General features: G+C 45.1%; 1 protein-coding gene across 1 annotated transcript; it reads right to left on the bottom strand.

Annotated features, from left to right (window-relative positions):
* Positions 1 to 17,099: 17,099 nt before the first annotated feature.
* On the bottom strand, positions 17,100 to 58,173 carry si (sucrase-isomaltase). Its single transcript, XM_068745905.1, has 47 exons — positions 58,059 to 58,173; positions 57,542 to 57,630; positions 57,196 to 57,316; positions 56,670 to 56,779; positions 56,345 to 56,496; positions 55,004 to 55,175; positions 54,672 to 54,771; positions 54,436 to 54,548; positions 54,195 to 54,320; positions 51,965 to 52,096; positions 51,763 to 51,882; positions 49,108 to 49,221; positions 48,600 to 48,684; positions 48,038 to 48,155; positions 46,394 to 46,565; positions 45,568 to 45,684; positions 43,462 to 43,616; positions 42,528 to 42,612; positions 40,290 to 40,346; positions 38,520 to 38,644; positions 38,218 to 38,306; positions 37,934 to 37,983; positions 37,618 to 37,791; positions 36,460 to 36,609; positions 36,154 to 36,360; positions 35,867 to 36,021; positions 34,978 to 35,146; positions 33,034 to 33,130; positions 32,691 to 32,803; positions 32,313 to 32,438; positions 31,096 to 31,224; positions 30,895 to 31,011; positions 30,751 to 30,813; positions 30,561 to 30,677; positions 30,402 to 30,492; positions 30,151 to 30,289; positions 29,637 to 29,770; positions 29,444 to 29,478; positions 28,675 to 28,791; positions 25,011 to 25,159; positions 24,409 to 24,493; positions 24,271 to 24,327; positions 23,678 to 23,802; positions 23,277 to 23,365; positions 21,828 to 21,877; positions 20,043 to 20,213; positions 17,100 to 17,225 (listed from the first exon to the last, which is right to left on the bottom strand). Exons 1-47 carry the CDS (start codon positions 58,171 to 58,173, stop codon positions 17,148 to 17,150), a joined length of 5,454 nt encoding a protein of 1,817 aa, XP_068602006.1. The 3' UTR covers positions 17,100 to 17,147.
* Between the last annotated feature and the right edge of the window lie 13,916 nt (positions 58,174 to 72,089).

Genomic DNA, 72,089 nt, shown 5'->3' with positions numbered 1-72,089 from the left:
AAGATGGAAAATAAGAGTCTTTCTATTTATTTTGCTGGAAGCTATTTATATCCACAGTTTGCTGTTTTGATGGGATCGGACTTGTTGATTGTGAAAATAGCTGTATTTTTATTTACTGCATCTCATTATGTCATCAATGTCTTTCTTTTAATTACCGTTGTAGCAGCTTTTCCTGCAGAGAATTACATCCGGACACAGTCTGGTGGAGCTGAAATGCCTTTGTAGTGTTTGGGGGTGCTGCTCCCTTCAATAATGAGTACTCTTGTGTTTCATTGGGATGTTATTAGTTGTTTTCCGTGCTTTTCAAACCAATCCTAGAATCCACTCAATTCTAAAACACAATGCTATCCATGCCCAAGATAAAGTTCCCCTGTCGGTCACATCGACAACGTGGATCCAGCCACATTTCATGTCAATTAGCCGGCCGTTGTTCGATTACATATTAAATTCCTTCTGAGGGATGCCTCGGGCAATTTATCAATAAAATAGTGACTTTTTCCTGAAGATACCGTTGATGTGTGTGTGAGATCCAAACCTGTATGTAGAGGGATATCTAGGTTTATCCCTCATGAATCAGAACCAGCTGACTCTGTGTGTAATTGTCTCGTACCTGATGTGAGGTGACTCCATGTGTGTTTTTCCAACGTCCCCCTCGTTCCGGTTGTGTGTCGAGTGCCAAGAAGAACAGACGCCTTGGGAAGGCATGTCTCTCCATGCGAGAGACAGCAATGTTTAATGAAGCACCAGTCTGACTTGCAAACCCGCTCCACACTTGTAGGTTCCTGTGTGTTTTAGAGTGTGTGCATGTGCACACTCATTAGTTTTGGCTTAGTGGAAGAGGAGCTTTACTTTGCCTCCTGCTGTGAGTACACATATTTTGCCCTTGGGAGGGTGACTGAGAATTATGGCTTTAAAATGGCTTGATTGAATCAGGGAAAGTTTACTTGGACAAGTGCTGTGATGCCATATGGAGCTGGAGCTTCACTTTGACTGTGTTCTGGGCCCATTTCAAACCTGTCCAAGGCTTCCGGGCCTGAATGAGATGATGAAATGTAGCTTTAAAAGGATCTTCTGCGCTCTTATTTTCTCCTGTGTAATGTTTGAATTCTGAGATGCTTGAAAAAGTGTGGCTCTGATATTAAAAGGAGGGTGCACTGGTTCCCTATGGCGAGAAGGTCCCGGGTTCAAATCCACCTGAGGACCGAGGACGTGTCTGTGTGGTGTCCCCTTTTGGTTCTTGAGCTTCTCCCTGCCACCTAAAACATGCAACATAGTTGACTGTAAATGTCCCACATGCTTGGTTGCTTGTCTTTCTATGCAGCGCTGACCCAGTCAGCTGGGATAGGCTGGGACGTATTAAAATCATGCTATGTCAGTTTGCTAACTGTTGCAACATACATTATTTTGCACGCACGCATGCATTGCACGTACATTCCTTTTTGCGAGTTGTTTTGCTAAGGATCAAACTGGGTCACTCACCTGTAAGGCGAGGACAACGTGACGCCGCAGGCGCAGCATCCTCTGCAGCGGCACTGCAGATGATGCATTTAGCGCTTCTTTTGGTCGGGCTGAATTTATTACAGCTAAAAGGTTATGACAAATGTCTCAGTTGTGCTCATTATGGTTTTACTGCAGCCCGCAGTCATCTGCGGATGCGTGCTGATAGACACCTAATTATAACGGAAGGAAATCACATTCAGCTTGAGGTCGGCACAGAATTCCCAATGTGGCAAAACCGATACATGAATTTTCATGAGTGCTATTTTTCCCGTCCGTGTCAACTCCTCCTGTCTTTTGCTGCCGGAGTTATGAATTTACAAATTCACAAAATGGCATGAATTAATGTCACAAAGGGCATCGCAGCATTTTGTCATTATTAGACGTATTGCACTGCAATGCAGATCCCTCATAGCATTCCAGTAAAGTACGTGAACACACGTATGTTAAGGCCATGAGGCCTTCTGTGTAAAGAATTAAAGGACTCTGGAGAAGAATCAGCGATGGGTGGGCACTTCTAAATGTTTCTTTTTTTGAATGGGCTGCCTCGACAGGATGCGGCTAAAGCTAGTGCAGATACTAGAAAACCACCTCACCCCGGCGGCCGGGACCTTTGTGATCTCAGGCAGCTGCAAGACTTCCACGGAAAACAATAATAATTAGGGATGAGCAGGAGATTGATACTGGGTCTCCCTGCGTCTGCTTGAGTTTGTGTGCGTTTGTGTGCTGCGCTTGCTTTTGTTGGAGAATTTGCCTCCAGGGATATAAATCAATGTGTCACATAATTGCTCGAGTGACCTTTGCTGATAAGAGACGGTAGCCTTTTGAAATCTCTATCTGTCTCTGTCGCTTTGGCCATCTTCACTTCTCAACCGCTGCTTTCTCTCTGTCACATGAACACACACACACACACACACACACACAAACCCTGCTTAAGAACGACGCTGCTTGCGAGGGCTTCATATTGATTTGCTTATTGTTCAGCGATGCACAGTTTCATTCTAATTCTGACTGTTAATTCCATCACCTGGATTCACCTGTTCAATTCGATAACAGAGCCGTAAGAGATGATGCCCACTGAAATAATCACGCTGACCTTTAATGATCTGATGCACTGCATCATTAATCAAACACACCCCGCATGCTATTCATTTTCATTAGTGTACAATTGGAAATGCATCCACAATGTGCTCCTGCACTTTTCTTCGGTTCAACCTCACCTTGCTATTCCAGAACATTACCCAGATGCCCCATCCCGTCTCCCCTTCCCACCCCTCATGTGCATTATCGTTACCATGAACCTGCAACAACTTACTCAGCAGAAATCTTCCTGCTTCCCCTGCAGCCGCCATTCAGTTTATGAAAGGTTGGAGGCAGCACAGATGCCCCATCCGGTCTCCCCTTCCCACCCATACAGAAACTGTTGCCCCCATCACTTCCGTTGATGTAATTGAAAATGCCACTCCTTAATTTTCTTTTTAATGCCCTTTATTTAGAAAGAGAATCCTTTCCTGAGCCGGATTCTTTGCATAATCAAACGGAATATTTAAGCCAGATTAAAGACATAATAATGTCTTTATCCTTAATCCTTTCTTCCCTGCTCTTATGGTACGTCTCTTTTTTCTTTTCTCCACCAGTTTTTAAAAGCTATGCCGATTCTTTTCATGTCGGGGACAATGCATAACCATTTTTTATAGGCCTATTTATATATCTCTGTCCGGACGTGTTAACCTGTGGAAGACTGATGGAAACGATTCATTCCTCTTGCCTCCTTTTCTATTGTTATTTTGCATCAATTGAGCAATTTAATATTGGTTTTATTTTATTGGTATTGTTAAATGTCGATGATTTATGTACCAAGGACTTTCAACGGAAACAAGACCGCAAGGGCTTTTTTGAAATGCTCCTCTCAGACAGGATGTTTGACTTTATTTGTACTGTAATACATGCTGCTGTGTGACTGTACTTGTACTCTAACATTCTATCTCATAAATATATTCATCATCATCATCATCATCGAGAGTGATTTGCCGTTGCGGGTAGTTGTTCCGTGGGGAAGTGTAATGGCCGATGGCTCTTCAAAGTGTTTCCCATATGTCATGAATCATGGCTGCAGACGGAAGCGTCCGGTACCTGCCCGATATTCTGTGAGTGTTCTGGGGTATTGTACTCAAGTAAAAGTAGTGTTACTTTACAGACTTTGTGATCGAGTTCAAGAGAATTAAAAAGGTTTGGACGCCTTTCCCATCCGGAGTCTTTTCCTTCTATCTGTCACAAACACAAATCGGATTGGGATTCTGATTGGCCGCCCTGAGCTGACCTCAAACGCCTCATTAATAATGAGGCAACAAATGACCCAATAGTTCATCCTTAATCCTAATGCGTTGATTGTTTTTACTGCATCAGAGTAATTATTAAAACGGCAAAAGGAATGTTTTAAGCTTACTTGTTAGACAAGGACATGCAAAGTAATATTATTTATTCCATATATGGGTTAATATGTTGTGCGTGTCCTTTTTGTGTGTAAATAAACATGAAGTCTTCCTGCCCCACAGTCGAGCTCAGGCTGTAACCTCTTGCTCTCTAATGATGCCTGTCAAACATTCCTGTTCCGTGTTTCTCCTCTCCCTGCTCTTTGTCACCTTTCCATCTCTCCATCTGTCACTACTTTTCCCGTCTCCCTCCATCTCCGTCTGCCTCTCCACCTGACTTCCGTCTTTGTAATCCTCCTAAGAGTGTTTCTGCCTGTGGCCTAGTTTTCATCCCAGTTTAGAAATACATCACTGCTGTAAAGTTGTTGAATAATCTGTACCATTTTGCCAGAAGGAGAATAAAAAACTCCCGGTTCATTAGAAACAAAAGAGAACAGAAATCTGGAATTATTGAAAGGAGCTAAAAATGGCTGTAAATACTTTTAATCTAACCACAGAATGATACCTGAGGAAAATCAGGTCATTGACTGAATCGGCCTGATTTAGCATTTTTCCATCATAGTGGGGAAGAAAAAAGGGTAATAAATACTAAGAGAGCACAGACCTCCGCCAAGCAGCTCGTTCCCCTCCGAACTAGATTTACACCGTCCACATAGTGATCTGGATCATCACCAAAAGGTTCTAGATTTTTCTTGGTATCTTTATACACCAACCATGAAAAGTAAAAAGATGGAAAGATGCTGAAAAACAAGGACTGCCAGGCAGGTGTGCAAACACACACACTGTGGAGTAATGATGTCCATTGCTGCATGTACAGTTCACATTTACTTGCGCTCTAAATTGTCCATTCAGTGACTTTTTGGACCAGTATTGTTGGTGTGGGATTTGTGCCCTGCTGCCGTAAGTAGGGTTGAATAGATGTGGTTTAAGAATAATGAGAATTTTATTTGTCATTCATGCGACTCAAGATTGCATTTATTCTTGTGTGTGTGTGTGTATGTGTGTGCAATGATTACGCTATATTCCTGAGCTGGGCTTTGCTTTGGGTCTCCGGAGCACATTTAACTCCTTTGGCTTTTTAAGCGCGGTGGGGAATTCGGCCATTTATGATATGAGGCTCTCAGAGAATGATCGAAAAGTTAAAATGCACCCAAGATGGCAAAGTGCCTCGGCAGGTAACTTCCTTTTGTTCCTCTTTCATCCCAGGCTCCGGTCGTAGATGTCCATCGATTTCTTCCTGGTGAGTTTCAAATGTCAATCAATGGAGTGTTTTTCTGCTTTTGTTGAAGTGTTAAGGCTTTTGCTGCAAGTAAAAAAAAAAAGGGGGGGGGCATCTAAGACATTGACCAGGATGGTGTGTGTGATGTACGAGTGTTTGTGTGTGTGTGTGTGTGTGTGTGCGCGCGCATCAACTGAAACCAAGCATCATTCCTTGGAGTCCCACATTTCCAAGCGTCTTCTCTGGGGATTGAGCCCTTACTTGCATGGACGCTGTGTGGACACGCCCCATGTCTGTAATTCAGCAGTTGAATATGTGCTGTCCACTAGACAGATACCCCGGAGAGACATCCGCCACGATTTGCCCCCTGGAAAGGAACCCCAGAGGGCACTTCATCTAAACGTCTACACTTGAATTGAGCCTCAGAGGGCGTTTGATTTTTACTGTGTCCGGGTTCAAACCAGGCACGATGACACATAACAGACGGATCGTTGTTTTATCACTCTGACGGGTGCGCGTGCTGAATATCACGCGCACGCGAGGACAATATCACGGAAGAAGCGATGGCTGTCTGTCATAAGATTGTTCTCCCTTTATTGGGGTTAAGTCTCTGGCGTTCCGTTCCCGGTCACGCGGTATTGATCCATCGCTAATGGCAGCATTAGCATTCCCTCCAGAACTTGCCGTCTGGTTTCAGATCTCTTCTTTCATGGCTCGGTTGGGTTTTTCTTCGAGCAACGGGAACAGTGTCCAGGGATTTATTTTATACAGAGGAAGATATAGAAATGTGACTCAAGATTAATGCTTCTTCAAGGAAACTCTAACGTGTCGCACGCCTCTATCTTGTTTTAAAATTAAGATCGGAGCAAACGAGAGTAGAGTTAACAAAAAGGGAGCGGGAATAGAACCAGAAACCTTGTTTAGTTTTTTTTACTGTGAATTTAAGCTCTTTGCACTTAAAGAAACACAAATGCACACACACACACACACACACACACACCACCTGCTATGTGTTTTGGGAACCATTTAGGAGAGTTGAACAACGATCTGTCTCATTCATCTCCAGCATAAACAAGAGTGTGGGTCTCTGTAGACAGTGTGTGTGTGTGTGTGCATAAAATAATTACGTAATGCTAGATCGAGAGTGGAGAAGAAGTTGGGCGAAAGCAAGACGGCATCCGGGGAAGATAACTTGTCTAATCTAGTGTGGAATATCAAGGTGTCTGTCATGGATGTGAAATCATTTGGAAACACTCGCAAATCAATCCCCAACATTCCTACAGAAATCAGTCTTTTCAGTGCATTTTCTCACCTCCTCCTCCTCTTGCTCTCTTACCCTCACAAAGACTGATAAGCACATGCACGCACACACACACGCACACACAGACACCTGTCTTTAGCTCCACTGGGGACGGTGCGGGAAGCCGTGGAGCTGCATCCGAGCGTAAACAGTCAATATGGTGCAAAGCTTTCCAAAGCGAAGCCGTCTGCCTTTATCGGCTAATAGAATAATTTCCTATAGTTTGTCGTCGGCGAGAGCATCCGCGCTGCAGACATCCTGCGTGAATGTCAATTTACCACTGGATGAATAGGATGCAACCACCCAATAAATTCCCCTCTGGCAGAAGTGAAGTTTCCTTAGGTTTTTTTTTTTTAAAACAACTGGAAGCTTTTATCCTAAACTTTATCGAGCCCATACATGCACATTTCCACGTACATGGGGAAAAATGAGAATGGAAGGAGGAGGACAGAAAAGACAGCGGCTATATACAGCAGACCAAGAGAACGGGAGGCGTAGCATAGATGAATTAATGGACTTGCAGATATATCATTTTTATTGATCAGCCTGCATCAGGTTACTAAAATCAGTGACTGTGTCTCTGAATCATTCTGAATCACCTTCCTACACTCCTCCCGTCTCCTCCTTGCATTCATGTTTTATCGACTGGCTTGTTTGCCTCCAAACAACCAGATCTATCTACAGCCTCACCCTGCCTCCGCCGGAGCACCGTCAGGCTGATGCTGCATCGCCAGTCGAGGACGAAGGTGGGCGGTGGAGGGAATAAAATATATATATATATATATACAGACATATACACATACAACATTTCCATTAGAGCTTTGTCTTGACGCATGCTGACCTTTCAGGAAAATTTAGCCCCTCTTCAAAATAATAATGTGTCTGCAGAGGACAACTGAAATAAATGGAAGATGGTCCTGAAAGCAGCTCAACACTTCTAATGCTAATGCTAACGCTCATAGCAGCCGTGCACACAAACTCTAGTTTCCAGGAGTGTGTTCGACCATAAAGCATGCTTTTACGCCATCATCTGTTCACTGAACATGACTCAGAAGGGCAAAGATATTTTGCAGACAAGTCCAGCGTGAGTTCAAAATAAACGCACACACATCTGTAGTTTTAATAAAGTGGTCGCCATGGATTCAGCCACGCTCGTGGTCCACAGCAGCGTGCAATCAAATTCCTTAAACACACACTGACCACAACAGGGTTGACAAGTCCATTCTTTTTAACAAGCCGTGCCCCAGCGTCTTTGTTCCAAGCCGCTGTATTCCTCCTTAATGCATTTTGGATGCGGTTGGGTTTCAATTTTTGGGCCTCAAATTGCCTTGGACTCTGCAGTCGCCACACTGCAGAGGTCAGTCCAATAACTCACCTCCCCTGGGCCGAAACACACAAACCACATCAGGCCAATGCCACACACTGACACCCGAACACGTAGGCAACACACACACACACAGCTTGGTGTCTCGTGCATGCTTTTCTCAGTTCACATCAATTTGCGATGCTTTCTAAGTGTTGGCCCTGACCTTTCACAGTGAAATTGAACTTTAGGAAGAAAAGTCGTGTGATTTTTTTAAGCGGAACAAATGCTGAATGCTCTGCTGTGCATTTCAGCAGAGCATTAAAACAGACGGCTTTCCCTCTCCTTCCCGGAGAATCTATTTAAATACATACAAGCGTTAACTCCATCAGAATATCCTGCGGCCACGGTGTCACCGTGTTTTTATGCAAACGCTTGACCGCTTTAGCATTAGCATCTGGTATCAATACTGAAACATACCACCAGCTAATGCCAATCATGAAAGTTAACTCTCAGTTGCTCCATATGTATTATGAGTTGTTGTTTTTTATTTCTCTTTCACTCAAAACGTTCATTTTTTTTCCATAGGAAAGAACCCCAAATGGGACATTTTCATCTGTTTGATGTGAGTGCTTATTCCCGTCCCCCTCCCACTTCTTGCATCTCCTTTGCATATTAACAGGTTCTCTTCCTCAGCCTACCAATCCGTGGAATGAGCGATTCCCAAGGGAACGTGCGGCCACCTCGCGCTTAAAACAGTGCTCTTCTGCACACAACAAGGTTATCCAAATAAAAGTAATTGCCTAAGAAGATGTACTATTCTTCCATGATGATATAGGAATGAATAACGACGGCGGCTAAATCTACACCCAGCACCAGTTCCTTCTGAACGGTGTGATAAAATGAAATAAGATCGATGGGAGAAGGAGACCAAGAACCTGGGAGGTGCCGGACGCAGAGTTAAACGGCTATTCCAGATTGATGCAACAATTCTACTGCAGTGGTCGCGTGTGCCATGCATGTGTGAGTCAGTCGTCAGCATCGCTGCTCATCATGTGGTGCTCGTTGAATATTCCTCGATGTTGAGCTCATCTTGATGTCTGTGGATAGAGGATACTTCAATAGTTTTAATCCACGTCAGCGTCACTGTGCCCGCTATAGTGTCTGAGTAAACTTTGATTAAAAGAAGAAGTTTATCCTCCCACCCTCAGCTGACCCCCCCCCGCCCCTATCATTTGTAGATATCTGGACTCCTTTATTATTCCGCAGTGCTTTAACATCAGCTCATGCTCTTTTCCCAGCAGTGTAAGTTAACTGGAATTCAAATACAAATACACGTTTAGAAGGTTTTAAAGCGACAGTGTCCCCGTATCTAAGCAGCACAAGACATTCAAGGACAATGTGTCTTTCTGTTCTTTCATTCAGCTCTGCCACAAAAACGAATCGCAGCCCACGACCTCCGCCCAGCGCTGTTACGATGCTGTGACATCTGAGCGACGACAACGTGCACACAGAGGTAAAGGAACTTGTCTTTTTCCTGCCACACAGCGTTAATCAAAGCAGCACTTAACCGGCCTGTGGAGCTGCTTAAAAGAGGGCCACCATTCCTGCTGCCAAAGCAAAACAGCACAGTGGGGGAAATTGGAATGCAGTGCGGCTGGATGAAGACGAGGAAGAGGACGCAGAGGAGAGCGAGTCAGCCGGCGCCAACGACACCTCGCCAAATGAGGAATGCAGACGGAGGGGAGTGTACCCAAATAGGTGTGATAGAAAAGCCACAAACAATTGAGGAAACACAAATAGAAAAACGCGTCAAGAATGACAACTGGAGAAGAAGAGAAGACGGCGGGGAGACAGAGAGGGAACGTTGTCCTCCGTTTGTTCTCCACACTGCAGTCTTGTAGCCATAAGTGGAATGGAGTCGTCCTCATCTTTGTTTCCCTCCATCACTTCTTATGCTTTCAGTCTTGCCTTCTCCCTCTTGCCCTCCTCCTTTTTATTTATCTGCCGCCGTTAGACGCCATTTTCCGCGCTGTGATCCAGCTTTTCCTCCGTCTGCCACTTTCCCTCTTATCTCTATTTCCATCCTCCTTTCATTTCCCTGTCTCTGTTCTTCCTTGTCGCTCCCACTCTATAACCCTGTTTTCAACTCACTCATTTCAACCCTACTCTGTCAATCATCTCTCTCTCGCTTTCTCTTTTTTTCCTCAGTTCATCTAGCTGGATGTATTGCTTGGATTTCCCTTTCCCTTCTTCTCAGTTATCCAGCTTGGGATTTCTATATAGAGCGACACAGGGAAGGAGGGATGTCTGTGAAAAATCAGACTGATGGCTCTTCAGATTGTTGGAGGGGGGGGGGGTTGATGGGATTAGGAAGGGAATGCAAAGAGACACGGCGGGTCAGCGGGACGGATGCCCATGAGAGTCCCGTCTTAAAGCTTGCATGTCTTTTGCTCAGGAAAATTGCTCTGCACTTTTTGGAGAACAGAAAGTCTGCATGTAAAGTCAGAGTGTCACGGTTTTAAGCTTTTTATATATTATTATTTTAGTTCCATCATCAAGTGGCTTTAAGAAAAGATTGGAAAGTTTTGTCCTATAGAGAGATGACTCTCATTCTAGCCGGAGTCTCCTGGGAGGAAGAGTTTGGAATGAGGCAGTTCTGACCTGGAATCACCGCCCAACTTCAAAGACACACACACACACACACACGCTTCAGCACCATGGCCAGCGGCAGCCCCAGCAATGCATCCAATGCCAAGAGAGGGGCTTAACGCTCAGCACCTTGGACGACACCCACTCTAAATCTTATATATGGTGTGTGTGTGTGTGAATAAGAGGCAGAAATCCATTTGTACTACCGCTGGTGACAGGCGTGAATGAGGCTGCCGCCTGCTGTGAGCTTACATGAGATCGGCCCCTGTGCCAGACTGCAGCGGTCACACACTGCTTGTTAATCTGAGATAAATAGTCACCACTGGAACACAACAGGCGTGTGATCATCGCATGATCATGTCTGCATCATGCTGCAATCACGCCGTCCGTGGCCATCGTGTTTGGGTGTAACCTCGGTAGATAATACTGATGCTTCGCACTGAAAGCAGGTCAGTTTTACTGAATCATCTTCTAGTTATTACATCATAAACAGCTGTAAACACCTGTCGTGTTGCTCTCTGTTGGGTATCCAGGTGTGAAATGATAAAGTCCTCATCTACAACCATGTCCTCCCCCTTGCAAAGGTCTTGCATGTTGTCTTTTCTCCAGGAGGAGCAAGTATAAAATACAAGCCTATGCAAACACTAATCCGTGCACGCTCCAAACACATCATTTGCTTTTCTTACCTCCGTGGAATGCAAACTGGAATTTCCCTTTCCGTAGCTGTTCTTCTCCACTCCCACGTAATTGCACCCACGCATCGGCTTTTCTCCCACAGCACAGTTACATGCGTGGCTAAATCTCTAAATGTTGCATAATTTCGCTTTACTTAATACGCGTGATCGATTTTCCCACCATTGCCAATGAGCGTACTCCACACAACGCTGTTTGGTTCCGTTCAATTAGACTAGTAACCCCAACCGCGTGCACAAACACGAGCCTGGCTGTACAGCAACATATGTTTGTGCTTCTCGTCGCATCGACCCTGATGCACAACCTCCTGCCACCGATCCGCCACCCTGTAAGTAATTAATGCTCCATACAGCAAAGACACTGCGATCTTTCTGTCTCAAACACATGAACAGAGTTCAGCAGACTCCAATGCTCGCTTTGCACCAACCAAACATCAAGGATTCTGGGCAGATGGTGAAAACATGATGAGTAATATTAACATCAGACGTGCAAACAAAGTAAAATAAGCTGTGATGTCGGAAAAGTGACAGATTTACTAAACGGTGACTCAAACGCACAGAAAATACTGAGCGTGCTCCATTAAATCACCGCGTCACGCCGTTTCACGAGGACCGATATGTTCACACAATTCCCATTTTTAAAAGGAGTTTCCATCAACGAGTCTATTGCATGTAAACCCTGCGTCTTTATTTGGAAGGATTGACCAGCCAATCACAGAAAGCGCTGATTAAAATAAAGAGCGCACTGAAAAACACTAATTTGAGCACATCTCGTTTAAAACAGATTATTACAAACCAAGTCCATTAATTAGTCGCTAAAATACATGGAGGGCAAGTAAAAACGTACCATGTCATTTCCTTCTTAAGGTAATTGAGAGAATTACAGGCTGAAGCTTTATTGTTTGGACAAGTACTCTGAAGGAGGCTCGTGCAATTATCACACAATTTACTCGGCTTTATTTCTACAAGAGGGTTTATAATCTTGTCCCACAATGGATAAGATTAGATTAGTCCATCTTGTGGAATTTTAAATTGAAGTCTTTTATTGTCCCCTTCTCTTACTTTTCTTGCTCTAATTTTATCCCCGTTTCTCTTGTCTTCTGAATCTTCCCTGGATCTACTCGGTGAGTGTGTGTCTGTTCGGTGCTGGGCTGGCGCTCAATGGGCTGGAAGCATGGTTGATGAGAGCGGTGAAAGTGAGCCAGACCGTCACAGTAAAAAAAAAACAATGAGCCGAAATACACCCAAACAGATCATAGCCAAGAGATAACTCTCCACGCCTTCGACTCTGTAGGTTTCATCCAAAGCGTCCTTATTTTAGGAGAGTGTGCTTCACTATAATAATAGAATAGATTCCAGATCTAAATCTAGATTCCAATCTAGATGATGACGCATGTTCTTGCACAGCCAGGTTATCGTTAATCAGAATAACAGTGTAGCTATATACCAGCACGGTAAAGGAGGTGGGAGACCACGAGTTATCATGTTCCTCTTTCTATTTCTGTTGTCTCTTTTTCATTTCTTTCTCTTAATCATCTTCCTTCTCTTTATACAAGCTCTAAATCTCTCTTGTTGATGACTTGCTACATGTTCTCATCATTTATAAAGTTGAGGCTATAGTCAACTTCATCTCTCCCCTTTCATTTTCCGTGCATCGGTCCGTCATTCATTTTTTTGGGACTGCAGAATAATGTTTTACATTCTCTCTCTCGCTCTCTCTCTTTGTAATTGTATTTTTTTTAGTTTTTGTCAGTCTCCCTCTCTTCCTCTCCTCTCTCCCTGATGAGGCCAGCCCTTCATGGTGATGAGGCTGACAGAGGGTGATTAAAGTGGAGTCTCATCTGGTGGGAAAACTGACCTCAATCAGAACTATTCTACCACGAGTATGTTCCCCTCCATCCATCCCTCTCTCCATCGGTGTATTCCAGACTCTCTTCCTCCATCCTTTATTCGACCCGACCCACTCCCCCTGCGTGTCAGTGCTCTTCATCTCTCATCCTCCAGCTCCTGCTTTCTACTCTCATTTCTCATCTTCCCCCATTCTCTCTGAGTGATCACTCTCAATTTGTCATCATGGGCCGTATTGTTCTGTGATGCTAATCCGTGCCTCTGCAGAACCCTCCGGCCTGCGGAGAAGCTTCCTGTTTACAATGCAAAAGTTTACTTTTCAGGAAATGTTTGTTTAAATAGATACTTAAAACAAATTAATGCAAATAACGATATCCACCTAATTACATTTTATGCCATTAAATGCGATGCAAGCCACAGGGTAGAAAAACACCAGAATACGCATGACGTTACAGCGCTGTGACAGATCTGCTGTCGTACATTGTAGTTGTGTGTCAGGTGAGAGAGACAAGGTGAGACAAAAAGCATTTCCTGAATGCTTGAATGTAAATAATTTCTTTTTTTTTTGTCTGCCAAGTCTATTGTGGCTTCGTCTTTCTGCTCCTTTCTAACCACCGATGACTCTGTCCAGCGGAGTAGCACGTTCACGAGCTACTGAGCGACGACACGTTCATGCTAAGCTCATAATTGCACTATAAATGCACATTGTGGCGCCGAGGCCAACAATCCCAGAGTCTTTTTTTAAATGCCAGTCAGCTGCTACGTCTGCTCGCGGCGGCAGAATTTGAAGCCGTCCAGCTCCCTCTTTTACCTTTTCAATTACGAACAAAATGTGTTCCCCCAAACGGCGTGATTATAGCTCCCAGCAGAGTGTGCGAATGAATCACAAGTGTGTCATTTTCACGGGGTGATTGTGTTGTGCAGTAAAAAAAAAAAAAAAAAAAAGACTAGAGGTGGGTGTTTCTATTCTGGTGTTGTAAATATACAAAGAAACTATGGAGGATGATGAAGCAGGGAGGCGAGCTGGAAATAAACGCACATTTCACCACCCTCTTTTGTGTACATCAGGGATTATTCCTTCATTTATCGCTCTTCTTTCTTCTTGTCCCCGTTTTATCAGCTGACGGGGAGAAGCTGTCACATGTTCACTCATATTCAGATAAGGGAAGCTCGCCTGCAAAATAGTCATTCACGAGTCAAGGGGAGTGAGTTAGACCCTTTTTATATTACAGTGTAATTACACTGATGATTTGGTAGACTGACTATACACGCTCCAAGGCATGCATGCGGCGAATATTACTTATAAGTGACACCGCTGCATGGGCCAATCGTGAATCTGGATCTTGTGTCGGGTGATTTTTTTATTAATTTTTTTTTAATTAGGCGTATTATCTGGAGTGTTGAATTACTCGGCCACCAGAGGCGTTTGAGTCGCTCCGCTCAGCCGGAAGTGATGCAATCACACTGGCCCCATTTCCAGTGATATTTAAATCCTTTTCTGCGTGGATGGTCTGGCCGACTGGTGAAACGCGTTCCCGTTGTGCAGGCCGTGTTTGATTTGATTTGAAAGGAATGTTTGCGCGAGCGTCTAAGTGTGTGGGTGCGCCGTTTGATGCGATTTGTGAAGATGTGCGCGTGTGTGTGGCCATCCTTCGGCGCTTAATCCACAATCTGCCGTCTGCCAGAAGAGGAAAGAGGTTTTTATTGCACTCAGCATTCCGAATGCAGATAAAAAAGAACATTTGTCAGTCTGCACCTACGCCTAATAGAGTTTAATGGTCGCCAATCTTTGGAACGATATCCAACATCTTATTTATCCTTTTGTCCACATGAGCTAACGCGTCCCGTTAACTTTAAATCCAACAGGCGGTTCCCTTTGTTTTTAGAGTGACGACAGTGACAATGATTGTCTCAGTTACTACCTCGCCCACCTGAGGTGTTTATAATGACTTTTAATAATTACAGTCATTGACTTTAATATGAAATGACAGTAGATTTGTTCCTTTATCTTCCGAGTACAGTCTCTTTTCTTGGTGATCAGAAAATATAAGCTCCTCTTAAACATTGGCGTCCGTCTTTTGTTTCCAACGGCCCCTCGGATCGATCACTGTCGTGGTTTTTAACAAGCTATCTGTTATGAGCAGAGCTAGGGTCTGCATCCAAAAATGCAGAGAAGACAAACTCAAGAATAGTTTTTAATATTTTAATGTAACAAGAGAATGAAAATACTTAATATACAAAAACAAAGGATACTCGTGGAGAGAGTGTAAAGAACTTCACACTTGAAAATATGGGAAGACACAAACGAGTGCACGAGCAGGTCAACAAACAGCAACACTAAACCTGAAAACCCACGAAGTATCCTTGATGCACACATTTATTTGCTACATTCCACCTTTCATTTATTTATTTTGATTCAGTCATTATTGTAGGTTTTGCAGGCAGTAATTGTACATGTTTGAGGGATTTTAGTGCAGCACTGCAGTTGAGTAAAAGACGTTAAATTGGTAAATGGCACGGGAGAAAGAAGCCAATGCAAAAAAAAAAAGAGTCATTTTATGGAGTGAAAACAGAATCAGAGGAACATCAAGGAGCAAATAAGCTTAAAAACATGAATAAAAACAGTAAATTTCACTCAATCACACCGGCAATCGGCTTTACATGGGCAACACCTGCTGGCCCCGCCTTCACTGGACTAAACCGTGTGGGGGAACCGTTTTAAACCTATATAGACATTCACATATTAGGAATAAACAAGAAACTAGCAATAATAAATCGAAATAGTGCCCCTGTAAAACAACATTAAATGCTTAATTTATATTGATACATGCTGAAGAAACGCAAAAAGTATTTTGTATAATAATGATTTAAACAAAAACTGATTCATGGCTCCACCTGATATCGAACTATAGGAAGAGGGAGGCGAGATAAACATCATGGCAGCCGAGTTTATTTTTCCCATTTATTTTTCTATCACCCAAAGTTCTTGAGAATATTTTTGTTGAACTTTTGTCTGGGTCTACAACAAAGAGATGTTCCTTTCAGCGCCGTGCAGAATCTCTAACGAGCATAGCGGGCTCTCTGCGGGCAAACGTGTACGACTCCCCGGCGAGAACGCCCCCTCCAGACGAGAGACGATCACCGAAGGCGAAGGCGCCGCATGGCTGCAGTGTAAAACATGCCAAATGGCTCACGACAAACTGGGAGGATTTTTATGCCATGTGACCGGGACAGTCTCTTAATGAGAGTGGGTGTGTGTCAAATACTGAAACCGGTCAGGTGGGGTGTCACTGTGCTGTCACATCAGTGTGTGTGTGTGTGTGTGTCTGTTGCATGATTTACTTCTTACTTGTCCGAATGTGAAGCTGATTTTAAATTTCATCATGCACTCACCCCAATAAAAAAATAAAATAAAATCACCACACGGCAAAAACAAAAAGCACCTGGATCTGCCATTTTAACAGTGAACCCACATTTAGGGCATTTACCGTGGAAATTAATTAAAGGGATGCTGAATTATTATTATTACATTTACTTCAGGCTAAACAATCAATGCCTGCGTCATTATAGAAAGGTAATGGGATAAGACAAAGCACAGGTAGGCAGCCAGGTGAGAGCTGTGATTAGCGTCTGCTTGATCCTGAAATGTTCCCTGTGTTTCCTCCACTGGTCATCAAACACACACACCTACACACATACACACACACTTTATACCAGATTTTAACAAAGCTCAACATTGATGCCCCAATGCCAGGTCAGGAGGAAGAGAAACATGACAGTAAAACTGCAAATAATATGACAAGAAAGGGATTAAAGCATGAAACAAAAGGAATGAAAGCATGGACAAAAAAGAAGTTAAGAAAACTAATGAAACAGGAAGTCACCCAGGGTGCAACTCGGGCGAGACGACTTCATGTATTATGAGTTTTAAACATGTTTTCCCGTGACTGCAGTGCCAGGCATCCGGCAGATACACGAGATTTACGAAACGTATTAATTATTTTTGTGGGCGCATTCATTTCTTGTCATTGTGTTGAATAGTGCAGAGCTTTGCGATGTGCAACAGATAGCGCTCTCAAAAAGCGTGGGAGTAATCGGAACAGTATATTTTTTATTAATGCTCAAAAAGATTGACATTACAATGGAATGTTATTGTACCACCATGTGCTCAAATAATCAATATTTATCAGCTGTCGGCTGTCGATCAGGCGCCGGTCTTCCACGTGATGTTGAAAGGTTCATCCACAAAAACGGCCAATGACTCCGCAGTTACAATCAGCTCCTAGAGACACAGGAAGAACAATACTTTTAGTGTGTAATTACTAGAATAAAGAGGATTGGCATTCTCCTTTGCTTTAGACGGTTTGTTAGTAGATTTAGATTTTTCTTCCTGTGCCTGGTCTAATTTCCTTTGCACCTGTAATATATGAGCAAAAGACAGGGCGTCCCTGTTGGTGGTGTCACTGCACAGTCTACATCTTGGGGGCTCTCGGCGGTGGTGGACCCCTGCCTCTATGGATTGATCCTCAGGGCCCTGCTCTAGTGCTTCAGAGCCTTGGTGTCTTCATCTTCCAAGCTGCATGCCCCCCCCCCCTCCTCCTCGCCACCTCCTGCTGCCTGAGGCATCCATGGAGGCTCCTTGTTTCATCCCGGAATGGGATTCTGACGCAGAAGAATCCACAGCTTTTGGATTTCGGACTTTGGATGTCAGAGTTTTCTTGATTCTGCTTCCTTTTTAAATGAAAACAATCCCTTTTCCTTCACGCCATGCAAAGATTCACGTGATGTGATATTCCGTGTGACGGAATAAAGAAGCCCGTATAGATTCAGAGTAGAAATACATAAGTAGAGTACCTTCACACTGTAGTACCAGCTGCTTACACGTTTCTTGCTACTTTATTAAACACAACGGATGGACGGATTGTCCCACAGTGAAACCCACTTATTAGCATGTCATCCCCTGTTCTTCTCTCCTTCCCGCCGTCCTTCCTTCCCTCCACCTCTCATCTCTCATGCAAATTTATGTCTTTCACCTCTGCATCTGTTTTTTGTGTCTCGAACACGCCGTCCTTCCTTACCTTTCCTCTACACCGTCTCTGACCCTTCATTATTCTCCACCCATCGTCTCATCCATAACACACACACACACACACATCCCACAATCACTCTGACTGTCGCCATCTGTAATTCTTGCCGTCTTTTCTTGCTTCACTCTGTCCATCTTCCTCCAGAACAGTAAATCAAAGAGGATTCTAGGCTCTATTTTCCTCCGAAGATTATTTATGGAGCTGTTGCAGCAATCATTTTCATTTCTCCTGATAAGTGCGCTGAGTACACAACCTCGACAAGAATATTTGATCATGGGCTAAATGAGCGGAGGGGAATGACACATGCTATCTGTTTAAACTTGGCCTCTCCTTTCCTGCGTTACTCTTTTTTTAAGAGGCAAAGCCGTCGCCCGGCCTCGACCTCGGAAATGTTCATCTTTCATTTTGAGATAAATCTGATCTCTATCATCTTATTTCAAATAGTCTACCAAAGATTTGTCTTTTCTCCCGCTTGTCCTTGTGTAACCTGAGCTAGACTTCCTTTGTCCAGTTTTTTGCGCCCACATTCTGGCTTTGAAGTCGCACCTTAAAATTTCCAACAACCTGAAACAGAATCTTTTCACTGGGCTCCCTCTCCTCGTCCCTCTATAATTCAACTCCTTCAAACAGAAAGAGGAGCAGAAGAAGGATGGATAAAGTGAAGACACGGCAGCGAACAGATGGCTGACATGCTAACAGCCTCTCTTCACTCGTAGTTTAATCCATACAGAGGGAGGATGCAGCGAAGCCAAAGACGAGAAGGATGGCTTCAGAGTTTAACCGAGCGGCTGCAGAAAGTCAAAGTATCCCATCTTGGACAATGAATACCGGCGTACCAAATGCACGTAACCGCCCCTTGTCTCTCCATCACAGTCATTTCCGCTCATCCGTCACAGCAGATGATGGAGAGCGAAAGAGAGGAAGAACTGACATTTCGTATGGGCAGTTCTTTAAAATTGCTGCCCCCGGAGTCAAATCATTGGAACTGCGCTCGTGACAAAACAAAAGTGTCAGTGAGAAAATGCAGAGTTGATTACAGCTATTAGTTGACGAGGTGTGGAACAGCAGGGGTTGGCTTGTGAACCTGTGTTCTCTTTCTCTCTCTTTCTTCTTCTTCTTTTTTGTTGTTGTTTTTTGCAGCTGCAGTTTTTTGACTGACAGGGAAAAGCTCAGTCAACTCGAAAGCCGGGTTGTGTGTGTGTGTGTGTGCATGCAGTGATGAACGACGCTCACTGAGCTATGCTATGAATGTGCACAGTGAACTATTAAATGCACTGACACTGATGGTATGCATGTTAGACGGCGATTAATATGTTTCTCTTGAGCTTATTGGAGCGTGAATGCATCGCGTTTACTTTGAGACGCAGCAGGATTTGTGTGACGATACTCGTCGCTGTCGCCGTTGCCACGAGCGCTAATCTGGCCGATGCCAGAATGTTGATTTTAAGAAAAAAAAAGGACGTGTTGTTCCATATATGATGCGACACATCTCGAGTCAAATGAGCAGGCAATGCCTCGCGCCGTGTCATCGGTGCGCTGCAGCTCCATTCCCATTCAGACAGCGAGGGTGTTTTCCATAACTCAATTACAGAATCTGTCAAGTGTTAGCCGGTGCCATGATGAGAGGAGAAGCCGGACGTGCATGCGCATCTGTATTATTATTAACTTCGTTATTTCCTCAGCGACGTCAGAGACATGTTCTGTTTTTAAAACTGCGACAGGAGAAATGATGAGCCTCCGAGATATTTGTGGTCCGTTCCGTCCTGCCGGGACACAGAAAGCCGGCAGATATTTATGTGTTTGACGAGCTGAAGATGAGCCGGGACAATCGAGCTACGGATAAACGCCAGAAGGGTGGGCGGGGAAAGAGGCGGGGCCATACTCCTGAAGAAAAGGCTGTAAATTAACATGCAAGTTGTTTTTTGAAAGTGCTCCCTTCCCAAAAACGGGTACGTTGGAGTTCAGCATTGTTACAGCAATAATACATCATGATTAAATGTAACATGTCTGACCTGAGTGTCAAGGTTGTGCTGCGGGATGAGGGGATGCGCCGTGTGGGTTGCATCGGTTAAGATCACCTCTGTGATCTGAACACTACCCGCTCCCCAAATCTTCACCACGCCCAGGATTAACCGGTCGGCGGCGGCCAGGCCGCTGTGGACGACCTGGCTGCGCAGCGTGTTCTGGAAGTGAAAGCGTCGGAGACGGGAAGGTGAGAGTTAAATACATAGAAATATTCACTTTATTTACATGAAGCTTCTTTGTTTTGTTTTTTAAAGGTTAGAATCATCACACTTTACTTTTATCAGCACATTAGAATACAAATAATAAAACATCTCCTTCTGCAAATTGTCTCAAAATGTCTCATTCTGTAGGTCCAAGACTCAAGCACGCACGCACGCACGCACGCACGCACGCACACACACACTTTCAGATATCCATCCAAAGTGGCATACAATCTGCTAATCTGCCAGGCAGCGCTGGCCTCATTGCCCAACTTATCCTCATCTTCTCACATCTGCCTGTTCCCCATACACACGTGCATCCCCTCACATGCACACACACACATGCACACACTCTCTCTCCTCTTTGGCTGTCAGACAGTCTGCCTGTTTTATCGCTGTGTGAAATTGCTTTGGATTGAGCCTGATGGTAGGCAGAGGACAGCCACAGATGTTTGGCCGTGGTCGTAACATGTGTGTATCTTTGTATTGTAGATGCATGCATGTGTGTGTGTGTGCGCGTATGATTAAATGTGTGTCTGTGTGCCTCTGCTCGGCTGCAAAGCAAATACTGTTGGGCTATTCCCATTAGTCCCAGCGATTAAGGAGCGTAGCTCATGTCGGACTCCAACTGTGATCAAGCATTGGCCTGGTTAACACTCGCCTCTCACAGAACTCGGCCATAAGTCCTAAACCCATGCCTCACAAAACTCTTCGTGCACCGTCAGCAGAGGTGCAAACTCAAGCTTCCTCATCTGGAAATGTCACGGCTCTGCAAAAAAGTCTAAATAACAATAACATGTACTTTAATTCTCCCTGTGGGAACGTTCTTTTTCCTGCGCGGAACCCATCCCTAAGGAACAATGGGCAAAGATGGGCCTCAGGATACGTGCATGCAGGGGGGCTCAGAATACGTGCATGCACATGGCAGATCCCCGCTTATTCCAAATGTGAGCTTATATGAACTAAACTTGCAAAAACAGTTATTTTATTTAGTGTTTTTTTGTGTCTGTTTGTGTGAGAAGAGATCTGAACATAAATATGAGTAGAACTTTGTGCAAAATGTAAACAGCAAAGATCCACAGCTGCTCCACTCATGATGATGTTGTGGCGCCATGAAAATAACGTGCTCAACAAAAGCCTCGCAATTGATGACATCGTGACATCATCAGGTCTGTCGGCTCGGCCGAGGCTCGCCGCTCTAAACGTCTTCAGAGAATACAATCCACAAAGAACGCCATGTTTCTCTCCAAAGTGACTGCCTGGTTGGAATTGTTAGAATAATTGTAATGTCGCATCGACATGCGTAGGAACACAATATTGTAGCGAGAGAAATTAAAGCCAATGAAATTGCTGTAGAATATCAAATCATGTGTTTTTAAAATCTGTCGGGTGAAAAAAAGCCACATTCATGTAATTTAGAACAAATTGTGTTCTGATGGTTTGCAGTATTCAGACCACCATCCCACTAAATATCCTTACCTCTGTTAGTCATCAGTGTCACCGCATCAAGAGCAGAGAGACAGACAAAGAGGACAGATGAGACACAGGATGGTGGTTGGTCCTTGAACTCACCGTTGCAGCTGAAAAACTGGTGAGCAGATGTTTTTTGTTCTCAACTGTGTCTGAAGAGAGAGAAAAATGTTTTTTTTAGCATTATTATTATTATTGCAGTCATATAAAACCCATATAACGCTGTAAATTGTCATTGTGCAATAAAATAAAGTTTTGACAGTTTGATTAAAAAAAACAACAGATTTTATTTTAGTAATAATTGTATTTGATAATTTTAGCAACTAATGCGGAGGTTATGTAATCAGCGGGGTTTGTCTGTCTGTCTGTTAGCAACATAACGGATCTTGATTACATTTTCAAGAAATGTTGGGGATGTTACCAGAAAAGGATAATTACATTTTGGTGATGATCCAGAAGAGATCCTGGATTATGGATCACTTTGAAATATTTGTTCAAAATTTGTTCTTAAATATCTCAGTTGATTATTGACCAATGTTCACGGACTTTGACACAGTCGTGCAGGGTGGGGATCTCTATCTTTTCCAGATCGGATACGGATTGCGGATACTGCCGCAGACCGATCCTGATCACCATGTTCAATTAGGAGGGGAATGAGCAGCTTGGCGGAGGTCTGTACTCTGAGCGATTTTCTAATTTCACATTTGTGAAACTAGAATAAAATATCCTTCCAAGAAAAATTGCATAAATTATTGAAAATGAATGTCCTAATTAATGTTGTGCCCGTGTGGTGTTCTACTAATCACTTCAGCTGCAGTTGAACATCTTTCATTTTCATGTTCGGAGCACAACAAACAAAACTGCGATCCCACAGTTCATCTATTGAACATTGGGAATATCACCTTTTATGACTGATTGCCGAAATGAGCTCATTCCAGAACCAAACTGGTTGAATGGGAACAACCGACAAGTGACTCAAGTGCAGAGGTGTTCCTCTGACTGACAACAAACAGCGAACCCTCCGAAGCGAAGCAGGAAGACGTGAGGAAGGGCGGATAAGAGAGGAGGAGGGAAGCCACAGTGAGAAGAACAGCGAGAGGTGGCTGCAAGACGGGAAGACGCGGAAAAGAGGAGCGAGTGAGCAGATAAAAGAGGAGTGATGGAGAGCATATCTCCAGGCAGCGACACGGGGAATTAATGTAATAGTTTCTGTCACTCCCCTTCTGTGTCATCCCTCGTTCTCTCGCTATCTCCCCCTCGCTTCTTTGTCCTAACACAAACATGTCTTTCACAGTGGCGCGCATCTTCTCAAGGAAACTTCAGAGACGGATTCTGTAGGTATAGGTGTGTGTGTGTGTTTGTGTGCATGAGAGAGAGCGAGAGAGAGAGAATAACAATGTCTGCTTTCTCATAAATTGGCTTTTCTCAGGCTTCATTGTTAAGAAATTAAAAATGTGACTCGATGATGAACCTAGAACTAAATAAATACATAAATAAGTGTGTGTGTGTGTGTTTGCGCGTGTGTGTGTGTGGGATACCCTTTTGCTTTACCTATTCCTTCTCCGTCGTCCCAGAAGAGCGATCCTTGAGCGGTGCCGCTGTCGCTCAGGGCAACAGTCAGTCCTAAAGGATTCTTCCGACTGAAACAACAGAGGTAGAAGTAGCATGTTGCTAAAGGACAACATCTATTTATACCTGCTGCCGAGGACGGCATTAGCATCCCTGCTCCAGGCGTCTACCTGATCCCCCTGCTGCTGCAGCGCTTACCGTCCTCCATCTGTCCCTCGCTCTCATTCTCATCCCTTCTTTCTTTAACAACTGAAGACCGACAAACCGTTCCAGTCATACGTTACAAAGTCTGACGGAACTCCTACGGCAAACGCTTCCTCGTTGCACAGGCATTACAGAAATGCTCACACGCCCCAGTAAATGATGTGTGTCTGTGTGCTTACCTGAAATGTGTGCTGTTCTCTGGCTTCTGCCACGGGATGATATACCCTCCTCTGATGTGGAGATTAATATGGTTCAAAGGTGCGGGCATGGAGAGGAATTTACCCCGCACGCCAACGTCTTTAGCCTGATTGCAAAGAATTAAATGTTAAATCACTGCAAATACTGCAGGCACTTCAACTCGACAAATATTGCAGGTACAGTGATGCCTCCAACTTCGCGGCTTCGCTCTGTCGCGGGTTTTCATAAATATTCAATATAAGTATATATATATATATATATCGGCTGCTCGAAATTCTTTATGGTCGTAAAAAATTGCTGATTTCTGTTTAAAAAAAAAAAAAATTCTATCGTTTATTTCAGTCTTGGTTTTACGTCATGAAAGCTGTGCCGTGTGTTTTCAACACTTCATAATGACACAAAGACTATAATAATAGTTCATCAGAATATTATCGGAGAAACACATTCTTTGCGGTTGCTTTTTTACAGAATAGACGTTACAATTATGTTTATACGGTGAATTTCTGCATTTTTATTGGTGGAATTTCCATGAGAATAAATGTTTTTGGGTTTTTTTATATATAAATGGACTCACCGTGTGGAAGTCGTACCAACGTGCATTAGGAACGTAGGCGACCACACTCGTGGCTCCCTGTCAATCAAAACACCAATAAATTACAAAACACAGAAAAATATGCAAAGCACACATATATTCCTTTGTGTACATGTATACCTGGTCGAGGGTGGGGGTTACAAGCAGGGCAGGTCCCCATAGGAACTGCTTGTAGATGTCCCATGTCGTGTTATCATTCACAAACCTGCGACGACACAGACGGCGTCACGACCCGGCGACAAAACACGTTCCCTCTCTCTTCTGTGTTTGCAGCCGACACAACCATCCGTCCGCTCATTCAGGATTCCACGGCCCGAAGAGACGAGACGAATAACCCTGAGAAACTCACCCTGCCACTTCCTCGAATACCATCCGTGACTTTAGAGCAGTCTCTTAAAATAATGAAATTAGTCTTTCATACAGCTCTGCACATCCCCATCTGCAAGCCACCAAGTACGGCTTACAGTCATGTGGAGTTCTAAACAGTCCCACCGGAATTAACGGAACGTTGTTTCCTCAAAGGTTCCTCTACGGCAGCTGGAAGGGGCCAATTTCTCCCACCTTGTCAAGAAATTCAAATGAGCAGCAGCTAATAAGGGAGGCATTGGTGGTAAACGTTTGACAGTAAGAATGCGTTAATTGAAAGCTCTTTTTCATCCAGGAAATCTGAAATCAGATTATCTAGGCGTTGGCGTTGGCGCTTGCGTGACTTCGGTGCTTACTCGTGCAAGAGCGGTCTGACTACGGTGCTTCCTTTGGTGTGAGCCTCGAACATCAGCGTGTAGAGGTAAGGCAGGAGGGTGTAACGGATGTTCAGGACGTCGCGGGACGCCTCGGCGAAGCTGGGATCCCAGGCGACGGGGTCTTGCCTCTGATGGGAGGAGATTTAAAGCAGCATTTGGAAAGAGGTTATCTATGCACAGTATATACCTACACCCACCTGACCCATTACAAAAATGAATCCCAACCGGATCCAGCAGCAGGCGAGTCTGTGCCATATATTTAAACGATTGTCAGGAATAAGGACTGAGACAAGGACAGAGGCTAGACTGGATGCTGCTGCACGGTCCAGGGTGCTTATCATGCTGCCGGAGCGGCGCAGCACTCTCATTCCGCTTCCCGGATCTTTGTCATTCTCCCCTGGCCCGGATCGGCCCAACAGCCCGGCACAGTAATGGAGGAAAGTTAGTCTAAATAGCCAGAATAATTTATCCAAATGGCATCATTTATGCTTGATTAGCTTTCATTATGAAAGAAATGAACTCTCGGTCGACAGCGTCTTTGACTGGGAGGTGGACAGGAAGAGGAGATACACTAAAAATATATATATTCAGCCATCTGAACTCTTTATTAGAAGCCCATGCGCTCAGCTTCTTGCGTGCCCCGCAATCCAATGCAGCATCGGTGAATCGTATTTCGCTTATTGGGCTTTCCCCAGATCGGCAAGACGACAAGCTGTTTACCTGTTTACCTGTTTACCTTTCCAGCATCCAGCATCTGAGACTTTTATACGAAGCTGGAGACAAGCGCTCCTTGTTGGAGACGAAACATTTTAGTTCCAATACGCTTTAAAAGCTCAGTATAGAGTTACAAGCAAAGATGCACCCAGACAGAGCTGGTATGAAAAACAGAACAAAGTAAAGCCGACAGAGCGTGAAAGCTTGACTTTACAGTCGTCTGAAACAACAGCGGCGAGTCTCTCCTCTTTGGATTTAACAACACGCTGAAGACGGTACCGTGCACGAGGAGAGACAGAAGACGTCGCGCTGCTCCGTAGCCCGGATGGCCTGACCGTGTATCGAGATTTACCTCATTTTAATCGCCCAAGGACACAAAAGAACACTAATCGGTCCAGTCGATTACACAAATACACACACGCACAGGATGATGAGTATCCTCGGATACTGCAGGTGAGTATTTTAGTATGAACTGCGCTTGTGTCAATTTTTTTAATTTGAAAATCTTATTCTTAAGATGCTTTTTCTTCTTTTTTTTTTTAAAGAGATCAATACATTGACAGACATTTTCTTCCCAACCGCAATTTAGCTGGGTCGTATTTGATAACGGTTATTTTCTGTAGCCAGCGGTAGCAAAGTACCAGATACCGAATGAATACAGAGTATTTCCATTATCGCGTGACTCACGGAGTTCACCAGATTATTATTACATTTTCCGGGGAAATGTACAAGATTGTGATGAGCCGGAAACCCGGGAGTTTTCCTACATGCCTCCCATTCGATGAGTAGCGACCCTCATGCCTGACAATCAGGTGTGATCGGCAGCAAATAATTACCATGGAAACCTGCGAGTGTGTGTGAGAGAAAGAGCGTCTGATCCAATGAACACGAATGTGGGAGTTTGAGATTGATGTTGCCGATAAATAGCGAGCGTCCATAGCAACAACGCAAGTTAGCATTAGTCAGGTTTTATTGTTGTAGTCGTAGTTTGTTATTTCAGGTTTTATGTCATATAAGAATGGGGGCGAGCAGGAAACTGGTTTGAAATCCGTCCTGTTGTATTTATAGAGGTCAGATTGGGGTCAGCGCTCCGTCTTTGCCTTCTAATTACGTCACAACACCGACGCACAGAAGAAGAAAACCTTCCTGCGCTGCGATTTGGGGGGGGGGGGGGGGGCGTCGTCAAAGCAGATCCTTTGTGGAAGCTGACAATTCCAACAAAAGGGGCAGACGCGCATTGTTAGCGCCGCGTTTCTCAGCTGAAGGCTGTATATTCAACAGCAGGGTAATCGATCAAAAATAAAGATGCTTTATGCTTTCAACATTGGGTCTCCCAGATAATGGCTGACAGCTACGGCGCTGTCTGTTGGGACCTCTGGGTACCCTGAGCATCTGGAGCGCTGCAGACAGAGAACATGCCGTTCCTCACACGCTCAGGGAAAACAAGCTTATCTGGCTGCGCCGACCCGTCTCATCTCTCCTCTCCTCCACCTCCACGTCCATCTTGATTTATCTGTCTGGACTTTGCTCCCTCGCTCATCTCATAAAGTTTTTTGGTTTTTGTTTTGCACACCAGAGCTCAGACCAGAACAAAGAAAAAAGAAATATATTGCAACAAATGCCGCCGCATCCCTTTGGGTGACGACCAATATACGGTGCCCCCCCCCCCCCTCTGAAACAATGGTGCAGACTTTAATTAATTTTGCATCGTTCTAATATGACTGCGAACTCTGCAGAATATTGTTGCTGCAGTGAAGTTATTCCAAGGTCAACACAGAGTCGTCAGAGGGCGCCGGCATGACGGAGGTCCTGGAATGCCTCCCCCCCCCTCTCTCTTTGTCTCTCTGCGCTGAACTCGCATCCCCTCCAGTCCGGTTGTACCGTTAATACTTAGTTGTTCTTTCCCCCTCTGATGGACATCTCTATCCTCCCCTTTTCCTTTATCCGCCGGCTATTCTCATGCCTGCTTTGTATTAATACCTTGCATTTTGGCCCCACCAGTACTGTTATCCCCCCCCTCCTCACATCTTTCTACTTTCTGAATCTTGGCTAAATTATTGGAATCGTGGGATGGAAGGGCGTGTGGAGCGGAGGCAAGCTGGTGTGGAATGGAGCCCATATCACCTTGAGAATTCAATTACACCCCATTCTGGGGTGTTAAAAATCACACACACACACAAACACACGCACGCACACACACACACACACACACCTGTGTCCTGTATAGTATTGCAGAATCCAATGCAGAGAAAGTTCACCCAGCGGGATCGATCGGCGGACGGGCGTTATTGGATTTCTAAGATGTGTTCCAACACCCTTAAAGGTCAGCGCTCGGATGAATGCCACCGACACTGCGACAACAAACAGGCTGTGTGTTTGTGTATGTCAGGAGAAGATAAAGAGAGCGATGGGAGGACGTAACGAGATTCTTTTGGAAAACAAAAGCTGCTGGTGAAAGCATTTTTTCTACAGCTCGACTCACACGAACAGAGTCCTGCCTGTCAGAGCTTATTGGCTGTGCTGTGATCCGCAGTTAGTAAAGAAGGGAGAGGAATGGGACTCTTAATTTGGTTCAGTTGTTTACAGAGAAAATATGAAGTGTGCACCCGATTCCGCGTGTTGTTTTTCAGCTTGAAGAATAGCACAGGTGGATTTCTTCATTCTGCAGATATTTCTCCAAGGACATGGGAGCAAAAATTAAATTCCCTGGAAATGCAATTTGAATTTCAAGCATTACAGTGAAAATAAACTTGAGATCATCTCAAGTCAGCTCGAATGCATAAGAGTAGCGGTGGTTAAGTTACGGCTCCAGCTTGGCCATCGGCATGAAATAAAGAACCACAAAAAAAACCACACGTAATTAAGACAATAAATCTAAGTAGGGTTTTGGCCGGCTCTGTTTCAGTGCGGATGTTTTAAAGTGACTCACCCGGTTGCCCTTGCCGTTGTGGTTGCGTGAATATGGATAAAAGGCACCGAGCTGCATCCATCGAACACACATCTCATACTCGGCTTCACCGAAGAACCCACATATGTCAGCTCCGGTCTAAAAAAGAGGAGAAGAACGGTGTCAGTTCACCCTGAAAGAGTGTGTGTGAGTAAAAGAAAGATGGATAGAAAGATGGGATGGGTTTATAAAAAATAAATGTAAAAAATCTCCATTTTATTTTCCTAAGATATCTCAAATAGACTATTATCTGGTATTGAAAATGGATTCTTCCAGGTGTGGGTGCGGCCCTCCAGTGTCCCACTTCTGTTGCATCCGAAGTGTCCTTGAACGCTGCATCGGGAAAGCGATGGGTGTTGCGTGTCTGACCCTGCTTCTGGGCTGGATGCATGCAAATGGTTTACCATACAGCGATCAATACGGTCTCTGATTAAAAATGTTTTTAGATGCACTGGAGGGTCGAGGGATCAGACAGGGACGGCGTGCGTGAAAGAGAAGAGAAGCAAAGGAGCAGAGGCAAAAGGGCAAACTAGCAAAGCCGAGAATGAAGTTCCATTGAAGAATGCTCGGTTCATAGGAAAATGTCTCGACGGAATAGCGATAGGTTTCCGGTTCCAGCTGTGATTTGTCATGACGTGTCACGTATTGTGTTCAAATTCATCACTCGGGTCACTGTCATCTATTTAGAGAGGAAGGTCACAGCAATAAGGTCACGGCTTGAATCAAGCAGAGCTCATTTGGTGCTACTTACGTAAGAGATTCCAAACAGACTGAACTCCATCATGCCTGCAGAACCAAGGAAAATGGGAAGTTACGCCAAGTTAAGGAATCATTTTTTTGTTTTGCACACATTGTGTGCAAAAGACGACTCTCATCGCCGACAGCAATTACGAGAACCTTGTTTCTTCCCAAACGCCATATTCCCAGCAGATGGCCACAGGTACCTATAATGGATTTGTATAGCTGGTCCCAGCTGGCAGCATTGTCTCCGAGCCAGTGTCCGGCCCATTTTCCACTGGAGGGGTAAGTGGACCTCGTCACCACTATGCCTCTCCTGCGGGTTACGTTCAGCAGGGCGCTGCACAGAGATGAGGGAGATGCAGTTGGATAGGACAGTTGAGGACAGGCTGGATGTCGAGAAAGACGAACGAGAAATCAAACCCAGTCAAAAGTTTCAAAAGGAGAACAGAAACAACTCACTGCACAGCAGCGCAGGAATAAACGCGCCCAGCGTGAGAACTAAGCTATGGAAAACACGAGAAGACACGTCGAACGAGAGTGGCCAGAAAATACTGTCACAACTGAGAGATTAATCTGGAAGTGAACTGTCCAAAGACTCAAAGTTAATTCGGGAGGAACTGATCAGGTGCCGATGTGGAACAGATGTGCCTCGTTGGGTGATTCAGGGCAGGAGACTGTCGCTCAAAGACACACGAGTACAAGTGCTGATTCACTCACTCGTAGGTGGGCTTGGTGTGGGACCAGCCGTACAAGCTGTGGACGTCATAGTGTCTGACTTTCTTGCCGTCGCTGAGAATTTGCTCGCTGTTCATGCACATAGTCTTATGGGCTAAGCCAAGCTGTTTGGACTCCAGGGCTTTTGGAAAGAGACAGACAAAAAGCAGTTATTTTAGGGTATTATCACATTATTAACACAACCCAATAATTAAATATCAACACGGCAAGACACAGAGTCGAGAGTTTCTTACCTGGCATGTATGGCGGGAAGTCTAGAAGTGGATTACCGAGACAATTCCCTCCGACTGTGCCATGAACGAAACTGGCAGGTTCGTTCATGTCCTGAAGACAAAGGAATGGGAGTCAGTGAAAATCAAGGCCGGATGATTTCATTCGTTCAGGCTACTCACAATCCAGATGCCATCAAACTCGGTGATCTTTGTATAGAAATCATGGATTTCTTGTCTCCACCACGCCGCTGTCGACGAGCGGAAGAAGTCCGGGAAGGCGGTGTATGCCCTGTACAACTGGAAACGAGAACATCGCATGATCGGGGTATGAAGGACTGAACTCCAACCCAAGTTTTCCAAAACATTTTACCTCGACTTGGGAATCCCAATCCAGAGACTCGTTTACGACGACGCCAGGTTTATCCGGCCAAACCTGCAAGGATTATTTAAGCACGTGTGCCGAAGAAGGTTTGAGTGCGCTGGCATGAATGCATGCATGTTGTGTCTGGCCTACCTTCCCCCACACGATGTTATCACTAATCTCTTTGGGCCATTTGATGAAGACGTCTGCAGCTGTACCTCGCTCAAAAGCAGGGTAATAACTCGTCTCATTGCCGGAAATGGCCGGATCCTGGGATTATAATGCACACAGCTGTTCATATAATGTTATAGAATATTGTGAGTGTATTAAAATACCTGCGTATAAAAGCATTACCAGAATAAATATGAACCTCATGCCCTCCCCCTTCATGCGGGTGACCAGGGCAGGCAGATTTTTAAACTCCGGGTCGAGAACAAAGTCGAGCTGGCGATCCATGTAGTCGATGTCCGCGTACTGCACATCCTGCAATCAGAGAGTAAAGTGACTAAAGTTAACTGTTGTCAGGCAGGAATGAAACCCTCACCCATCTGCAGTGTCGACAGCGATTTCAGCTTGCAGGTCAGGTCTTTTTTTTTTTTTTGCTTTTGGGCTTGATATGCAACAACAACAAAAAAAAACTAAACTCTAGTTCTTGGTGAATCATTTGTGAACTCTTTTTGTGAAACTCATTTGTGAAAGCTTGTCTTCACATACGGGAAGCAAACACCTGTGACTTGAGTCGGGGCTTGACTCGCTTCCTTCTGTTCGCTCTTACAGTGCAAACACAAACTTCCTCTGCTCTGACTTGTGGTTGGGACGACGGTAAAGCTAGCTGCTTCCCTTTTTCCCCAGTTAATGATGCAGGATTCCTTTTGGCTGGCGTCAGCTGCTTTTCCGGTTCGGGCTTTGTTCAAGCACGTTCTGGGGATGACTCGATTATCGATGGAAATTCTTATGTTCTGTTGTGCATAATGAAGACAGATCGCACGGTGGTCAAAACCAACGCTCCCACAGATGAATCGGACTTTGTGTTTTATTCTTCGTGCTCTGCTCCTTTCAAGAGTCTTGCTGAAACCTCAACTCCCGGTTTGACTTTCAGAAAGATTTACTTGGGAAAAGTCCAGAGGCTGCGGAACCCATAAAGGAATGGATTTCAAATTCAATTTGAAGTCAGATGTCATTAGTTTAAACTAAATGTCCCCAGTGCAATGTGAAGTAAAATACTTCATTTTCCTTCACCCCAGTCATTTCTTTCTTTATCGAATTTATTTTTATGTTCGCGTGCAGTCAACCGCATCGTAAAATAGGTTGAGACGCAGTGTTCCATGTCACGAGCAGCCTGTAAGGTAAAGTACACTGGCCAGTCGAATTAGTCCTGGTGCTGAGACGCAGATCGATTGAAATCGTTTTTTCTCAAAACATAATGGATTTTAAATGGATGAGATAAATGTGGACATTATGAGCAGCACGGGGGACGCACTGGGATTGGGATCCTGCAGAATCCGGTGCTCCAAACAGGGCTTGCCCCAACTTTATTTCTTAAATCTTTAAGTAAAAGATTGCAAACTTACATAGGGTATACCTGCTGCCACCATGTCGCTGTATAAATCCGCTATTTCCTGGTCATTGGCATAACCATAGCGACAGAGCTGGAACCCAAGGGACCAATAGGCAGGTAGAACAGGTCGTCCAATCAGCTGTTAAGAAGAAAAACAAACAAGGAAGTCAAAACAGTTCAACATAGAAAAAAAGTTGTTTTGCAGGAAATCAGGATAGCATCCGTAAAGTGTTTGTTTGATTGTGTGTGTGTTTGTGTGTGTGTGTGTGTGTGTTTGGGCTAAATGAGAGAGTGCAATGAAGCGAAGAACTCCCAGCTGCTGCAGTCCATCAACAGCGGCCCAGGGCCAGACAAAACACACACACACACACACACGCCTAAGAAGACTTACTGCAGTGTACTCTTGCACCACCATTTCAGGAGTAGGTCCCATGACCACGTAGAAATCCAGGATGCCTCCTACGGTTCTGTAGGTCAAAGCCGGAGTAGGCTGGAACGTAACATCTGGACATAAAGCAAAGTAGAAAGGTTTGTCCCTTATCACATATTTAGTGGTTTGTGCAGAATGTGCACACTGACCCGGGGGTCGGGTAGTTAAAGCCTTACTGTTACTCACGGACCTAAAATGCTCACTGCATTCATGACTGAGCATACCTGTGTGTTCATATGTGGGTGCGTTCACATGTGTCGCGTGTGCACGCAGTGTTAATTCATGCTTTGTGTGTTTCTCTCACCCATAGCATTGCTGTTCAGGAGCAGCACACCATGAGCATCGGCGGTGCTCTCAAGGCCCATGTAGAAGGGATGCACACCGTAGCAATTCATCTTGTACTGCAGCAAAGAGGCAGGGAAACACGTGGATGCGTGCTGTTTGCAGGAAGTCATGTTTGTTTGCGTGTAACTTTCTTTACTGAGACTTTTCTCATTGCATGTCCAGAACGGTTCCAATGGACAAGCTTTAAATTAGGTGGAAATATTCCTACCACCATCCTCTATGCAAATCTATTACAGAGGCCGGCACAATATATACTGCCTGTGTTATTTGTAGCACCCTGGATGCTCCCTAATCCCCCAATTCTTCCCCGGCCTGGACAAAAAAGACATTAATACTGAAATGGGACATTATTAAGGGATTTGAGTTACTGCTGTAATAAAATCAGGAAATCCTAAATGCAGCTTACAGAACGGTTAAATTAATTTTACAGCTCGGAGGAAACCAAATTCATTATAAGCAGCGCAGAACAGTTTTTTTTCCTTCTAAAACCTGCTTAAACTTTTTGTTAATTTATTAATTTTGCTTTCTATCTTTTAGTTTTACTCGTTTTTTTCTGAAACACTTTATCACGTGTGAATTATCGGTCCCGTTTGCACTGATTTCTTGCATAAACCTTCATTACTGGCTTTCAATAATTATGCAAATATGACATTAGACGCCGTGGGTCATAAGGATGGGGGGGGGGGGGGGGGGTGAGCCCTGTGTTATGCTCATTCGTCTTCCTCTCGGAGGTAATGTGCGTCCCAGTGCTCCCATCAGCGGTTAGGCGATGATGGAACGAGGCGGGATCAGGAGGATGGCGGCGGGGAAAGGAGATTTGCTGCTTTCGGATGTCACCGTCCTGCGGCTGAACCTCATGAGGACATCAAACACCGTGGGTTTCATCTTCCTCCAGTAGTTAAGACGTTATTAAGCAGTAACATGTAAGGGCTGGCCCTGCCACCGTGTCGGGTCTGCAGGGACGCGTGCTTTCCTTGTGATGCCTGCTGCGTTGTCATCACACCGTTCACTCATCCACTAGCAGCGTGACAGCCAGCAAAGGTGACCAATCAGAGGCGGAGAAGGGCAGCCGCTATACCTGAGCTCGGCGATGCCTTACAGATGCAGCACGGGTGAGTCTAAATGAGCCTTAACCTGATTCCATCATAAAGAAGTATTAATGGATCCTGATGTGTAAAAATGCAAAAATAATAAATAGCTATTGTTATATCAGTCATGAGTTTCTGTAATGAAGCTGATTTAGTTACTTTAAAGTCATAATGACACAAAAAACAACTCGATTAGATTCAACCAAACTGCATTCATCTGGCAAGCTTTAATTTACAGCCAAGTTTACTATTGCAAAGACTGCATCGCTGCAGAGATCACGCTGCAGAGCTCACGCCATCATGCTTGCTCATTGTTCTTTTCCCCCCCGTCCTTTTTGCCTTCCATTTTTTAAATGCTCTAATTCCCCGGCTCTCGGCAGAGCCCCGCAACCTTAGTCTGAACCCCGTGGTGCCGCCTTGACAGCTCCGCAATTAGGCTCGATAATGCCGATGCAGGTGGAAACCTCATCCGGTCTGGCCCCGGACCGGTAGGGAAAACACGGTGACACTCCGTAACCGCCGTTCTAATCAGCAGCGCCGCAAAAACAGTGACGCAAATGTGAGGGAGACAAATTTCCATTCTGTGCAGGAAGGTTGTTTACAAGTCACCTCGGCCGTCTGGAGGAGGCGCGGCGCTCAATGCGGGACGCTGCGTGGCGTGGGCCATAATAAGCACACGGTTGCTTTTGATGGGACACGGCAGCACTTCATAAATGAGGGTTGGACGGCTGCTGCTGGGTTTTAATTGCTCTCAGAAATCAGTTTTCAGTCAAATGTTGCACTTGCGTACACATGTGCGCCAGCGTGTGACTTACACCAGGCGGCTGGTCCTTGGAGAACATGCCCCAGGTGTGATAGTCGAGGTTGTGCTTGTAGGTGGGATGCTCCGACTCCCCAAAGCCGTACACGTAGTCGGATGAGAGTCGCGTAGACACTTGGATGAACATGTCTGAGAATGTAAAACCTGGCACAGTCGAGTCCCATCTGAGGATTAAATCAATGAGCGACAGAGGCGGGGGGGGGGAGTTATTCACAATGTGTTTGACACAAATACTCATAAATAATTACAGGAACTGCAGGCATCACTTCAATATGCTTCATACATTTTAATTAGCAAGAATCCAACTGAAAAAAAAAGAATAAAAACACACAGAAGGGTTTCCGACCCAACAATGTCACTTCCTGTACATTTCAGGTACATTTCACCAGGTAGCAGCGGCAGAAGAGTCGCCTCATTGGATTAGAAGGTAAAAAAAAAAAAAAGTATTTTCACTTAAAAATGCGAAGGGGACAAAAATTGCCCGAAAGCTGCCGGCTCATTGGACCAGAAGACGGAGCCACTTAAAGCATGTTGAAACAAACGTTTTTAATTTCCGGAGCATATTTCGGTTTCGCTTTTTGTGCAGTGAAACCGATTTTTTTGGGGGTTCGGCCATTTTGCGACAGGAAGCTAACAGTTTACTTCCTGCTTGCCCTCGGTGACCTTTGGATCGGGCCAATCAGATCTAAGACATCTTGGTAGGGTGTGGCTGGAGCCAGTGAGGTTCTGATCCAAGACAAGTCAAAGACCCTTGTGGGGTGAATAACTGCAGGATAAGGCACCACTTATTTCTCACCACACGTGTGTCACATGTTTGTGCGTGTGGGAAATAAACTAGCCTTGAGATCATCCAAAAACAGCCATGACAATCTGCAAACACTCACATCTTGGTCCCTGTGCTTTTCCTAATGACCTGGATTCCGAAAGGCTTCTGGGTAACAACGACCTTGTAAAGCCTCCTGCTCTCGTTCGTTTCGGGAGTAACGGGAACCGACAGCGGAACCGGAACCTCATAACGATCTGTGGCTGGGTCCCGGATCTGGACACAGAGGTGATGTTAGTGCGTTTGTACCTTTGCTTGTGCGTTCATGTGGAGCTGACAAGCAGGATGGCTGCTCCGAAGTAAAGCAGGAGGAACACAGGACATGAAGACGGACACGGACAAACGCACCTTGAACTGCAGCATGTCGACGCTGTGGTACCGGATGTCGACCCGGAGCGTGTCGACGTCTGGGGAGTCTGGGCGACCGCTGCTCCTGTACTTCCTGTTCCGGGTGATATCAACTGTCATTCCCGAGGCGGTCTCTGTGGTTGCTGCGACGGTGTATCCGTAGTCTTTGGGATAGAAGCACCACGGAACGCGCTCCACGATGCTTGGCTGAATGGGAACGTAACGGGAAGCGGTTCTTTAGTAGGTGTTTAGTGTTAGAAAGCCAATGCGCTTTTGTGTGCGAGCCGCATCCGTGCCACCTCTCACCTCCCAGATGCAGCCTCTGGCCTTGCACTTGGCCTCGTCTCCATGCTCCTCTGGATGGCAGTCAAAGCGCTGGTAATCCGCCAACACGAGCTCCCACTGCACCGAATAGGTCTCGCCCAACGTCAAGGAAAGGCTTTGGAGGAATAAAACCTGTGAGCGTGAAAGGGAGGAGCAAGGCGTGAGGCAGTGGCGATTAGTCAATGCGGTATCAATTAAGACCCAGCTGTTAGTTTCCAGTGATGTTTCACCAGCCTCAACGGGGAACTCTGAGTCATTCCGACAGCAAATCTCGGGAAGTCCCTGTCAGTCCGGTTACCACTCAACCGGGGAGAAACCCTCTGGTGTTTTTTTTGCCTGTGTCTTTTCATTTTAAAAGCAATGCTGCAGCCGTTGTGCTGAACGTTTTCACGTAGAGAGACAAAAGCAAAGAGGCAGGAATGGGCAGGGAGGTAGACAGAATTCCACCAGAGGGAAATTTGACCAATTCAATTTGTGTAATATTTATTTATCAAAATATGACATCATAGGATACATTTTTCTGTGAAATTTGATAAAGCTAAAATCTAAAGTTTGTAATAAAAACTGCAGGGTTTGAAGTGAAGCCATTCAAACATGGACCGAACACTGTGGCCGACAGTTGTGGTGTAAGCAGCAATTCATGGATGCACGGATGCACGATGATCAATGGATCGCACCATTCCCTATAAGAGTATAGGGGACTAATGGTTCCTGGTGGCTGTGAGCGCTACACAAGGCCCGGTCAGCGCAGACAGATGGACATGACAAGGCGGAGTCTCGGTTTAACAGCACATTTGCCCTCCGCCCTCGGGCAATGATTACCACCGAGGAGCATTTGATGAATGCATGCGTGCGACCAGAGAGACCTCGAGGAGGATATACACAAGAACAACACAAGAACAACACACAAAAGCAAGAGCACAAATATTCCAGCACACAAAGCAAAGCTCGTCTCATAGCATCGCTAAACTCGAGCCTCTTTTACTCTCTCTTTTACTCTCAGCGCGATTGGACCTTTTCTTTCTCAAACACACCCCGTCTAATGTTTCACTCTTACAGGCTGACCTTGACGTGCACAGTAACGGTTTCACTCCCGGTGTTACTGAAACAAATAGCGCTCTGGAACGCTCTCTTTTGTACCTCCTTGGCTGCATCGTACGTTATGCTGGAGCTCGGTAAGGCGGCGGTGGAGTTCTCATGAGTCACGGAGACGGACACGGGAGGATTGGGTACACCCAGAACAGTAATGTTCTCCATGGTCAGGTTGTTCGGGTCCGTGTAGCCGGAATGGGTCACTCTCATTGTCAACACTCCCTGTGAGGCACGAGACACACGATAGTGAAAGAGAACCTGACTGCAAATATCTTTACGTAAACATGTTTCGATAGAATCCACGAGTCGAGCATGAGCCACATCTTGACTCTGACATTGAACGCAACGTGGGAGGAACACTTACATCGTCAGCAGAGAACTGGTAATGGAGGTAGCGGCCATTTTTAACTGTTTCTGTAGGGGGGGGGAGACAGATATCATCACAACAGCTGGACAGCCACCAAAAGAAACTGTCAAAATTCAACAGAATTTTTTTTTGTTGTTCTCATTACGCATGATTTAAAAGAGATTGTGTTTCTAATTGCATGCGTGTGTGTGTGTGTGTGCATGCACAGCCCATAGAAATACTCATAACAATGACTGAAGGTGATCCAGTGCGACACGCAGTCCCACATTTGCACACAATACCTCTGGAGTCTCCGTCATCCCAGAATAGCTCCCCAGCTGCCCGCTGGTTGTCATCAAGAGCAACAATCAAACCCATGGGGCTACGGCGACTGGACACACAACACACACACACACACACACACACACACGAGCGGAAGCAGAAGAACAAACACATGAACATTTAAAAACTATTCCGTGAGTAACATAATAGGATGCACGGCTTGATGCTTTAATGGAAATGGAATTTCCGATCTGTGCATGCTGGAGGGAGCATGCATGGCATTAATGAATGGCACTGTGTGTGTGTGTGTGCATGCATTTACCTGTACGTTGTAGTGACATCAGGCCTCTGGGTGGGGAGGATTGCACCACCTCTGATGTGCAAGCCTAGCTTGTCAGCCGGGAGATACATTTCCATGGTCGTTTTGCGATCGGTCAGTCGTTCCATCTGTCGGTTTGGAGTTCAGGAGAAGTTATGTGATCCTTTCATGATTATTTTTTCTGCATATTTTCCACCTGCATGCACGTAGCGCCGGGTTTATGGAACCATGGTCTTTATTTCCCCGAGATACTCCAAACATCGCGTCACGAGAACTGCTTTCTTGCTTTGATGTCTTAATCACTGCGAGGTTTGCAGAGTCAAGGGGATCTTTTATTATCAGCCGTAAACACGCGAGCAACACAAGTAAGAGTCTGTTCGCCTCCTTTGTGTCATAAGTTGTAGCAGGAATCCCGTTTCGGACAGATCGGACTCGTCGGCTCAGCTGTTTCGACGGTATTTAGTTTCCTATTATATGAAGATGATTTGAAGCGATGATGAGAAACACTCTTTTAACACAAGGAGCCACATTTCTCTCTCCCACCCGGTTTCTCTCAATGACCTTCATTTATTTTTGGAGGTCCCAGAATGATTAGACTTAATTTCTGATCCCGTGAGGACTGACTGCTCCCAGCAGAAACTCGTTTTCCTCCCAGCTTCTTCCCTGCCAGCATCCTGTTCTTGCTATTCTCTCTTGCGTCGCTCCATTCCTTTCACTCTCTCTCTCTTGGAGGTGTTGTATGCGATTGTCTGCATGTACCCTTTTACAGCAGCACACGGTTGAGTGTGTGGGCTGGAGTTAGTGGAGCGTATACAAGCAATTTCAAATCTTATCACTCCATCCCCACCCGAACTCCCGGTTGTCGGCCTTAAGGAGGTCTTTCTTCCCGTGTTTTGTTTTCTCTCCGTTTCCTGCTTATTCCCGCAAGCCAATCCTCCCATCTCCCCTCTCCTCGTCGTTATCTCCCCTTTCTTCTGTCTAATCTTCTCCCTCATCCCAGCCTTTCCTTCTCTCCTTCCAAGTCATCCGCTGTCCTCCTCTCCCCTACTCCATCCAGCTGCCATCCTGCCTGTTTACCGTCTTTCTTCCCTGTCGTTATGTTTCTCTAATCCCGTTTGCACGGTCATTTTTGCTCCTTGATAACCTCCCCCCTCCCTCCGACATGCAAACAGAACCTGACGTGCTCCTGTCCGGATAATCGCAAGGGACCAACCGCTTCAAGGGGCTGGTGGCAAGACAGCCGATCTAATCGTTGATCTGATCAGCGGAGGCTTTACATCGCCACTGTGACGCCCAAATAAGGTCCCAAAGGAGTTCAGCACCTCTTTTATCTCTCTGTCAGGGAGATCGTCTCTTTCTTCTCTGTCCCCTCTTTCACTCTGTCTTTGTTCTCCCTCCGTCTTATCGCTCTCGTCTTACAGAACTCCAGGCAAGGACTTTCATATGATACAAGTTCTTTGTGTTTGCTTCATTGCTGCTGAGCAATACTTACAAGCTCCAAATTCTTTTCTTTTCTTTTTTTACCTCCGCCAAGGAGGTTAGGTTTTTTTTTTCTGTCTCCAGCAAGTTAACTCAAACGTTAAGGACATATCTTAATAAAATGTTCTGGAAATGTTGGGATTGTTACCAGGAACAGATTATTTTGTTGATAATCCAGAAGAGATCCAGAATTCTTTACTTTAAAATTTCTGTTAATATTGCAATAAATAGAGGCATGTGAAGAGGAAACAGAAATTCCTGAACTGAAACTGAAGTTCATCCAAATAGTCTCACCGTCTCGTAGCCGTACCACACAGCGTCTGGGATGTACGCCAGCACCCTGTCCGCACCCTGCAGAACGAAAACCAGCGTATTGAACATTTACTTGAACTTATTTTTAATTTTATATTTGGGGTTTTTGTGAAGATTAGACATGTAAAGGTCTAAAGCATCCCTAAAGCTGCTCCAAACCTGAAAACTTCCCCTTAGAGGATTGAAGACGAGCAGAGAAAGTAAAACGAACCGCAACCGAGGCACGGATGAATCAGCGGCGCCTAATGATAAATGAAAAGATAAGTTCTTCCAACCGAGGGAGGTTTTCTTGAAAGTGAAAGTTTCAGCAAAGCCTTTGTGATATTTCCGACGGCGCCGCTGAGGTGCGCCGGAGAGGCGCCGTCGAACGATGACTGATAGGTGACACCGCTTTGGTGGCTTAAGGTGGTGGACAGAGAGGCGGAATCAATAGCAGAGTGGCGAGCCTTTGATGGCGGCGTTGGCACTTCCTCGCGCTTTGTGTCAGAACAGACCAGAGAGATGGACACAGTGGGTCGGCTGCATAGGCCAAGGCTCTCGCTCTCTCTCTCTCTCTCTCTAGCAGCGTGGCCCTTCTGGGTGAGTTATTAAGAGGGAAATAAAGAAGTGCGACAAGAAGTCAATAAAAAAAGAGGTAAGAGAATAAAAAGGAAATGATGATTAAACAAAGGAAATTTGAAAACCACTGCGCTAAAAAGAAATTAGACAATAAAGAATAAGATATGATAATAGCCATTGCAGAAATGCGATTGAGGCCTGCTAAGCAAAAATCTGATGACTTTATGTCATCTTTCTGGGCTACCTGTCACATCAGCAGCACAGCCTGCGTGATGGCAATCAGGGGAAATAGATATTCCCACTTCGCCTCGTTTCCTGGTGTCTGATTTGCTTGCGGTGATGATCGCTCACCGCTATGACAAATGGGAAGGGACTGCAGGACTTAGCATGGCTGCTAACCCTGATTGAGAGGGACAAGGCACGAGGCCTGCGTCCCCATTTAGAGTTTGGAGGATCGCTGTGCCGTGAGGTTCGATGTGATCAGGTGGGCTCGGTGATTGGTACTGGCGGAAGGATCTCTCGGAACCAAAGGTAGATGAAAGAGGTGGAGAGAGACCCAAAGAAAAAGATGGGTGGGGCGAAATGCGATCATAAGGGTTCGAAGACAGCAGCTGATTAAGAGAATGCAGATGAGATAAGGGCTCCGACGTTTGATGAAAGGATGAGTCCGTTGGTAATGGGAAAGAGGGGGAGGCTCAAACATGGATGGACCAGAGGGGATGACAGAGTGCTGGAGATCGCCCCAGTTTATCTCAGAGATCAAGGTCAAAGCAGCGACTGATCTGAAGAAGAGAGCAAGAGCATCATCAGAGAAAGAGAGAGGCAGGCAGACAGAGACATAAATAGAAACAGACGCAGAGAGAGAGGAGAATAATGAAACGGGAAAGTGATGGGAGGAGGTAGAGGGCCACTTCGGATCAGCCTGTGACCCGACTCAAGAGGCTCACGCCACCTCTTCATCCGGATGCATCTGTAACCGATAGTCGGCACTCCGGATCAAACGCTTCCCTTTGCTCCTGCTTAAAATGCAGGAGAACAACTCGGTGCCATCTTGTCCCGTGAAAGCTGTGGAGCGGAGACTCGGAATGCTTTGAAAAAGCTTCACCACCGCTCCGGTTGATTTTTCCTATCAGAAACTTTCCACACTGATGGAAGTTTCTTTATCTGCGGCCCCCGCGAATCCAATTCTCTCTCCACCACTCTGTAATTCACAAGAGGCCATGCTAAATTGCTTATTAATCAGGCCACTTTGACACAACCGCAATCAGTGTGTATGCACACACACACACGCATTGGCATACACATTTATATGTGCCCACAAGAGCACACATGCACACACACACACTGAGACAAAGATGCACAAAAACACACTTCTATCTTCACTTCTAATCTGCTAGTAATGAGGTCAGTGCTCTCATTAGAGCTGAGAGAAAAGAGAGAGGACATGAAAGAGGGATGAGAGGAGGGCAAGAGAGAGAATCCCATGTCATGTTTTCCCTATAGAGTTTTTAGAGTGTGTATTCTATCTGTGTGTGTGTGTGTGTGTGTCATCTCTTATCTATATGTACTGGGTGTGATACGTCTATATAAATACAGCATATCCACGTTTTTTCTTTCTTTTTTCCATCTTTTATTTGGTTAACTTGATTTGTGTTGACTTACCGGGTCCAGCACAGGCGTGATCAGCAGGTGTTTTCCCCAGAGGAACTGGCGGTCCACGTTCCAGGTGTTGCTATCGGAGTAGAATCTGAGTGACAAGGAAGTGAATAATTAGAAATACTGTTCCCCTCTTGACTTTCTTTTAAAATGTTTAACTTATTTATTCATTTTAATGATGTTGCTTTTAATTAAAAATTCCACTAAGCTTGTAGTTTATAAATCAGTCACTACAAGTTCATGATGAGTCGCACATTTTCCATACGGAACAATTAAAAGTCTCTATTTGATGCCTTCAACAGCTTCACCGGGAATCTGGTTCAATATATATATATATAAAAAGCAAAACAAAACCATAAAGGAAAAGAAAAACACTGTTTTTCACTAATCTAATATAATCCTTCATTCAAATCTAGAAATATTACCAATTAAATCCTCTGATCCTCTAAGACCAGGCGGAGTGAGGAAGACGTTCTTGTTTTAGCATCAGCTGCTGCAATATGCTATGACGATTATTAGCTCGCTCACAGCTGTTTGGAAAATAATATCCAATCGTGTACTTATGCAGCTGTTCACTGCAGTTATTACACCGTTATAACTTAATAACATTAATCTGCTCTTAGAAACTCATGCCAACCTGAGGTCACCGACGCCGTCTCATAGAAAGACATTCCCAGGGTGCTCAGTTGAGCAGCTGATTTATCCGACTGTTTATCTGTTTAACCTTTGTTGCTGTGACATTTTCTCCATTCATTCTAGCAAAAGCAAGCATTGTGGAGAAACTGCCTTGACGGGTCAACAATAACTGAGTTTCTGTTAACTTGGAGCAGCGACTCTGTCAAACCCAACTGCATAAACACGTCCCCTAAATGTTTGCTCTTAATGCAACTGGCATTACAAGGTGGTTTGCAGTGTAATTACAATGTTACAACTGACTTACTCGTGCATGACTGGACGCACAACGGTTTCGCCGGTGGTGTGGGCTTTGTAGAACAGTGTGTACAGGTAAGGCAGGAGTGTGTATCGTATCTTCAGGTAATGTTTAGAGCTGGCCACCAGCGCTGAGTCGGCACCATAGGCGGCTGGATCCTGGGGCTGAGGACGGAAAGATGGATTTAAGGTGTGGGTTCGAGGAAAAGAAGACAAAAAGGAACATTTGTCTTCCCATGAAGGGAAAAAAAAAGAAAAGTTCAATGAAGGAAAGAATAAATCGTAGGTAATAGAAAGAGGAGAGATGAGAGGGGAGGAAGAAAGGTGACAGTATTCTTCATCCCCCATTTACTCATAATGAATAAGCGGACATTAACCTTGTTTATACTCATTAGAATGGTTATTTAAAATGGAAATTGACTTTCAACAAGGCTAACCTAAGAGTAAATTCTGTCAGGATGATGTTTAAAAAAAATGTGAGAGAAAGCGAGAAAAAAAACGTGAGAGACAGAAAGTATGATTTAATTTCTGTGATAGTGGAGAGTGAGACGGTGATTAGCTGCTAACAGGCCACGTGCCTTTCATCTGGCTAATCATTTATGCCCCCGGCACCTCTGAGAGTGTGATGAGACGTGTGTGTGTGTGTGTGTGTGTGTGCGTGTCTGCATGGCTGTGCGAGGAGAGCCATGATTAGGGCGAAGCAAAGGTCACACATTAGCTGTCTCGTTCGGTGCAAATCGTATTTCTAATTCATCATCATGTTCCTGTCCTCCGGCAGATGCCCTCCCTCCGATTTCCTGCTTCCAACGCACACCGTTTCCTGCTGAAAAGCGCCGTTCCATACCGCCGTGCTATTTTTACCTCCGTGATGAGTATGGAAATGTCACATGAAGATTCTTTGTATTATTCTCGCATCGTTCAACGCGGAGATCGGACTGTTCTCCCGTTATTTGCCTTCATCAGCAACAATAGCTCAGCTTGCGGGATCAATATAAACACTGCTGTTTGCTCAGTGGGTGGTTTCCCCATGCATCGCGGTGATATTTGCTTTAATCTGACGCGTGACATTTAAATGCAAGCCTGTTCATCTTCATTACAATGTCAGTTTCTAATTTTACACAAGCCACGGCTTGTCATTGCACATTTGATCCATCTCGGCTTAGAGGAAATATCAAAACTCCTCTCCAGAATTGTCCAATCACAACCACGATTGTGTAAAGCCGCTTTGGATTCCTAATGCCATGTGGATCCAAAGATTCATACATTTATTTTATGTTTACAGTCTTTAAAGTCAATGTGTTAGCATGATGATGTGTCATCAAGTGCTTAAACCACGCCTCCTGCGGCGGCGCTGGCTAACATTACCACGAAACATGCAGCCGCTCACCTTTGAATGAACGTCCCCCATCACCTGAGCCAATCCGCAGACATTACGTATAAATTATGCTTTTACTTCTGTTTGAAGTTTTGAAAATGATGCATAGTATATCTTGCAGGAGCAACTAGCTTGACAGGTGCAGCAACAGATAAATATGTGAGCATAGGGAATTCAAATAACTCAACCCCTAACTCTGCAAGACGTCACCTGACAAACATCTGGAGCCAAGACGCTAGGAAAGCATGCTCCTCATGCCATGACCCACCACAGCTGGAGGAGAGGAAGTATACGATTCAATGGTTATTTAAGGATCTGATGCCCCAAAGGGGCCGCTGATGCTGCCATTCGCTTCTAATTTTACATCACATTGTCGGTTTATCCACCATATGGTGGGTACATCAGTACACCATAGTCATTTTACATCTTTAACATCAGCATTATCTTTTATAAAAGTGTTAAACCCAGCCTCTTTGATGACTATCGGTCTGTCGAGTCAGATGTTCCAATATAACGCTGCAGCTGTAATGATCTGCTGCAGCTGAAATCTAAAATCAAAGTGCCCACATAACGGATGCAGCAGAAATAGTGTGATCGGTGCCATGTCCACTTGAGGTCATGGCACCGATCACAATGTTCTAAAATGAAGGGCATTTTAGTCCAAGCCTTGGCTGTCGGATCCATAAATCTATAAAGGACAGGCTAATGTAATAATTGTACAACATTTAGCATTTGCAGTACCTTGTAGCCCTGGGCATTGTGGTTCCGGCTGAACGGGTAGAACGCTCCCACCTGCATCCAGCGGCGACACAACTCTTCGCTTGAGTCGTCAAAGAATCCACAGATGTCGGCTCCGATCTGAAACACGTGACAACCTGACATTTAGCATGAACCTGTGAACCCGTAAATTTCCGTCATCTTAGATCAACTGAACAGCGTGCTGAGATGCTGCAGAGAAACACCCAGGGAGAAGGGCACGGTTCCGACTTGAAGCTGCCATCAGAAGCAGGAAAGAAAATATGATGGCAAAGGGATGGATGATTGTGTTTCTGGTCATTTCTTGATTTTCCCTCAGACAGAGCAGCACCAAATCGCTGATGCAAATCAGCGATTTGCATCAATTGAGCAATAAAGTCTAACAAAGAGACTCGAGTCAAAGATCAGCCTGCAGGCTTTTCACAGGAGACTCGATCGCCCAGCTGGGACCAAATCCAGTTTTAAATGCTGTCTTACATTCATCTACTCTCATATGAGTAAATAAAGACAGAAAGAAATCACCACAAGTCTCCTACTGCGGTTTAAATGACAGTTACACACATGCAAGGAGTAATTTGAATGTTTTTTTAGCATTTTGTTCCAGACTTTTACTGGATTTCATTCCGGATATGCTTCCTTTGGCCTGCCCCCTTTGTCCTTATGCTTACGACTTACCGCAGTTCTCAATTAGCTGCTAAATCCTGTTTCAAAACAGCAAAAACTTGTCAGAACGAAATGTTTAGTGAACAGAAACATGCAATAAAAACTACAGAAGCCTTTCACTAAATGGGATTTCTCACTCTGCACTCACATAGGGAACCCCAAAGAGTCCAAACTCCAGCATGCCAGGAATGGCCCATTTTATGTCATTCCAGTTGGCGGCGTTGTCCCCCAGCCAGTGACCCGAATATTTTCCCACACCCGGGAAGGACGAGCGGGTCAGCATCAGGGTACGGTTCTCCCCGAACACCCGCTGCAGAGCTCTGTCCGATGGAGCGAAGAGAGAGGTCAGTTAGATACACAAGTACACAGTCAGTCGAGAACTACATCCCTGCACCACCGTACTTTTTTTAGCTTGTTTGATGAGTGGAATCGAAGCCGCATTGATTTCCATGACAATACAAATCCCTGATGATGTTTACCAAAGTTGTCTCCTGCCAATAATACATTTTAATTAGTGGATGGTGGAGGTGGGGACACAAGAAAGATGAGCCAGCTCTTATAGCAGTGAGTCAGCAAGTTTACTTTGAAGAGCTCGGTGAGACAAGCCTCGTCCCCGTTGTAGCCAGCGCGGCTCGTTTTATTGCTATAGTGCGGCAGAAACAGAGCGACCCGACGCTGTAGGACCAGAGTATGCAGGCCGCATTGTTCTTTTTGTTGGTGTACAGGCCGGGGAGTGGGGGGGGTGGCATGTGAAGGCCTGACATGCACGTTCAAAAGGGGGAAACTGTCTAATAGTCACCTGAGATATAAAATCATTCACCCAATCTTTTATACGACGAATTATCCTGCAGCGTCGTAGGAGGCCTCGGGACAATGCCCGCTGACATTGGGCGAGGGAGGACTGATAGGGAAGACGCTCATCATGATGATGATCATCATCATCACCGTTGCTTTTCATCTTATTCTGTGCCTCACAAACATTTTCACCTTTGAGAAGTAAAGCTAAAAGAAGAGTTAGCCTCAGACGTAGACTTGTACAGTCGTCCCTCGCTATATCACGGTTCACATTCGGCGGGTTTTCTTGCCAAGCATATCTATTTATATATCGCAGTGCTTTTTTAAAAAAATTGTTTGATAAAATCTGATGCATGGATGCCTCATGCTCTTGCAGCACTATTTGCAAAATTAATCTCCCCACATCTGGATTCTAATCTGGACCGAGGAGATTAAAATATGTCTGGATGGGGGCAACATGTATTGGGTCGCGGCAAAGTAACGGCGGGTCGGAGGCGTGTCGCTGGCAATATGTAGCAGGGATAATGCAGATTAAATAGTTCAGATTAATTCCATGTATCTCCGAATGGTTTGCTCTACGCCCTCGGTGCAACGATACCACAATTGATGATCACAATTTCCTATCATTGTGAAACTTGCTACAGGATGTTGTTCAGACACGGCCTGGAAGCCGCTTCCCAGTTGTTCTGGTTTTAGCGGCGCTCCGTCAACGCTTTCTTGTTCAAACATATTTCTGTACTCATCACACGGGAAGCGCATCACGAGTTCTGATTTAGCGACGGTCGTCGTTCACCACAATGCTCCGAACAGACAGATTTACTGTTTGCTCTTATGCACCTCAGCGGCGTATTTCTCGTGGCGTCTGCAACACTTTTTTTGCTGCTGAAGTTTTGCATCGCTATTGAGACCGTGCCTCGTTGAGGTGCAGAAGCGAGTTGGCCTGCAGGACAGAGCACAAAGCCGGCCAAACGTCACCATTCATTGTAAATATCCTCACTTTTCAGTCGCCAACACCATGGAGTAGCCGTACAGACTGTGGACATCATAGTGGTCCCCCCAGGTCTGCTTGGCATCCATACACAGAGTCTTGCTGTACATCATTTCGTCCAGAATCTCTAGGAGAGAGGGAACAGACGGAGGAGGTAAGGTGAGAGGAGGCGTGGAAGGAATACAAAATATAGGATGCAATAAGAGAGACATTTAGAGAGCGATGGAGGCAAAGAATGACAAAGAAGTGCAATAAAAGAATGCGGCAGCATGGGGGGAAACGCCTCTTCCAGTTATTATCATTCTGCCAGTTGGAAAAAAGGCATGGCAGATAAGTCCTTTTCAGAATTCCTCTCCAGGGGCCGACTATTCTGGATGGCTTCTCGTCTTGGACCCTGAACTCACCTTTTTGGTGCAATTGTGGCAAATGTATCACCATCACGACATTTGGGCTACGAGACATGAAAAGCGATGGCACCTCGACAAAGCCAACCTCGTACACAGTGTAGTCACGAATATTAGAACTGCATTAGAGCAGCAGATACTCATCAGAGCGCAGTAAAACGTCGTACTTGGAGTGTAAGGAGGGTAGTTGAGTTTGTTATCAGCACAACCCTCGATCGAGCCTTTCTTGAAATTGGCCACCTCGTTCATGTCCTGCAAGGGCAGCAGAGAGAGAATGTGGTCAATTACTATATAATCAAAAATATGCAACAGCCCTTACACGACTCACAAGTCCAGGATCCCCTAAATAACAGCAATCATGAGCCAAACGCAATTATACAAGGGGCTGAAATTCAAGACACAGACTATGCTCTGGGCTAAACAGGTTTTACATTTATTGAACCGACAACTTCCTGCAATATTTTGACCCGAAAAGTTCAATTTGAAAACATTACAGCTTCTTTTTCTGCATTAAAACAAAAGCGATTATTCGGCTGGGCCGTGAGTTTGACACAAAGTATTTGGAGCCAAATTGGAAATTCTGCGTGCATCAAATATTTTGTATTTTATTTTTACCAGCCAGCAGCTAATCAATAAACACACGTCTTCACTACACTCGTTTTTAAATCAACTCACAATCCAGAGGGCGTCGTGTTTGATCTCCCTGGAGAAGCGCTCGTACTCATCCACCCACCAGTCGATGCAGTTTGGGCTCGTGTAGTCTGGGAAGACAGTCTCTCCTGGCCACACCTTGGAGAGAACGTAGGGCGGATGTGTTAACGGCACTTTTTGGAATAAAACTAAATAATAATGTTATAAAGCTAAAATAAAAACAAGCCAACACAGTACAGGCATGATGCGGCATGAGCTAAGCTAAGGCAGTGTAGCCTTATCTAGTTCTATAGAACCAAAGGGGAATGGCTTTAACAAGGGATGCAACAGAGAACGAAGAAAGGAAGGGGGTGGGTGTGATGAAAGAGAGAGAGAGAAATGGCAAAGGAGGACGGAAAAGAGGAGAAATCGAATCTCTGAGCGTGACTGTGTGTTAGAAATCGTCCTAAAATACATGTATTGAGAGAAATTAATAATCCACAGCCAGAGGAGAGGCTGTGTGTGTGTGTGTGTGTGTGTCTTCCGTACATCACAGTAGCTAATATTAAATCTCAAGGTTTCACTCCACGCTTGCTATTTCTTACCTCATTCCTTCCAGTGCCAATAACTTTACAACCTAGTTTGTAGCAGACATGAATCACACTTATCCACGCTCACATGGACACGCGCACACACACACACACACACACACACACAGATATAGATTTGCAGGAAGATGTTTTGGCAGGTCGTCAGAACTCCGAGGTCACGGCTTACTGATGCCCCCTCCCATATTCCATCATTCATTTTCCAGTCCTTTCTGCCTTCCTGTAACTCGACATGTTGCGTCTCCAGATCCTTGCTGATATCGACACGCTCTGTAAGCGCTCCTACACAGACGCCGGCATTTGCAGCTGTACATCTCTGTCTCTGTGTTTGTTTTCACGCCGCCGCGTCTGTCAGCCTGTCTTTGTCCTCCACCTGTCTCTATCCATCCATCTACCCACACCCTCCCCGAGGCGTCTTCCTACCTGCCGTCTTGTCTGTCCTTCATTTTTTGGGTGTTTACCTGATAACCTGTCTTTTTGTCTCTTGTCTCTCTGTTTCTGACTTCCTGCTTTCCTTCCTTTCACTCCACCCCTCAGAGAGACAGTCAGTGTGTCTCATTGTGTGTTCGTCTCTAATCTATTATTTGTTGTTTGTGCACCTACCTTCTTCTCCGCCGATGTTCCTGCCTGTCATTGCTACCTTTAAACCCACGTAGGCTCTGCTGCTGTATTTACTCCCATCCATCTCTTGTGTGTGTGTGACACCGCACACGTTATGATTTTACTCAGACACTAAAACACATGGACCATCGGGAAAAGCTTTCAGCCTTATCTTTTTGTGCAATTAGCTGTCTTGAAAGCAAAAATAAATACCAGCCTGTCTCTGTATCCTTTATCGGCGGAACCGCCGCTGCAAAGGTCGCTTTGCATGGATCCCGGTGTTTTCACAAACGTTCATGTGGAAATAAACAGGAATCAATTACAATCACGCACAGGCATGCAGCGACGTAGCGCACAAACAGGCAAGGGTAGCTTCTCATCTGGAGCTACGGGCACGCACACACGCACACACACATACATTTAAACACTTAGTCTGTGATGCGGTGATGCAGAATATTTTAAGATTAAACACTAATGTGAAATCAATGCACATGTTTGACCTGCATGAAAAGGCGATTGCAGGTGTGGGGGGGCAAATTGTGTGCATAATCAAAAGGAACACCATTAAAGCATGGGAGCAACCAACTTTTACCCCCTGCATCTCTGCAGGGGGGGTGATTTTTTTTAAATATGAGCTCAGCAGGGAGAAGGATCAAACGCAATGTGCCGGAGGTTCGAACTTCCATTAGGGAATATAATGGCTTGATGGAAACCGTAGAAAGCCAGTCACAGATACAGGAATGTATCCTCGCTCTGCACATGTTTATGCAGTATAATATATCGTGTATGCAGAAGGGCGTAGCCGACATGTCTGAGCGTCATGGAACCAGCGTGTCCCGCCTCCCTACATGCATTTCCCAGTAATCCCAGCTGTATTATGGTGCTGATCAATTCATGCTGGTTCTTTGATTGCATATTCATGCTCTGAACCTCCAGAAGTCATCAATTTCAGGATAAATTCGACGTTGCACCTCGGCAACAGCATCGGACACACAAGCATGGATTAATGACGTCTCTGTATTATTTACAGACAAATGGGGAATGTTCAAGGCTGGTGATTCATCACGTCATTCCTGACCTCAAATAACCAGCGGCTACGCTGCAGTTAGCATACGCAGGTATAACAGAGAGGCAGAGTTGATATTAAAGTGTGAATGCACTCGGGTATTTTGAGGAGTTCTTCAATACTAATGCTGGATATGATTATTATTCATGTATTTGAATATTGTACATATTTCAGGCTGGTTTGAGCTTATTGCTTGGGGACTATTGCGTTTTGTTATTGCTGAATATATATATCCTGACAGCTTGGCAGTCTTCAAGGTGACCTGACTGCTCTTCTGTTATAATGAAGCTGATTTATATCATGGTTTTGTATCAACTGTATTTTTTAATGATTTAACATCATATATATATAATTAAACATCCTGGTGAAATGACAAATCAGAGGCCACACCTTCTACGGGTGTGATGCGGGGGTAACTCAACTTACCTCTCCCAACAGAGGAGTGTTCCCTAACGCGTCCATGACCCAGGCGTTCTTCTTAGTGCCACGGTCATATGATTCATAGGAGGCATTTCCAGTCCTCTTACTGGTTGCTATGGCAGGATCCTGGAGAGGAAGGGATACACGAGTATTTATTTTTGTGCATGTAGTGCAAATGTACCCAAAATGCTCACAAATGAGTTCCTACCAGGATGAGGATGTATCTCTGTCCCTTCTCATGAAGATAGTCTGCAAACTGAGGTAGGTCAGTGAACTTGGTTTTATCATAAGTGAAGTCTTTCTTGTCCTCCATGTAGTCGATGTCAGTGTACTGGATGTCCTGCATGGCAAGGAAAACACCCCATGTACATTGAATTCTAATAATACCTCTCAGAACTACTGAAAAACACCATAAACTAGAAAAGCACTCAGAGAGCACAGACCTGCCCCAAGCAGCTCGTTCCCCTCCTTGATGGATCTACACCGTCTACATGGTGATCTGGATCAGCACCAAAAGGTTCTAGATTGTTCTTGGTATCTTCACTCCAAGTCAAAGTGAATTCTTGAATCCATAAATTAGTTTAATGTTAAAATGTAATATTTGTTCCTGACCTCATTCTGGATCAGAACCAGAAGACATTTTTCATGGTGGTTCTGATCGGACCCCTTTATGAACTGTGATTTTTGGTGACTGAATTGAATGCAGATTTTACGACATAGGATTTTTTGATAAAGGCTAAAAACGTATCTTACGTTTTTACTGGACTAACAAATGCATTCCCATCCATATGGCTATTAAACACGCTGTTAAGCATGATGTGTCCTTTCACCAAATAGCTAAAAATAAATAATGCTAAGTGTGTGTATTGACCTGCTTTTGCAATGGTTGACATCTGATGAGTGAGTGCAAACAGCTTGGCCGGAGTGCTGCTAAAGCTAAACGATGGGAGGACAATAGGGATGTAAAAACATTGTTTTTAAATTTTACTTATCAGGGTGTGACTTAATGCTGTTGTCTTTCTGTTGCCTGCCAAAATCGACTCCATATCGATGGGGCAGATGGTTCGGAAGGCTCTGCCAGATCTTTCCACTAATGGTAATCAGCTCCAGACATATTAGGGAGAATGTGATAATGTCCTCTGTGGTCTATCTAATGGTTATCAAGCATATCCCGGAGTACAGCAGAGGAAGCAGCTGCACCCTAATGCCTTTGGATATGAAAGCGCGTAGATTATCAGAGTGAAATATTAAGGTAGGTTAGAAATTTGGCTGCATTCGATCTTCAGAATACACCAGCTCAAAATGAGCCCTTAATTGGAGCAGCATCGCTGTGTTGCGACGCAGTTGATGTGCTTTATGGGAGCATGGATTAAGAGGCGACTTTCTTAATTAAAGAATAGAGAGTACATCAAACTCTAGCGCTCAGTATAGACGGGACGTCTTATGTCCTGGTCGCAGGGTCGGCCGAAGACAAGTGCTGCGTCTCCCAAGAAAATGTCAACCAGAACTGGTATTTATCAAGCGGCTCTGAAAGGGGGCGAGTTGTTGGAGCAGTTTTAACATTCAGATGAGGATGAATGAGAGTGAAAAAGGATGCGATCAATTGGTCTTTTATTAGCGCTAGCATTGAGTGATGCCTGAAAAATAGTGGTCCCGGGAATGAACCTAGAGAACCCAGCGGACTCTCCATTAGAAAGCTGGATTACCCTGCCTGAGTTTAAGGCCATCGCAATCACTCTGACTGTCCTGACTCTATCTGTCCTGCTTCAACCTTCATATCACGTCTCGGCTGTTGGTTGAGTGGTTAAGGCTCTTGCCTCTGAAATTGCGTGGTAGTGCAAGTGGCTTGAGTTTAACAAGAGTTGCACGAGGTGAGGTATTGATCGGCACGGTATCTGTGTGTGTATTCCAATATATTTCAGGTGTCTGGTCTTCAAAGTGCAAATCTTTTCTTCAGAGAGGTAGAATTATTCAAACTCCTGAATTTGGACATATCGGTGAAATTCAAAAGTGCACTTCTGTTTTGTTTTGTCCCCTATTAGCATTTGTTGTGCCAAGACAAATCAAAGAGTAAAAAAAAAAAAATAGCACGAAAACAGCATTTTAAATGATCAGATTTATACAGAAACGCCTCCAACACATCTCAATTATGAGTTTACTCTTCATTTTAATTGTCTTAATAAAACATTTGAGCAGACTTCCATGCTTGAGATTTGCAAGATACGGAGTGTGAAAATGGAAACATGTGATGCATGATGTCTCACGAATGCTGATAATGTTCTAACATCAATGATTAAAATAAGTCTATTTGCTTGTGTTGTGTATTGAGAACAGATGCCATCGACCCCGGTAACGATTTGAGACTGGCCTGAAGGAAACAGATTGTGCGGCATACTGCATAAAGAAAGAAAAGCAAAAAGAAGGAGGTGGGCTCTTACATATGGGAGGCCCACGGCACGGTTTCTCTCCACTGTTTTCTTGACCTCGCTCAAGCTGCCGTAGTCCCACCGAGAAATCTGGAACCCCAGCGCCCAGTAGGGAGGGATGACAGGCCTGCCGATAAGCTGTTCCACACAATGGACGTTGCTTTAAGTTAATTACTCCGCCGAGGCCAGCCATAAACCCCCGAGGGCAGAAAACCTCCCCTGGATGCTTTCATATTGCATCTTTGCGCCTCACCGTGAGGAACTCCTGCACCACTTGTTCCGGCGTGTCGCCAAAGAGAATGTAGAAGTCAAGGATTCCACCAATCGTTCTGTAGGTCACAGCAGGAGCAGGTTGCAAAGTCACCTCTAGAAAAAAAAGAGGAGGAGCCCATCAGCCGGTGCCTCCATGTTTGTAGTCATCTCCTTCAGAGAATGAATCCAGCCATGCCACATTCTCTTTGATTTTAAGATCTGCTTTTCTTTCCTTACCCATAGCGTTGCTGTTCATGAGAAAGACCCCAAACGACTTCCCGCTCTCGTCTTCCAGACAGAGGAAGAAGGGATAATGTCCATAGAGGTTGTGGGTTCCCTGCCGGGAGGGGGGCGCACAGGAAGACGCAGGGATGAAGTGACATCGAGGAGAAGATGTGCTTATTGTGCTTCACCACATATTTAACTTATCAAGTATAAGCAGTTTAGTGAGGAAAATACATTTACTGGGGATACATGCAACATGACACACGCTAAAAGCATGCATGTGAAAGTGTTCCTTAACCATGTATAAATGGCATGTGTGTGTGTGAGTGTGTGTGTGTGTGTACCCCGTTAGGGAATGCATCTCTGGTGAAGATGGGCCAGGTTTTCCAGTCCATGTTATGCAGATATTGCCTGTGCACATGCTCGCCCAAGCCATAAATATTATGGGATGGGAGCTTAGCAGACAGCTGCAGATACTGGTCTGCGAACACCAGCGGAGCAAACGTGGTGTCAAACCTGAATGGGAGACAGTGTAAATATATAAATATATCGCAGCTGAGATTCAAAAGAGAGATTCGTGTGAAAGAGAACAGATATGGGGGAGAGAGAGAGAGAGAGAGAGAGAGAGCAGGTGTGATAAAATGTGAAAGACAGAGAGGGGCGAGAAGGAAAGGTAGGGTGAGATGTCGCGGGACGAGGGGCTTGGAAGGAGACGAGGATTCCAGGAAACAGTCGACCCACCGAGCACTAATAAGTCCTCTGAGTAACATTCCGTAGGCTTCAAACCAACACAGGAATCCATAAAACAAATTCCAAACCTGCCCGTGCTGCGTTCGGCTGCCAGAACGAAGAATGGCTACAAGGATGTAATGGATTAAAAGAGACAGAGAGTGCGTGAAAGGCTTTTGTTCCTGGAGGAGAACGCTCACAAATCAGCTGACAGATCAAAGAGCAACGTGATGATGATTTCCCTTCATCCATCAACTCAACTTGAGTGACATCGCACTTTAATAAACACTCTGAGACGTCCCGGCTCGCGTTCTACGCTTTGCAAAATATTTGCTGCTACGGAAACCCCGTTGTCGCTCGACTCCGAGGTGCCATTTGCTGCTAAAGTGATTATCGAATATTTTAATTCATTGGAGAAATAATCAGTAAACTGGCAGATTATAACAAATTCACATTTTTGCAATTTGTTTTCTCGGAAAGGAAATAAAGAAATGCCACATGGAATCATGGAATGCCAAATTCTATAGAGCATCAGCGGTGCTCGTAATTTAAGGTGCCCCAGGGAGGAATTGATCACTGCAGGGTCACAAACCATGTGACCCAGGCTGACGGGAACATAATTGCTTGTTGCCGTGGGAAACCAACTCAACATGTGAAGGCGTTTTGTTGCGCCATCGTGTGCACGTATTGTATTATGATGAGATTTTCGGTGGAGGGTTTCTGAGCACAACCGCATCGGATGAGGCATAAAACTGATAACCTACCGGCAGTGACCGGGAGAATTATAAAAGAAAGGCGAGACGCGCACTGTCGTCTGCAGAATTCCATTCACACACACACAGCAGCAATTATGTTGTGCAATATAAAGTAAAATCACATCTGATTTTCTTCCCACATGACCTCTCCTTATAAATAAAGGACTTCTCATCCCGCACGCAAACGCTTGGAGCACTCACAGAACTTTTTTATTCCCTTTCCTGCGCACGGTGAGGCCAAAGGGCTCATTGGTCATCTCCAGTGTGTCGCTGATGGGGGTGGACCGGTCCCTGGCGAGGCTCCTGACGTGCTCATGGGGGACCTCGAACCTCTGGCGATGGGGATCGTAGATCTGAGGAGAGGAAACAAGCATTGGGGCGGCGTGGCTGCAGCTACGTATCTCATGGTAGCATTCATTCGTCACAGCCTGGAGCCACTCCTTCTATTGTCGAACACACGTGGATCGAAGTTGGTTCAGAAACCAGATTGTGTCGCAGACGTTTGCGTGCATATTTATATGTGTACCTTAAATCGGAGGCGATTGCTCGACTGCATTTCTGCGTGAAATTCCAGCTCTTCAATATCAGCGCCGAACAAGGAAGGAGAGCTCATCCTCTTCAGTCGGGCTTTCATTTCTGTGAGTTTAAAAACACGTGTGGGAGTTAAAGTTTCCGTTGAAGCTTTGCAGTTCACGGGTGTTTCTTGTTACCTTCAACTTCCTGTTCTTATGGTTTTTTTTTAAAGCGCTCGATAAATAAAGTTGAGTTGAGTTCGTCAATGAAAGAAAAGGTTCTAACGCTACACGAAGAAGGTGGTTGAAAAGTTCAAACTTTAAAATGCCCAATGGGCTTCCGAGGCAGTGAAGTCAAGCAGGAAATGGAGAAAGCTGCACGCTGCAAAGTCAATCGTGTTTTCTGATGTGCCATTCATGTCGTGTTACACAGAAGACAAGGCCCCGGGCAAACAAAGTGAAAAGGAAAAAAGATGGCCAAGACAGATCAGAGCAACATGGAGCGCTTATAGGTAGGCGAGGAGGGAGGAGGGGATTCACCGTTAGCGTTTGGTTGCTCCAGCGATTCCGCCGTGTATCCGTGGTTGGTTGGGAAGAAACACCAAGGAACGTTCCTCTCATCCAGGGGTCGCCAGCAGCATCCGCGCTGCTTACATCGAAGCTGTTCGGGTTTAGAGTTTTGATGTTGTCACGGTTCCAGGGATGGCCACAGCCAGGCTAATCATCGCGAACAATGCGAGTTCAACAGTGGGGGGATTTCCAACAATGGCAATTTTAAGTTGCTGAAAGCCAGGATGCACAAACGCGCCTCCCCAACAGGTTCTAGGTTTCAATAGGACAGACAATGCATTTTGATTCTTTGGCATGCAGCAATAGTGGCTCGCACCTTTGAGGCACCTGCGTCAGGAAAACAATCCACCCTTTCAGCCAGAGAGATGTTGGGACACTGGGGGTCAAACGCTGCTGAAATGCTATCTGGGCGACACAAATTTAACGACAACGGTAATAAATGGATTAAATCATATTTATCATCTTAAATGACTTTAAAATATGCAGCTGATATGCTAATCTCTTTTTTTATAACACAGTGACACGGGACTTAAATTTGACATCATATTTCAGTGTGTCTTGATGATTAACCACAATATTTAATCGTGTACTGATATCTTCTTTTACAAGCTTCGGCCAAGGAGCGACACCAGATTCCTGCTATCTGAATCGTTGAACTCGGTTCCAGTTTAAACTGATTTTAAGTGAAGTGGAAGGTCGGCTTTGTCCAAGTCACCAATGAGTTTTACGGCCACTTTATATAATTTCCGTGTCAACTATTTGACTGAAAGAGACTTAGCTCTTCAGATAAGGAGCAGCTTAATCGTGTTTAGTGATAAGCTCAGTCAGCCTACCGTCTCCAGGTGCTTGAATAATAAATAGAGTAATGAGAGTAATGGCTGCCACAGTCATCAAAGCGAACAGGACAATGAGCAGCACCTCCAACCCCGAGAACTTCCTTTTCCCCATCTAAAACACACAAACGCACGTACACACACACACACACACACACACAGACATAGGCATAAAGTGGTTACAAAGGCCAACATCATTAACACCCAGTAAAAGGTCTCAAAAACCTCCCTGGCATAATGAGGCCCATTGGCGAGGCCACACTCTAGCGCTTCTATCCTAGGTTGTACCCTCGACGTTACAGGACTTACCTAAAGACACAATCGTAACCCCTCCCACCCACTGCTGAACTTGAAAGGACTCCACAAACTGCCCTCACTTTTTAAAAGTGACCTCGCTGTTGTCCACCGGGTTGATGGAGAGGCTTATAGCTATCCTGTTCAATGTGCTGCGAAAAGCGAGCGAGGGCAAAGGGAGGGCGCGAGAGAGGCCAAATGTGTGCATCTATAATAGAGAGCCACGGAAAAGACATGCAACGTGTGCAGACAACGTGCATGAAGCTGCTCAGACCTTAACGCAGGAGCACCTAAAAATCACTTCATGCCATGACGACCTATCATTTGACTTCCCCCAAAGCTTCTGATCCACACTGAACAGCAGACACGTTTACCAGCGGTGCTGGCGAGCTTCCAGGTTAGTTTCAAAGATTAGCCAATATTTCATTTAAACGCTGCTTTATTACCTTTGTAGAATTTTCTAGGTTGTTTTCCACCTCTAGTTATGTTCAAGACTGTAACATGTAAATCAGAATGAAAGCTCTGTTCGCAGCAGGATGCAAAGCCATTGAGCAATATTTACCCTTCATCGCTGCGGATGGAATGTAGGGGTTTATTCACACCACATTATTATTAACACAGCTGTGGACAGGACTCATACCTGTCAACCAGTACGTTTTTGCCGTACAAAGTACGGTTTTTATGCATTCTAAGACGTGTACGGCGTAGAAGAACATCTGTACGGGAAAACGCAAATTTGTAGCGTCCGTCAGACGCTGAAACAAGGACGAGATGGGTCTCAGAACAAGCTTTTATTAATCGGTAACCCCGCCGCTAACAGAACAGATATCCTCTCCCGTCTCTTTCACCCCCTCCACGCTCACACACACACCGCCCTCCTCCCTGGATGCCTTCACTGACTCTCTGCAGAGTAGGAATTACGAACACGAACACGAACTGTTACAGTCCCATCCGGTCTGCACCGAATATCAAGAAACGTGAAAAACATGTTTCCCAATCACAAGCCAGCAAAGGTTTGTATTTTTCTGTCCCTGTTTGAAATTTAAATTACAAGCATCATTGATCGATACTTAAGTTTGGTTTAGAAAAATAAAAATGCTAACGATTTTTTCCCCCGAAATATCTGTTCTTATTTAAAAAATTAAATTACAAGCATTATTAATGGATATTTTAGTTTAGTTAAAATATCAAAATTAAACTGTATCCTAATTAATAATGTCCAACTATGTACATAAATAAACGCATTTGAAAAAAAACATATGGTGTAAGGTTATTTTGTATTTTGTAAGGAAAAAATCAACGGTTTGTAAGGCCATGGAGCCTTGGAGGTTGACAGGTATGAGGACTGCACAATACACATAAATAGATGTTGTCCAAAACCCAACAATGTAAAGAAAGAAAACAAAATCTGTTCTGATGAACACAAAGGTTCTGTTTACTCCGTGTCGGGAACAACATCTGCAATAAGATATATAGATGACTGGCTCCCTGTCGGCTGCAGTCTTACCTCGGCTCCGTCCAAGGTTCAGGGTGAAATGAGTCCGGCTGAGGTAACGCCGTATCATCTATCTACAGGATGAGTGACGGTGATAGGGGATCGCCACGCCTTTACAGCCTGGCGTGCTGACGTGTGTGTCACCGTCCGAGCACGCACACCCTGAAATCCTCATATCTGCTTGTTGCAATTGCAATTGTTGCCGCTAATTAGCTTGGGCGGATTCAGAGCGAACTCACACCGGCTGTTGTGAGGAGACGGAGCTGAATCAACTTTTTGGTTTATTTTTCCTGTTTAGCGCCTAAGTGTTGAGACATTTTCAGCTATTTTAACCAACTGGACAGGAAGCTCGCTGAAACCACAAGGTGAGTCAGAGCGTTCTCGACGCCCGGCTTCCTATTCTGTACTTTAATGGAGAAAAGTGAAACTCCAAGCGTAACCACACCCAGAAGCAGTCCGCTTCATTGAAACACCCGGTTGGAGACATAAGGAGATATAAATATACACTCGTATACATAGAACTCCTATGTTGGCCCTCCATTTATAAAGGGTTAACTGAGTTCCTTCAACAGCGGCTTTCTCCTACAGAGATTTACCCTGAGGCTTCAACGGTCTCGCTGTTAGGAATCACTTAGGCCAAATCTATGGTGAAGAATTCGCCTGTCTCTATCTGCTATTTAACTCCTGACCTCTGCCCTCTCTTACCCCAGAGCATCTGGGTGTGGTTACGCTTGGCGTTTCACTTTTCTCAGGAAGCCGGGCGTTGAGAACTCTCTGACTCACTGTCAGGTTTGTGACACTGTAAAAGAGAGAAAATCAGAACCAAGCCCCAAAGATTCAACCCAATAACTTAATTTACTTGCGGTAAGAAACGAGACTAGTATTCTTTCTTTCAGCAAGGGAGAATGGAGCTGCTCTCTAGCCGTGCCATCGACTCTCCCAGCAAGGGAGAGTGGCTGCTGCTAGCCTCCTTCTCGATTCTCCGAGAAACAGCTCCACTCCAGCTGGTTTTATTAGCAGATAAGAATGTGTACGTGCGTAAATCACCCAGACATGAAGACTCCAACCTTGAGCAGATAGCACTTCCAGACAACACAAAGTGTTCACTTCTTCAGTCTAGTCATGTCGGAATGTTATCGCGTTTTAGCCCTGAACACCCCCGCGCCCAATGGCCTCGCTTCCCACAATGCCAGCAGATGTCCTCTCTCGGCTGATCGGACCACCTCCTGTTACCCCCCCTTCTGCCTCCCCTGCCGCGGCCCCGCTGATAAGGCCTGCCTCTGTCTTGGAAGCAAATCTCACCTTCCTCTTCAAGAAACACATCATCTTTCTTGTCTAATTTTTTATTACGTGTGATCTTCTCTGCGTGGATCGCCCACGTCATGAACTCGGACAGGGTTAAGTTGGGCAAGGTGACACAGTGCTCCGTCAGCCAGTGGCTGATTTCTGGCCTACAATTCTGCAGGAGCACATTTTTAAATTGCTGCCGGTACGGACCGGCGTCATTATGATCCTCCTGGAGGCCACTGTTCTGTTTAAACACGGTTTCTAATCTGGCTCTGAAATCCTCCAGCAACTCATCTGCTCTTTGCTTAGTATGGCCTATTTTACCGTAATCTGCTCGCTGCCTAAACACTTCTCTTATGCGCACATGTAAGGCAGCTACTCTGTGTTGCAGGTCAATGTGATCGTATGGTATCGGTACCGCAGGGTCCCCATGCACCGGTGACCAGGCTCCCCTCACTTTTGCCCAATCACCTCCCATAGCTGCCATGTATGCTTGTTGACATTCTGGGCCAGTTAAATGATAAGCAATGCGCAACTGGTCCATCTGGTCCAGAAACTCATCCAGGCTGAATTTATATGATGTGACATGCTGCACCGCCTTAATAACATCCTCCTGAGTCCAGGTTCTATAAACCAGTACGGTGCGTGGTTCTGGGGGCTGCCCCAGGGGTGCAGGGTAAGCCGGATTCGGTACCTCAATCATAGGATAAGCGTCCCCCTCCCCTACTTCTACGGCTTCGGCCTTTGGTGGGGGGGGAGACAACCCGCCATGCAGTGATTTACTCCAAACCATGTTCAATGGTGCAGTGCTTCTAGTGGGGCGATAGCTTTGCTCTGTCTCCCCATACAGTGGGGGTGCAGATGGGTACATTCCTCCGCAAGGAGGCAAGGCCCCACAGTGGGCAGTAACGGGCTCGGCTCCCCCAGCCGGGACGCGAGCCTCAACACCAACAGCGCTGGTCGGTGGCGCAGGGGCTGCTACCCCCACCTCACCCACCTCCGGGTGTTCCCGTTTAGGTTTAACACACAACATATCTTCCTCCGGTTTGGTGAACAACAATCGTAGCTGCTGGTGTTCAGCTTTCTTACGCCCTTCAGCACCCGCTTTACGTTTTTGTGCTTCTACAAGCCACTTTGACGCTGCATCCAATCCTGCTTTTTCTTTTGCCTTTAGGTTTGTGTTAGCCGTGTTTATTTTAAGCACCAATGTTGCGCAGGATTGGATTTCCAGCTTCCCATTGAAGTTATGTTGTTTTACCCAGGCATCTAAGTTATGGCTTGACCCAGGGTATTTAAATTCCATGTATTTAGCATCCCCTTCTAATTGTGGTTTAGTACTTTTGTTCCCCATGTTGCTAGCGTAAATAGTTATTTCTGTATAAAATGCCACACGTGACGAGACTCAGAGAGAATCCCTGCAATAGGGCGAAGTGCAAACTCCCGGGATGCAATCTTCTAGAGCAAACCTTTGTTCACCCCGGCTTCCCGCTCGGCGTCCTAACACAGAGTTGCACTTCGTTTTAGACCCTCCAGTACAGTCACCAACTATCCTTAATGAATGAGTTTACAAAGTCTTCCCCAGTGACGGTTTTGCGTTGACACCGTGAGGTTTCAGACCGTCCAGCCGTGCAGTGATTCCATGAGGTCTCAGGCTGTTTTACTGTTACAACTTTGACTCATTCCGTTCATCCACATGAAACACTTAATCACAATCACAAACACATACATACAAGGTTTTGAGTCTAGACTTTAACAACAACAGGCAGATCTGTACTTTATTTTTATTCAGCAACAACAACTTTGTATGCTTTACTTTATTCCAGGCCTTTACATCCGCATTTAATTATTATTATGGCCCCTTAAGTTAATGACGTCGTTTGTATGCACTGCTCAATAGGATCGTACCGGAACCCCACTAGCTTCCTTTTAAACAAGACTGTATTGATCAAGTGATCAGGTACTGCGCAATAGGACCGCTGCTACCCCTATTCGCTCGTCTTCAGCGCGATGAGAAACATCTCCATCCGCTATGAGGTCTCCCACTGACTGGAGCCTCCACGTTAGGGCTAATCCCTACCCGTCTTCTCGCGGAACCCTCTACGTTAGGGCTAGCTAAGCCCTACCCGCTTTCCCGAGGAACAAGAAAAAGGGTGTCTTACCTGCAGGCTGGTCTGCTCTGGTTCGGATCCCGTCAACCCAATCCCCAGGGACTGGCCCACGAAGGATTGGCCCCGGAAAAGGGTCTTCGTGGATTAGAGCGTGCACTCTCCAATCAATTCTTCCAAGCCAGCCCACTGCAGACGGGTATATTGGATCCTGCCGACAACGCCAATTAATGTCAGGTTTGTGACACTGTAAAAGAGAGAAAATCAGACCCAAGCCTCAGGACTAAACACCAATGATCATTTACTTGACTTGCGGCAAGAAACGAGACTAGTATTCTTTCTTTCAGCAAGGGAGAATGGATGCTGCTCATGAGCCGCCTCCTGCGATTCTCAGCGAGCATCTCTCCCACACCTAGTTTTATTCACAGATAAGAATGGGTACAGCATGAAACACACACACACATCCCCGAGGCCTCCGACATGAGGCCTCCACCCTTGAACAGAGACAAAGAGTGCACAGTCTAGTCAGCATATAACAATGATACACTTGTACCGTTCTTCAAGGATTATACGTAAGTATGATTATAAGTATGATTATGACGGAAGTGATTATACATGGTGTTAAAGAGAACCATGACATAACTACTGCTATACATTGGTGAAGTAGTGTGAATTAATGATAAACACATTCGCAGATTTATCTAACACTCACTTCGTGGTTTCAGCGAGCTTCCTGTCCTTTCTTTGACATCCTTTAACATTTAGGCGCTAAACAGGAAAAAGAAACCAAAACGTCGATTCAACTCCGATTCCTCACAACAGCCGATGTGAGTTCACTCTGAATCCGTCTCATCTTCTTCCTGCTATACACTTTTGAACCTAAGTGCTCCGAAGACCAATGAAGCTACTTTTAATGGGACTAGGAAGCCTGAACGTATTCGAAGGGGGAGTCTCCCTCCTTCTCTGCGCCTCACGTATTCAACAACCAAGTGTACAATTATTATGTAGTATTGTAGTATTAGTGTAATATATGGAAGCCTGGGAGAGCTTGGCATGTGTGTGTGTGTATGTGTGATGTCATCATCCCGGTCTTTTCTGTTCTCACAAATCTAATTCCGCTCTGCCGCCATCAATTCCCCCCCGTCTGAAATGCAACGCCAGCCGATTTCAATAAAACAAACTGACATCGGCAATTCACTCCTTGTATTGATCCCGTCACTTAAAAAACTCTGCGCTCGACATTCAGAGCTGCCAACCAAGCAGGATTCCAAGTGCGTTCATGCTTGAGAGTTTCTTTTTGTGCGTGCGTGGGCGTGGCGAGGCACGTCAGCGGTATATCCTCGAGTACCAGATCACCAAGCGGCGCCACATAGACCCATCGTTAACTGTTACTTTGAGCTCACGTCAGGGTGAGAGGAGGTCCAGTCCACGTGTCTTGGCGCAACAATAAAAGTGTGCCTATCATTTTGTAACTGTGGTCTGTAAGTCTAATAGGAAACTCAAAGTCTCACTATAATAAATGTGTGTTTTATGGCGTTCATTGAGGTCTGGTTCTTCCCTCATGTGATCAATTCAAGGCCCATTACTGTAATGACTTCTGACATAAAGGCGTGGAAAGATCGGCTGAATGAAGTACTACTGTTCTTATGAAAAACGTTTTTGTACTTTTTTTCCTTTAAGTAGACACTTTTAAGTGTGACTCTGATATTTATATGAACGTCATCTCTTCTATATCCATGTTGTTGGCTAGAGATCAACCGATAAAGTTTTGTTTCAGGGCCGCTACCGATATTTGGAGCCGATAGTCATTTGCGGTAAAAGTGGAAAATATTGGTGTGAAAATTTTGGGTAAACTCCAACACTTTACTTTGATAAATGTATTTAAGCATATACTTAAAATATGTTTAACATTATCAGCAGTTTTGTTTTAAGTTTTAAGAGGGGCTGCAAAAGGCTGCCGCTTACGTTTCTCGAGCGTTTGTGGGCTCACATAGAGTTTTCCCACCGAGCTAGGGCTAGCGTTAGCTGGTGCTAAATGACCCAGTTTGATGCCAATATCTGTCAAACTACCGAATATCAGCGCTGGTTATCGGGCCGGCTCATTATCGGCCGACCCCTTTTGTTAATGACTATATAACCTCACTAAAGTTTTATAACGGCTCATGAAAACGTGTCTTTGCAGGAACTTTATCATGTCATTATCTTTTATTTATTGCATGTGTCAGAACAGCAATCTGAAGTGTTGTTTTTCTGAAACCGCTGCGTATGGATGTGTGTTTGTGTTGGTGTGTCACATTGTAATAAGACTTGTGATGTGAAAAGGATAAACCCTGCCTGGAGACAGTTAAACTGCATCAATGGAACAAGAAGAATAAAAAAATATGATTATCTTTGCTCTTTGTTTCACAGAATTCAAGCCTATCAAGGAAGTGACAACACAACAATGAGCTGTCTATGTTGATCTAGTCCTCCCTGTCCTCCGAGGAGACAGAGTCTTTTCTCTCAGTGATGTTTGTCCCCCCCCATAGGGGTCTAACATCTGCGCCGTGCTTTATGTGGAAAAACCACATAATGGGAACATTTTAGAGCGACCACCTGCATGCACAGCCGATGGCGATATAGCCACACACACACACACACACACACACATGCGCACACACCACTCTCTCAGAAAATACGTCTGCTGACATCTGCCTGTGTAGCAGCTTCGGAAGCATTATGTATTTGTGTTTGTGCGTGCAAATGCATCCTCGTGTTGTCATTCAGGTCTGGCTGCTCAGAGGTCAAAGTCTCACTGCGTTACTTCAGGCAGGAGGTGAAACCCGGCGGCGACCTTGTGACCTGCTCGCCGTAGAGTAATTCAATATTTAATTATCTAATATATGTGTGATGAGCAGAGGAGGAAAGAGAGGTGTGTGTATGTGTGTGTGTGTGTCTCTCTTTTGCGTTTGTGCACTCTTCACTTCTCGGACGACTCTATTTTCGACCCGGTTCTTTCAGATTGCGTGGCAGATTTAAAAGCTAATATAATCTGACAGCTAATTATCTTAAATGGAACGTGCTGACGATGGCAAGAAAAAAAAAAAAAAAAGAGATTGCCGTGCAATTCAAGGATAAACTCTACACAAACACACAACTCACAGTCATCGCATTTTGTTCCGCCATAGAAGTTGCTGAAACGCGACAATCTGTATGTCACAGTCGTTCAGAATGACATCTGCAAGAAGCTCCGGTCGGCTCCGCCGCCGCCCCACGGCTTCACCGAGCTGCTGTTGGGACAAGTAAAGGTTGTTGGCAGAGGAATGGGGGAGATGATTGATGGACATACATTTAGCCTCGAACCTTTGCCCCGCTGAAGTGTCTGCTCCGGAGGGGCTGTCCCACAACCTGCCTGGAGAGCGTCCCGCTGTAATCAGTAACCATTTCTCTGTCAAAGGAGCGATGAACGTAGCGCGGTCCAAAATGGTTGCCGGGCCGTGTGCCGCTCACAGTCCACTGAACTACTCTGTTAATGTCACAGCTCTCATTGTGTGGCTCTGGGTCTGATGCGGCTGTGCAGGCTGTCCCATGAGACGTCTCCACAGCAACCCAACCGTCTCCACTTCACCCCGTCCTTTGCATCGTCCTCCCCAACACCAGCCACTCTCATGTCCTCCCTCACTACGTCCATGTCTCTTCTCCTGGGTCGTCCTCTAGTCCTGTTCCCTGGCAGTTCCATCCTCAGCATCCTTCTACCGATATAGTCCCTGTCTCTCCTCTGGACATGTCCAAACCATCAACGTCTGGTCTCTCTAACCTTGTCTCCAAAACGTCTAACCTTCACTGTCCCTCTTAATGTCTCATTTCTAATCCTGTCCAACCTGGTCACTCCCAAGGAGAACCTCAGCATCTTCATCTCCTCCACTTCTAGCTCCGCCTCCATGTCTTTTCCTCAGAGACACTGTCTCTAAGTCGTCCATCATGGCTGTATGAAAATTAAATAATATTATTATTCATCAGAATTGGACTGAGCTCTTAAATTTAAAATGATTCATTCTATTAAAGAAAGCAGTTAGAATAGTTCTGCGAATATTTGATTTTGTAAAACATCTTGTTAGTATTTTGTTCAAACATTCATCCAAATAATTTAAGAAATACAAATAGAGCTGCTGCAGCATGCGATTCCAATTTGCTCAGTGTTTCAATCAAATTAACGTCCTCATTAAAAGTTCAATTTGCTTTTATTTCCTCCCTTCTCTCCCGCTGTCATCAGGCGGTACGGGATGCAGCATCGAATCCCCCTCGTTGCTATGGCAACTCTGATCAGGTGCCAAGAGCTTGGTGCATGAGACGGTTATGCATGTTTGTGTCTGTGTGCGTGTGTTTGCACGTGTTGACATTGTGAGTGTGAGGATTCGCAGGATTGAAAGCAAACAGTGTTCTTATCTGTGAGAGAGACGGTCCATCGTCTCGCTCCTCCAGTGTGACCGACTTTCTTTCTCTTTTTGCACTTTTCCTCTTCTCTCCATCTCCGTCTCGTCTTCCTTGAGATGCAGATCCTTCCCTCTCAAAGCACAGACCGCATTGATCTTCTCCGTCCTCCGTCTCCGTCTCTCTCTCTCTCTCTGTACTCATGCTATCCATTATCCTTTCTTCATCCTCCTCCCTCCATCTCTAATTACTTCTCTGCTGAGTCAGTCGCCATGGAGACTTATGGCACATCTGGATTCCTATATGAATGGCAATAATTTAGTCATCAATGAAAGTTTAACGCTCTGTTCAACTGAATACAGAAACGCTCTCATCAAAGCGTGTTTTGGGGAACATCTCCTGAATCCATAGGCGGCGTGAGCGTTTGTAGTGAAACATGCGTGTGTCTGCGTGTGACCGTGTGTGTGTGAGTGTGTGTGTGCATGTACTAAACTAGGTGAATGACTTCTTGTGGTTCTGTGCCGCCGGCAGGAAACAGAGACCCTCTCTTCGACTTCACTTGATCAGTATGCAGCTCCTCTCACTGTCCTTGCATTATAAATACGAACACACACACACACACACACACACACATCATCAAAATTCTAACCCTGACTTCGTCGCTGTCCTTGTGTTATAAATATCATGCTTAAAAAGCGAAGCAGAAATCAGAACTGGGAATGAATCCAAAGTTCATCCCTCTTTCTTTCATTCTCTCTCTTTTTTCACACACACTCACTTTGGTGGTAATTAAAAAATAAATAACAGAGCGAGCTCAGCAGTCGCCGTGTCAGGCTTTACTGGTGTCTAGTTCAATCCGGGGAAGTGGTTTAATCTGGTCCCACAAAACCAATCTAATCTGAGACAGCACACGCCAACCCCCCCCCCCCCCCCAGACACACACACACACACACACCCCACACACACACTATTGAGGCAACTGTCAAAGCCTAAAACAATTTATCCAGTAATATAATCACCTTATTTTGGAGGACAGCACCTTTAGGTTTTAATTTATTCTACAAAACTTGAGAATTGGGGGTCCGACATGAAAACACAAGATGCTGAGGAGTCTCCCTCGGCCTGCGTCCCACTGCAGAACGGTTTGTCCTCCATTGATTTTGGCACCGGCTTCAATGGCAGTCCTCCTAAAGACCCCGGCTTTGTTTACTCGTGCACGCTGGAGTTTGTGTTTGTCCAGTTAACAAACTGAAACGCAGGAAGGTTTGCCTTCATCCCTGATTCTGCTCTTTTGTCACGGCAAACTGGGAGAACCTGAAGAACAAAAGCTTGGACAGAGATGTGGAGGAGGGGGGGCTATTTTAGTTAGTGTAAACATGAGTTTATATTAAAGCATCCCATTAGATAATAAGTCATTTCCCCTAGATTGACTCAGCGGTGATTGCAGCAGCAGAAAGCTCCGTCAGCAGTCCTTTAATGTTGCACACAAGATGATAAACCATTGAGAGATCCGCTCTTACAGCCCATGTATGACATTATTGGTGTCAAAGGGTTAATTGTGTTATTCAGTCATTTAAGGCACGGAGCTACGACTCGATTAGCAAAGGAGCGATCAGACGGTCACATGGGGGGGAAACAGGCGACACACATTATAGATGTAGTGTTTAATGGTGAAAAACATGAGGACATGAGGTGAAGAACATTTTTAGAAACCTCAAAACTCTCTCTCTCTTTCTGACCCAACAACTCATCGGGATCCATTTCTTCTCCCACCCAGAGAACCGATGCTTTCATAAATGCTAAATTCACAGTTTTCCATACTACAGCTCATCTTCCTCACCTGCCTTCATCACCTGCTTTTCGCTTCTTTTCAGTCATTCTCAAGAACCTCATTATTCACAGAGGTGAGCGAAAGAAAGAAAAAAGTTCCACTTCAGAATAGTTATTTCCCCATCCTCTCTTCTCTTTCCTTATCCACCCCCCCACCCCATCGTCTCCTCTTCCTCGCTTATTTTCTTATCACCACTACCCTCTCCTCTCCAGGCATGATGGAGAGAAGGAGCGGGAGGAAGAAAAAACCAGCGTGGAAGAGGAGATAGCTGAGAGAAGAGTGACAGCAGATTATGAGGAAAGTGCTCTCTCTCTTTCTCTCTCTCGCTCACACACACGGTAGGTATCTCAGTTCCTCTGTATCTCATTGTTTGTCCTGCAGGGTTCTCTGCTTCACTCATACAGCTGACATCTCTCTGTTGAACAACTGCTGTACACACACACACACACACACCTACACACACACACTTCCATGCTCTGATAGAACACATCCACTCGCTGTGCACAGTTTGCACATGCCATTGTGCCTCTGCAGCACATACATGCTGCTTTTGTGGCGCCTGTGGCTGTGACTCTAGACCTCCCTGAATCAGAGGCACGATGATTCCCTCCACATGAACTGCAGATATTGTGCAGGAAAACAAGCAAATATGTACAAACAGCAGCAACTAGTCTACCAAAAAAAGAAGCTAAATCCAAGAGCTCAACATCAACATTCCCGTTGGCGAGACTTCTTTTCACACCGCCACGGAGGATACACAATATTTTCGCTGTGGCGAGGAGAAGCACATGCGCCTCCTACATGCACGCTCACAGGCTGAGCTCTGCAGATTCAGCGCAGCAGCCAAGATGAGCACGTCCACAAACGCGCTTCCATTTCTGCTTGCCTTCCGTGGAGCAGGTTACGGTTTATTGTTCTTAAAATTCATGAAACTGTTGGAGGATAATTTGTGGATCCTTGGATAGCAGCTACACAACGGTTCTGTATGCACAGCAGCAGTTTCACATCATTGCACTCTAAACACACACACACAGGTGTATTACACATCATTGCATCAACTAACAAAGCAGAACCTTTTAGCTGACTTCAGGTCAGAAGGTGAGGACGCACCGGCAGACCCATGCTAGACATTTCCCACTTGATCCGGGGAATATCCCAACACAACTATCACAACTCCGATAACATCAAATGGAAATCCAAGTGATAGTCAGTGTCATTATTTCACCATTAATTATGGAGCATCTGATTTATTCCCTCTCCTGCGGCCTTGTTAATTGCACCTCCGTCTCCATCTCGTCCCACATGTCCTAAATCAGTCTTCTCTGATTCCTTCTACTCAGCTGCCTCCTCCACTTGGCCCCCCTCCGTGCTACTACCACATAGCCCGGGGCTAACAGAAGTCAGCAAGCAGCCCGAGTCAGCAACACACACAGACACAATGGTTAACGCACACTTGGTGGGGAATACAAACGCACACAAATACGAGTCAGTTTGACTGCGTTTAAAAACCCTGCGCTTTCCCGTGGAAGTGAACGCACGTAAATACTCATATATTTTATTCATACACACAACCGTGTACAAAAGCGATGTTTCTATAGCTCCAAGTGCAGTATGACATTACACCTCACTTGAGCTCTACTTCATTTTGACCCTGCTTGAAAAACATGAATCACCAAACATGAATCACCGACAGTAGGAGCTGCTCAATCCAACACCAAGCAGCAGCTCACACGGAGCCGAGGAACAGACGGAGCATTCTTCCTCCATCCCTGCTTCCCTTCGTCTCCTGCATCCATTGTGTCTTCTCCTATCGCCCCCCTCCCCCCCGTATTCACAACTTTAATGCAGGCGTTGGCGACACTGTCTGCATTTCACCATCAGACCTGGATTGGTTGGTCTAAATTTAGGATGGGTGTTGATTTTCTATCCTCTTTCGCCAAACCTCCCTGAGCCGACAGACGGCAGCTGTTACACCAGCACACCTCCACCTCCTCCACCAGGTGGGGTCTGACAAAGTGATTCACCAGCTGAATGTCAAAGACAAAAGAGACAGCAAGTGTCCATTGTCTTTAGCTTTTTGTTGAAGTAACACAAAAGAGTCATGATGATGCCCCCAAAAAACCAACGTCTTTGTTCTGCAGGTTTTAAAACTAGAAAAGCTCTCAGAGAGCGCAGACCTCCCCCGAGCAGCTCGTTCCCCTCCTAGCTGGATCTACACCGTCCACATGGTGATCTAGATCAGCACCAAAAGGTTCTAGATTGTTCTTGGTATCTTTATACACCAACCATGAAAAGTCAAAGTGAATCACAGCTGATGTATTTTTAACAGATTCTTGAATCCATAAATGAGTTTTAATGTTAAAATGTAATATTTGTTCCTGACCTCCTTCTGGATCAGAACCAGAAGACGGATCCCTTTATGACTGTGATTTTTGGTGAGTGAATTGAATGCAGATTTGACAAGATATTATTATTTATTTATTTATTTTAAAATCCTCCATTAAGTAAATGTGAAAATCCATATGTTTTTGTATCCAGGCGGGTTTCTGGATCACTCTCAGAATTTAATGGGATCTGAGTTAGACCAAGACCCATCTTCAGATTTTTTT

Source organism: Brachionichthys hirsutus, chromosome 11 (genome assembly GCF_040956055.1).
Source record: "Brachionichthys hirsutus isolate HB-005 chromosome 11, CSIRO-AGI_Bhir_v1, whole genome shotgun sequence".
Taxonomy (NCBI): Eukaryota; Metazoa; Chordata; class Actinopteri; order Lophiiformes; family Brachionichthyidae; genus Brachionichthys; species Brachionichthys hirsutus.
This window is presented reverse-complemented; position numbering and strand designations above follow the sequence as displayed.

What these genes read in the sequence shown, in the direction of transcription:
- si (XM_068745905.1), bottom strand. Translation starts at nt 58,173, where the DNA reads ATGGGGAAAAGGAAGTTCTCGGGGTTGGAGGTGCTGCTCATTGTCCTG. An exon ending in CCAAGGACCAGCCGCCTGGT is followed by an intron (nt 33,131 to 34,977) that starts GTAAGTCACACG and finishes TCTTTGCTGCAG; the next exon opens with TACAAGATGAATTGCTACGG. An exon ending in TGGTGCAAGAGTACACTGCA is followed by an intron (nt 32,439 to 32,690) that starts GTAAGTCTTCTT and finishes TCTTCTTAACAG; the next exon opens with CTGATTGGACGACCTGTTCT.